Source organism: Cimex lectularius, unplaced genomic scaffold, assembly GCF_000648675.2.
Source record: "Cimex lectularius strain Harlan isolate CLEC.00 unplaced genomic scaffold, Clec_2.1 scaffold408, whole genome shotgun sequence".
NCBI lineage: Eukaryota > Metazoa > Arthropoda > Insecta > Hemiptera > Cimicidae > Cimex > Cimex lectularius.
Genome location: NW_019393055.1, coordinates 1 through 58108, shown reverse-complemented (window position 1 = coordinate 58108; position 58108 = coordinate 1). Strand labels below are relative to the sequence as shown.

Below are 58108 nucleotides of genomic sequence, written 5' to 3'. Positions count from 1 at the left end.
TTTGTAAATCCCAGGCCCTGAAGATGATCTCAATAAAGATCGAAACGTTGGCACGATAAAGAAAATGTTTTTCTGAAACCTACATCACACCAGACCGCATATCTGGATTTTATTCAAATGCATCGTTCTGACACCGTGGACTGTTCATCTTTTATCCTACGTCGACAAAGGATGGATTTTATGACATTATAAATGAGAAAAATGTAGTTAAAATTAACAGAAATATCTCAAGTATTTTTATTTCTGTCGCCAGTTCTAATTTAATGCCATAACGTACAGTTTGAAGGTTTTAAATCATTTAAAGTTTTCGGTAGATCGTTGGAGTCGTTTTAAAATTATCCTTATATTTATTATTTTTGAATAGAATGATAGTTTGGAACAAATTGAGAATCCCCCCCCCCAAAAAAAATATATATAAATATATTCAAAGGATTTTAATGCTGCCAAAAAGGAATATCAACTTTATTTTCTATTACAATTCTTCTATTACAATATTTATTATTACCTCAGCGTATCTAGACTAAGATCGTGGGTTCAAATCCCGCTCGAGCCCTTGACCTTTTTATCTCAACTAAAAGCCTTAATTAATTGTAATATATTAATTGGTCAAGCGGACCACGAAATTAGTGAATTTATTTTCTATCTAATTGTTTTTAACTAACTTTTGTTAATAGCATGGTATCTTAGATATTTTGTAATATGTACATAATTCATGTTAAAAAAATAAATAAAACTGAAAATTGTGTAAATTTTTAACAAGGGTTTTTTAATCTAACGTTTAAAAAATATCTTTAACCAAACTGAAATATATGTGGAATTAAAAGAAGAATCCTTTATTTTCATATATATTTCATTTTATATCATGTTTAATTTTAATTAATTTTCGTTTGATTTTTTAAGAGTACGATATTTTTTTTTTGCAGAGAGATTCTTATGTTACGATCTGACATTTCATACAGTCTATGTTTTTTGTTGTTTTAAAGAAACATTTGTTATGAAATTAAAAGGGGTTAATTTTATTTAAAAAAAGTTAAAATGAAATCGTGAGATGCGGTCTGATGTGATGTAAGTGTTTACGCAGAAAACAAAACACTTTGAATGAGTAGAAATACTTTGACTTAATATAAAAAATATTTTTTTGCATTTTAAAAAAATTTAATTTTAGTTCTTGATTATTCGGAAATCGTGAGATGCTGTCTGGTGTGATGTAGGTTTCAGAAAACATTTTCTTTATCGTGCCAACGTTTCGATCTTTATTGAGATCATCTTCAGGGCCTGGGATTTACAAACGTTGTTTAAATTTAACAAATACATGTAGGATGTGGAAAAAAAATGAATTTATACAATGCAAAAAAAAAGTTTTTTATATTCAATCAGAAAACAAATACTTTGAGTGAATATAAAAAAAGATTTTTTTTGCATTGTATAAATTCATTTTTTTTTCTTTCCACATCTTACATGTATTTGTTAAATTTAAACAATGTTTGTAAATCCCAGGCCCTGAAGATGATCTCAATAAAGATCGAAACTTATTCAGAAATTGTGAGATGCGGTCTGAACGATTTCTGAATAATTATCGATTAACGGTCACTAATCACCACACCTTAAATAAAAATTAATTTATTAATGAAATGAAATTACTCATTCGTACAGTTTTGTAAAAAAAAAATGTTTTTACTCTAATCCGTTCAAGTCTCCCGAATCTCTTAAAGCAGAATCAAGCTGAAATGAAAATTTGCACAAATTGTTAATTACTATTGTAACATGTTTTAATTTAATTTTACTTATACGAGTTTAAAAAATTATTCATGTAGTAAAAAAATAATAAGATAATAATAATAAATAATAATAAGTTATAGTAATAATTTAATTATACGTTTTTAATATAAAGTTTTGGTTAAGATAAAAAAAAGTGTCACGAGAGGGATTCGAACCCACGATTAAGGATTAATATAATCATAATATTAATAAGTTTCAGTGTGCCATTAGATCAAACTGCTGTTTAGGCGATGAAAATTTTTATTCTTAAATTTGAAAGGAAAATTTGAAAATTGACCACTATCTAAAAATGCACCGAGGGGGTGGGGGTTCGTGGTACCTGCTCACCCTATAAAAGGGCCAAAGTCAAATTTCGTTCTCTTTATTGCGATTCTGACCGCCCGGGGGGTTGGCAGGCTTCAACAGAAGGGGTTCGTCATACTGGCAAACTTTTTCAGGTTCGTACAATTAATTTATTATTTGTAAAATGCAATTTTTTCCCCAATCGATCCCGTTTTGATCGATACGATTAGTTTTCAATATTTGAACAAAAAACTCGTTGTTTTCATAAAACTATTAATTTTGACTTTGATTGTTTTTATTATTTTGATGATTTTACAATGATTTAAACTTAAAAAGCACAAATTTAAAATATAGTGTACAGCAAAAATTTTGTATTTATTGATAATTGAGTTTATACAAGTCAATTTAGAAGAGATAAAGGCAACATCGCTTTTTTCCCCTTGATTTGATCGTTTAACGTGAACTTAATAGTTTATTTAATTTTTATGGAAAAAATCATATTCAATTTGTAAGCATTTATTTAGTAAATTTTGCTAAATGAATTAAAATAATCGGTTATTTTTAACGCAGTTTTCGCCTTTGTTGACAAATTAAAAAAATAGAGTAAAAATTTAGTTTTACCCAATGTATTCCATTTTTAATTAAAAAAATAAAAAGATAGATCACTATGATCAAATTAGTTAAGATAAAATAACCTTGTATTGTTGGAATCAAATTCGAGGAAGCGCGGTGGCCGAGGGGTGTCCGATTCATGTTGCCACGCTAACGGTCCCGCGTTCGAATCCCGGCACATCTGACGGCTGTTTAATTGAGAATAATATGAAAGAAGTATTGTAAAGTGGTTTGACCCTCTCGACTGGGACACCCAACTGGAAGATGGATGTCAATTCCTCCTGTGTTGTATAGATCAAATTGGGGTTACTCTTCGGTAGGAAAGGTGTATCTTCAGTAGTATCGTCGCCTTAAAACATTTTTTTAAATTTGAACAAGCTAAAATTATTGAAAAAAACTTCCCTATTTTTATGCTTCTATTTTGGTGTTATACGTATTATAAGTATTTTGATTCTTTTCGCAAAACGTATCTAGAATTTAAATGTCTCTACTTGCCAATTGATTATGAAATTTTTTATATTTGGTTTGTTTGTGATTCACCCCTGCAATTTATCAAATCTTCTTCAAATATGAGTGAAGTTAAGTTGTCGGTGGTAAAGGGGTGTCTTCCGTATCATTATCGCCTTAAAACAGTTTATTATATATTTATATATTCTTTTTTTTGAAAAACAAGCTAAAATTATTGAAAAAAATTCCTTATTTTTTATGCTTCTAGTTTGGTATTATACGTATTTTGGTAATTTTCGCAAAAAGTATCTAGCTTTAGCCGTCCCTACTTGCCAATTTATTACCAAATTTTTCATATTTGGTTTAGTTGTGATTCACCCCTGCAATTTATCAAATCTTCTTCAATACGAATGAAAAAGTTCTCGGTGGGAAAGGTGTGTCTTCCTTAGCACTATCGCGGTTTTTTTGTAACAAGCTAAAATTATTGAAAAAAATCTTATTTTTATGCTTCTATTTTGGTATTATACGTATGTTGGTATTTTTCGCAAAAAGTATCTAGCATTTAACCGTCTTGCCAATTGATTACTAAATTTTGTATATTTGGTCTGATTGTGTTTCACCCCTGCAATTTATCAAATCATTCTTCAATATGAATGAAATAAAGTTCTCGGTGGGAATGGTGTGTCTTCAGAAGTCGTCGCCTTAAAACGGTTTCTTTTCTTTTTTTAACAGGCTAAAATTATTGACAAACATTTCCTGATTTTTGTGTGCTATTTTAGCATTATACGTATTTTGGTATTTTTCGCAAAAAATACCTAGCATTTAACCGTCTCTACTTGCCAGTTTATTACCAAATTTTTCATTTTTGGTTTGATTGTGATTCACCCCTGCAATTTATCAAATCTTCTTCATTATGAATGAAGTAAAGTTCTCGGCGGGATCAATCGTAACATTTTGATGACTGATTGTGATTCGTTTTGCGATGGAAAAATATCTGCAGAATCAAGTTGTATCTTCAAACATCTTTTTTTGTAAACAATATACTATTAAGTAGTAGGATAAATTTTAATTATTAAATGTTAAAACTATCGAACGAGTTAATCTAAACTTAAATGCTTTAAGAATATTGACGTTAAGAACTTTTGCACGACAAAATTTTGTACAGTTCACTTTAAAAAAAAAAATCTTTTAGCATATCGACGTCAAGGAAAAACAGATCAAAAAGAGTTCTCCTTCAGATCTGTGGTAAAATCGTGTTGCACGTGTATCATTCGTACACATGGTATTTTCCACAGGTTTGCTGGAGAGAGTTTCTTCAGGATGGAAGACATGTCAGCTAGATTATTATTTTATTACAGACCTTCGGCTTTCAGTTCGATACTTTAATCGTTTTTGTAGAAAACTCAATTTTCCTTGCAAATCCGAGTCATCGCCATGTAATACGTACTTTGGATCAATCGTAACATGGATGGTGATTCGTTTTGCGAGGGAAAAATATCTGCAGAATCAACGTATATCTTCAAACATCAAATCAGCAAATTTGTATATTTCATTAAAATACGATGTAGTACAGCTTCTTCAGACTTGTGCCAAAATCCTGTTGCACGTATATTATTCGTTCACATGGTTTTTGCCACAGGTTTGCTGGAGAGAATTTCTTCAGGATGGAAAAATTGTCAGCTGGAATTTTATTTTACTGCAGCCCTTTCTCAAATCGTACTTGCATTGTGAAACTCTCGCTTAAAATGGTCGTTATTTCTTTTAATTCAGATGAAAACGTTCCCATTTCAACTGTTTTAAAGGTGACTTCAGTTTTCCTTGCAGATCCGATCCAGCTCCATGAGTACGTAGTCGCAATCGAGCGTAACATGCTTGGTGGGTCGTTCTGCAAGAGAAAAATATCTTCAAAATCAATAGTACGGCTTCTTCAGACTTGTGTCAAAACCCTGTTGCACGTAAATTATTCGTACACATGGTATTTGCCACAGGTTTGTTGGGTGGTTTCTTCAGGATGGAAAACTTAAGTAATATTTTAGATATGTCAACGGAAATTTTATATTTCTGCACACCTCATTAATCGGCTAAAATGATTATTGTTTCTTTCAGATTAATACTCCTAAGGACGTTAGTTCGAGAATTTACAATGATTTTTTAAGTTTTCCTTGCAGATCCGATCCAACAGCATGAGTACGTAGTCGCAATCAAGCGTAACATGGTTGCTGGGTCGTTCTGCACGAGAAAAATATCTTCAAAATCATTAGAACGGCTTCTTCAGACTTGTGTCAAAACCGTGCTGAACGTGTATTATTCGTACACATGGTATTTGCCGCAGGTCTGCTGGAGAGAGTTTCATCGAGTACTAATGTAATTGTGTGTTTTGCTTAGAAGAATAATTATTTTTCCAGAATCTTCAACTAATAATTTGTTTTACGATTGATTAACCAGGATCGATCATGATTATTCTCTGCGAATATACGACACCACCATTTTGCACGTGTGCGAATCGTACGAATGGTAGTGTCGTGTATTTGCAGTAGAAAAGTTCAGCTAGATACTGCCTGGGCTTTTGGCGCTGAAAAAATACAATGAAAAATTTCTGTCCTGATGATTGGGTTTTAATGCATCTCCTTCAGATCTGTGTCAAAACCGTGTTGCACGTGTATTATTCGTGCCCATGGTATTTGACGCAGGTTTGCTGGTGAGAAATTCTTCGAGATATATTACTCAAGTTTACAAATGTTATAATACAGCTCCTTCAGATCTGTGTCAAAACCGTGTTGCACGTCTTAAAATCGTCCACATGGTATTTGCCACAAATCTGGTAGTGAGAGTTTCTTCTGGACACCACAAGAATAGCACCACACTTTATATGAATATTTGATANAAGGTGGTTTTCTAAACTACCTCATTCTTGGTCGCTCCTCAGGGCTTCAACAAATTATTAACAATTTTGTACAGAACTAAAAAACTAATTTTTTAGCATAGTCGTCAATGAATAACAGATAAAAAAGAGTTCTTCTTCAGGTCTGTGTCAAAACCGTGTTGCGCGTGTATTATTCATGCCCATGGTATTTGACACAGGTTTGCTGGAGAGAGTTTCTTCAGGATAGCATACATATAACGATAATTACTTCTGTCTTTTAGTTTTTTCTGATGGTACAGATCGATGTCAACAGTACAGGCTTCGATTTAAATCAGTCTGCATGTGCCTGATGTCAATTTCCCACAAGAAGAGTTCTTCGTCAGCACTTGGAGGATGAGAACTTCAAGAACTTCAACTTATACAGTTTGTTCCCTTCAGATCTGTGTCAAAACCGTGTAGCATATCAATTATTTATGCTCGCTGTATTTGCCACAGGTTTGCTGGGATGAGTTTCATCAGGGTCATGCTGTATTGTGTATTTTGCTTAAGCTAGGATGATAGTTAATTTTCTCCACTTTAAATAGTGTCATGTACTACAATTTGTTGTATTCTTAAATGTTGTGTCAACTATGATTATTCTCTGCGTATCTACATCATTAATATCTTGCACGTAGTGAATTTGCAGTAGAAAAAATCAGCAACATGGAATTTGGGGTTTTATCACTGGAAATAAATTCCACAAAAATGCTCTTTCTTCCTGACCTGTATTATACTTGTATACATGTTTTGCTTGGGGAGAGTTTCTTCATGTTAGACACGTGAGTCAAAACCGTGTTGGACGTTTTAAAATCGTCCACGTGGTATTTGCCACAAGTCTGATAGTGGGAGTTTCTTCTAGACACCACAAGAATAGCACCACACTTTATATGAATATTTGATAATCGGTTCAACATTTATATTTAAATCTGTTGCGTTTTTAACCAATCAACATATGTTTTGTAATTTCTCCAGGCCCTGAAGATGACCGGACTAAAGGTCGAAACGCTTTGTATACATGTCTTGCTGGGGGAGAGTTTCTTCAGGTTGGACACGTGAGTAATGTTTTTCTATTTTTTTTCTTTCGTGATAATGTGGAATTTATATTTTTTTACAGGGATGATGTTTGAACCGATGACTGATAATGGTGCAGAAAGCGTAGCAGAACATTGGGTGAACAAGACAATCAGCTATAGTCGAGTATCTATTTTTGCTTGCACGTCCGAGTCAAAAATGAGTACGTATAAAATATCAATAGTACATGCGTATTGGTTCATTTTCCGATAGAGAAATTACCTTAGAAAAATGTGCAGGTCGGCGTCTGCAATGTGCTGAATGTTTTTCAGTCATACTGAGGTTAACAGGCTATTGGGGAGAAATCCTTCAGTATAGACTNTCAAGCGTAACATGGTTGTTGGGTCGTTCAGCAAGAGAAAAATATCTTCAAAATCTACTTGTTTCGTCATACTATTCATTTTTTAATTGAAACCAAATTGTTTTTTCGTTGTAAGACTATGCAGGTTGATTGGAAACCGGATTTGTGACGTCTCTTCAAAAACAATAGTAATATGGATGATGGCTCGTTTTGCGAAAGAAAAATATATTCAGAATTCACTATATCCTACTGATTCGGTATTTATCGGAAAATATATATCTTCAGGAGCAAAATTTATTGTCTTAAGATGACAATGTTGCAAATACAGACCTTAATGAAGGTGAATGTCTATAATGTACAAAATTTTCAAAATAAATTTATTATGCACAGGGCAAATCATCTATCGTCATACAGCTCATTATGATGAGTAGTTTTTTTAATGTTCTCTCCTTCAAATCTGTGTCAAAACCGTGCTGAACGTGTATTATTCGTACACATGGTATTTGCCACAGGTTTGCTGGGAAAAGTTTCTTCAGGATCCACCACTTGTACACAGACATGTCAGCTGTGATGTTATTTCAATTCTGGCCTTCACACGGTTAAAATGTCTCATTCCTTTTTTCAGATAAATAAATACGCGAGTACATCTGGTCTGTTTTAGTAGAGTGATATTACGTTCACACTGTGCCGGCTTTGTTGTATTAGTCTGCAGTTGTAGAACATCCATTTGCAGAATGAAGTCCAGCTCTCTTTTGGCGTGTGAGCAAATTTGTTTCATTAAAATGAATTACATGATTACATGATATTTCATTAAAATACGATGTAGTACGGCTTCTTCAGACTTGTGTCAAAACCCTGATGCACGTATATTATTCGTACACATGGTATTTGCCACAGGTTTGCTGGAGAGAGTTTCTTCAGGATGGAAAAATTGTCAGCTGGACTGCAGACCTTTCTCAAATCGTACTTAAACTGCATTGTAAAACTCTTTCCCTTAAATTGGTTGTTATTTCTTTTAATTCAGACTAAAACGTTCTCATTTCAACTGCTTTAGTGATGACTTCGGTTTTCCTTGCAGATCCGATCCAGCGCCATGAGTACGTAGTCACATGCAAGCGTAACATGCTTGGTGGGTCGTTCTGCAAGAGAAAAAATATCTTCAAAATAAATAGTACGGCTTCTTCAGACTTGTGTCAAAACCCTGTTGCACGTATATTATTCGTACACATGGTATTTGCCACAGGTTTGCTGGTGAGAGTTTCTTCAGGATGGAAAAATTGTCAGCTGGAATTTTATTTTACTGCAGCCCTTTCTCAAATCGTACTTGCATTGTGAAACCTGTTTCTTAAAATGGTCGTTATTTCTTGTAATTCAGACTAAAACGTTCTCGTTTCAACTGTTTAAGTGGTGACTACGGTTTTTCTTGCAGATCCGATCCAGCGCCATGAGTACGTAGTCACAATCAAGCGTAACACGGTTGGTGGGTCGTTCTGCAAGAGAAAAACATCTTCAAAATCTACTTGTTTCGCTATACTATTCATGTTTTAATTGAAACCATACATTTGGAGACCAAATTTTGTTTTCTCGTGGTAAGACTATGCAGGGTCGGTTTTACATCGGACCTGTGACGTTTATTCTCAGCAAAAATCCATCATTATGAAAAAGACATGAAGAATTCTTTAAAATTGAAAGTAACACATCTTCAGGTCTGTGTCAAAACCGTGTTGCACGTGTATCATTCGTGCCCATGGTATTTGACACAGGCTTGCAGGTGAGAATTTCTCGTTGACCTGTTGAGTTCATGCCAAAACTTGACGTTGTCACTGTGCAGGCTTTTTTTAAAATCAATCTGCAGGACTCTGGCGTCCATTTACAGCATGAAAGATCTCTATTTTGGCGTTTAAGAAAATTTGTACGATATTCATATTAAAATATGTTGCAGTCCGCGTCCTTCCTTTGCCACAGGTTTGCTGGAGGAAGTTTCATCATGTACAAACGCTATTGTGTATTTTGCTTAGAAGAATAATTATTTTTTCAGAATCGTCGACTAATAATTTGTTTTACGATTGATTAACCAGGATCGATCATGATTATTCTCTGCGAATACACGACATCACGATTTTGCACGTGTGCGAATCGTACGAATGGTAGTGTCGTGTATTTGCAGTAGAAAAGTTCAGCGGAGACAGACACCCTGGGTTTTTGTCGATGAAAAAAAAGAAATACCATGAAAATGTTCTGTCTTGCAGATCGTGTTTAAATGCTATAACCCAACTCCTTCAGAGCTGTGTCAAAACCGTGTTGCACGTCTTAAAATCGTACAGATGGTATTTGCCACAAGTTCGATGGGGAGAATTTCTTCTGGATCAAATACTATCGCAAACCATTAAAAGAACTTGTATCTTCACTTACTTGTTCAAAATTTTAATTATTTCCAAATGCTGTTGGTTTTTAAAATGTTTTTCAGATAATTGATGTAATACATTGATTTCAGTAAATTAAATTTTAACGGAACGATGATTATACCTTTATTAATTAAATATGCTACATTTAGTTCAGCATAAAGGAATTCATTTTTTTAACATCCTGCTAGGTTCATGGATTGAACTCCAAAACGTGCATATTAAAAGTAATAATAATAAAAATAATTAAAACATGATTGTTTTGAGATCGTGAGATGCGGTCTTGTGTGAAAAGTGTTAGTGTGACTAACAACACGACTCACAACCATGACACATTTAAACGGAAAACAAATGTTTTAAGCACTGAAGATGATCTAAATAAAGATCGAAACGTTGGCAGGATAAAGAAAATGTTTTTCTAAGCCTACATCACACAAGACCGCATCTCCAAATAACTGATTAAAACACTTAAATAAATATTTCTAAGTTCGTGACGTTCTTGTCGTTTACAACTCAGTCTCTGGTCATTTTACTTTATAGAGTCAATCCTCTTCCACCTCCTATTTTTGATGTTTAATTTTGCATATCTTGAAGCTTAAGTCTTTTGTTGAGGATGGGAAAGTATTGATATTTACTGTTATGGCCAAAATCAGACATTCAATAAACCTAAAAAATCCAAAAAAATCGAAAAAATATTTATTGTCTTTTTCGATGTAAAAGGCTCGTAGAACACGTTTTTTTACGTTTTTTTTTTCAAGAAAAACAAAAAAAAATTGAAAAAAAAGTTATTCTCTTTTTCGATGTAAAGGCTCGTAGGATAGGTTTTTTTTAAAGAAAAACCCAAAAAATCGAAAAAAATTATTGTCCTTTTTGATGTAAAAGGCTCGTAGGACTTTTTTTTCAAGAAAATCACAAAACAAAAAACGCGAAAAAAATGTTAGCCTTTTTCAATGTAAAAGACTCGTAGGACAGGTTTTTTTTTCAAGAAAAACCCAAAAAATCGAAAAAAAATTATTGTCTTTTTGGATGTGAAAGGCCCGTAGGACACGTTTTTTTTGTTTTTTTTTCAAGAAAAACGTAAAAAATCAAAAAAATGTTATTCTCATTTTTGATGTAAAGGCTCGTAGGACAGGTTTTTTTTCCAAGAAAAACCCAAAAAATTGAAATAAATTGTATTGTTTTTTTGGATGTAAAAGGCGCGTAGGAAACGTTTTTGTTTTGTTTTTTTTCAAGAAAAACCCAAAAAATCGAAAAAAATTATTGTCTTTTGATGTAAAAGGCTCGTAGGACACTTTTTTTTTTCAAAAAAATCACAAAACAAAAAAAATCGAAATTTTTTTTAGCCGTTTTCTATGTAAAAGACTCGTAGGACTTTTTTTTCAAGAAAAACGCCAAAAAGCCAAAAAAAAATCGAAAAAAGTTTTATTGTCTTTTTGGATGTAAAAGGCTCGTAGGACACGTTTTTTATGTATTTTTTCAAGAAAAACGCAAAAAGCCAAAAAAATCGAAAAAGTTTTGTTGTCTTTTTGGACGTAAAATTCTTAAAATTTTCTTAAAATAAAAACTAATGAATTTTTGATCTCGGTTAATTTGTTTTATTTTAAAAATAAATATGTTGTAATTAATATAACGACAATAGCACGTATAGTTTCAAATGAAAATATGAGTGACCGGCTCCTTTGTCTTCGACTGTACTCGATGCTACCCGACGAAAATCTGGGTAGTGGGGATCGCGTAGCGTAGAGTAGGGTAGCGTTGCGTGGCATCGGGCAGATGTGCAAGGGGGTAATACCTTCTTACGGAAAAATAGACTATGGATTTGCGTCGGGTAGCGTCGCATAGCGTTGCATGGGGTGTGTTCCCGGCTTTAGGCCTGTAGGCCTATAGCAACACTGGAGAACAGGAAAAAAAGAAGGTTACTCGCGGTAACAAGAGCTCTAACGTTGACATTCATGGTGATCCTTTTTTTTATGTTGTATGTTATTAACTGTGCACAGTTTATCTAATTGTTAATTCTAACCCAATAAATAAGAAAGTATTTTTGTTGTATATTACATATTTAAGCTAATTCTTTATTTAGAAACGTTACAGTGGTGTTTCTGCCCAATTTAGATTGTTTACTTTTTATACTGTTTAGTTGTAAACCTTTCGCTTTTCTATAATGCGCGTGCTAAAATCAGCTCTTACCAGCTACCTGATCAACGACAGGTCATGGGTGGATGCCCTTCATTTGGTGGTTAGGTTTACGCACAGCCATCAGAGAGGATCTAAAGGTCTCAGCGGCGATGGTTTATGGTGCTCCCTTACGTTTGCCCGGTGAATTCTTTCAACCAACGCCTATGCAGGATTGCTCTCAGGTTCTCAGGTTGCGAAGGATCTCCAGGAACGCTGCGACGATTAAAACCCTCAATTCCTAGTTACCATGGTTCAACGAAGACCTATGAACTCCCAGATTTGTGGAAACGGTCTCACGTTTTCTTAAGAATCGAGCGAGTACAACCACCGCTATAAGGACGAAGGACCCTTCGACGTGGTGAAAAGGTTTCCTAAGTTTTTTGACGCAAGTGCCAGAGGTTCGACCAGAAGAGTAACCATCGACCGACTTAAACCTGCCTACCAGCAGATAAACACAGAAAACCCTCCGGAACCATCAACACCCGACGGCACAGCGTCAACATCAGAATGCCTTCCTCGTCAGACCCGCTGCGGGCACCGAGTCCGTTTTCCATCTCGTTTTGAGGATTGTCTTCTTCACTTGAGTTGGGGTGTCTAGGTTTATAGCAACACTGGTAACTAGAGCTCTAACGACGACCTTCATGGTGACCACTTTTTGTGAAGTTTGAACGAAAGTTTGACCGCATAATTTAATGCTAGATATGCTAAGAAATGGTTCAGTTGGTAGTTTTTTCAGGAGTATGAGTAGGATAGCATCAAGATGTATTTTGCATCCTTTGTTTTGCAAGTCGGTTAATGATGATGTGTAAACAAAATCAAATTAAAACATTAAAAAAATTTAATATATAATGAGATGGTACACTTTGTGCAATTTGAAAACAACAAAACATTTACAATGGTAAAAATATATTTGTAGTATCACAGAAATGTCATTTTCCGTCAAGTTGATCCGGAAACGACACATCACGCCGAAATCAGTTCCAAAATCCGATGTTCATTCCCAACCGTGGTGTTCCTCTTTGTGCGGGTGGTGTTTTTCCTCCTTGTGCACGTGATGATGATGATGGTGGTGGTCGTGGTGATCGTAGTAGTGGTACACTGGCACTTTCTTCACGGTGTGGTGGTGGATGGTATGGATCTTGTACGGGACGTGAATGATGACCTTTTTACTGTAACAGTCGAAAAAACACGTCAGACTCGAGCATGAAGAACATAAGTGAAATTTTGCCTTGAGATACCGAAACTGAGGTCCAGTCCTTGTCCCAATTTTACTTCATTCTACAAGTTTTAAAATCAGAACAATCATTAGAGTATTGAGAAAAATCGTCTTTGAATTTCGAAACTCTTACGCAATATAGTCACAATATGCCAATTCAAGCAACAAAAAGAATAAAAATGAATATACATAAATTAAAAAAATAAAAATAAAATAAAAAGCACAGCATAAGGATGACAGTCCTGCCAAAGCTTAGATGAAGTGAGTGGTTGTTAGTGACCGTTAATCGATGAATATTCAGAAATCGTGAGATGCGGTCTGGTGTGATATAGGTTTCAGAAAAACAGTTTCTTTATCGTGCCAACGTTTCGACCTTTATTGAGATCATCTTCAGGGCTCAAAGTGTTTGTCTTTTGTGAAATTGTGCCATTTTTGCGTGTCGTGTTGAGAGTGCCCCCCCCCCAACACGACACGCAAAAATGGCACAATTTCACAAAAGACAAACACTTTGAGCCCTGAAGATGATCTCAATAAAGGTCGAAACGTTGCACGATAAAGAAACTGTTTTTCTGAAACCTTCATCACACCAGACCGCATCTCACGATTTCTGAAAAATTATGCTTAGATGAAGTATGACTGTCTTGTAATGTATTAATTTGTCCAAAAACGTTATTTATTTACCGCTCTAACTTCTACATGAGTTTTAATATGAGAAATTCTATGCCAAAAAATTATTTAAAATCATATTATTTTGCATTATACAACCCCGAAAGACATGGAATTGTCAAAAAAATTGCCAAAAATTATTAGACATTTTTTATATATAATACACTCTATAAAATCCATATACAGAATGTAACAATTTAGAATGGTACAGAAATGATATATGGAAAAATGTGAGCTTTTTCCAACTGGAAGACAACTGAGCTTTATTGAACAAACCTTCACCATTCAGTGCCTCAATTTAATCAATCGTAAAGTCTTTTTAGCAAATAAAGATTGTTTTTGTTGATCAGTGCCCAGAAGAAGAAATGGAAGGACTATGCGGTTCGATTCCCACCATTGACCCTGGAATTTCTGCCCCCTCATCATCAATATTTTTTGTCTACAGCTATTTTTATATTTATCTATATTTAAATTGGCAGTTGATGATTGTAATTACAGCTTTATGTTTAAAAGTAAAACTTTAATTAGGCAGTTAATAAATCAATAATTTAATAGGAGTGATAGTGAATCAATTATGATCAGTCAAGTATCGTCGGATTTGTAAAAACTGAAAGGGATCGATAAAACGTTCCATAACATTTATTAAGGAAATAATTAAAAACCGGCTTTCGTCCGCTTCGGTTGGGCTGCCAAGCAAGATCACGTTACGCCCATCTGATTGCCAGTGTGCAGTTGCACAAAAGGTGCGCGCGGCTGTCATGTGAAAAATGTCCGGAAGTAAATACTCACTGTTTGTGGTCGTCGTCTGCGCTCCCGGACGAGATGACGCTCAGCATGACGACGGTGGCCAAAAGCTGGAAAAAAACGAACACGTTAATAGTTTTTCGCTTTGATGGGAATGTAGAGTAACAAATTGGTGGTTAGCTAAAAGTTACATCATTTGGCCAAATTAGAACCGCACTGAATACCTTCTAAAGAAGATTCATTTGTAAAAGGTTTTCACCCACTGAAAATTCAGTAACAAGTGACCAAAGATCAATCATTCCAGTATATTCAAGACTTTCCAAAGACGATTTTGTAAAATTCAGTTCATTTCTTAAGACAAACCAATTAATATGACGATATGCAGACAACTGTACTTCTGACAAAACCGGTGAAAGTTGGGTATAAAAAAAAACCAATGTAATTTCCATTTTCACTATTTTTATTGTCTCTTTTTATGTGCTTTGTTTGATTTTTACATTGAATCTTAGAGTTGGGTTTTACAACAATTGTATAGTTTTTTTGTGTGTAAATATTTTGTCCAATTTTTTTCGGCTTTGGTTGTTTGCTATGCTTATTGTCTCTTTTGTATGTGTTTTGTATGTGTTTTGTTTGTGCTTTTTTGTTGTTTCAGTTTGGAAATAAATTTTTCTCAGGACAAAAAATAGAATTACTATTTCACCCCATTCCACCGTTTTTCCCACCGACACCACGTTTTACCATTTAGCATAAATCCATTATTCAAACAATTAAAGTTTTTAGTTGAGATAAAAAAGTCATTGTCACGAGCGGGATTCGAACCCACGACCTTCGGCTTGATAGGCCGCTACTCTGCCACGTGAGTATCCTGACTTCGATCCACTCGGGCACTAACTTCCCAGCTCAAAAATGGCAAAGTTAGTGCTCGAGTTGATCAAAGTCACGATAGCTCAAGTGGTAGAGTAGCGGCGTATCAAGCCGAAGGTCGTGGGTTCGAATCCCGCTCGTGACACTGACTTTTTTATCTCAACTAAAAACCTTATTTAATTGAATGATATTAATTGGTCAAGCGGAACACGAAAACTGGTGAATAAATCCATAATATTTAGGGGTCTGATTGACCAAATTACTTCTTTCAATTAATTAACATTTTTATGTAAGGCTTTGGTTGAAATGAAAAAGCTAGTGTCACGAGTGGGATTCGAACCCAAGATTACACGACATTTGAAAAATGGCAAAAAGGAGGGATAATTCAAAAGGTGAGGTTGAAATGGGATGTTAGTGTCCGAGTGGATCGAGGTCACGATAGCTCAAGTGGTTAGAACAGCGGCGCGTTGAGCCGAAGGTCGTGGGATCGAATCCCTCTCGTGCTAGCATTTTCATTTCAACCAAAACCTTACATAAAAATGTTAATTGAGCATAAAATTTCTGCATTTTGGTTCAATGTAATTTAAAAAAATTATTTACCGATAAAAAGCTTATTAAACGAATAAGTTGTTATGAAGTTTGTCAAGCTCTACCGTGATTGTTCAATTGAGGTTACAATTTTTTTTTTCAAATTATAAATTCAGCGGATTTTGTAAGAATTGAACGTTTTCTTGCTAACAGATAATGAAAATGGTGAAAGGGTGCGTTTTTAAAAGAAATTTAAAGCCCTTTTAAATACTTTTTTTGTATTTCCTCCAAAATTGAATAGTTCAAGATCTAAGAGTAGATTTATGACGAAAATCGTAGATTTCAATTAATTGTTCTTTTTATGTAAGGTCTCGGTTGAGATAAAACAGTTAGCGTCACGAGCGGGATTCGAACCCAAGACCTTCGGCTCATTACGCCGCTGTTTAACCACTCACGATAGCTCAAGTGGTTAGAACAACGGCGCGTTGAGCCGAAGGTCGTGGGTTCGAATCCCTCTCGTGACTTTTTCATTTCAACTGAGAAATTTCTGAATTTTCGTTCAATGTAATTAAACAAATTACTTACCGATAAAAAGCTTATTAAACGAATAAGTTGTTATGCAGTTTGTCAAGCTCTACCGTGATTGTTCAATTGAGGTTACAAATTTTTTTTCAAATTTTAAATTCAGCGGATTTTGTAAGAATTGAACGTTTTCTTGCTAACAGATAATGAAAATTGTGAAAGGGTGCGTTTTTAAAAAAAATTTAAAGCTCTTTTAAATACTTTTTTTTGTATTTCCCCCAAAATTGAATAGTTGAACATTGAATCTAAGAGTAGATTTATGACGAAAATCGTAGATAGTTAATAAACATAAAATTTCAATTAATTTTTCTTTTTATGTAAGGTCTCGGTTGAGATAAAACAGTTAGTGTCACGAGCGGGATTCGAACCCAAGAACTTCAGCTCAATACGCCGCTGTTTAACCACTCACGATAGCTCAAGTGGTTAGAACAGCGGCGCGTTGAGCCGAAGGTCGTGGGTTCGAATCCCTCTCGTGACACTAGCTTTTTCATTTCAACTGAGAAATTTCTGAATTTTCGTTCAATGTAATTAAACAAATTACTTACCGATAAAAAGCTTATTAAACGAATAAGTTGTTATGCAGTTTGTCAAGCTCTACCGTGATTGTTCAATTGAGGTTACAAATTTTTTTTCAAATTTTAAATTCAGCGGATTTTGTAAGAATTGAACGTTTTCTTGCTAACAGATAATGAAAATTGTGAAAGGGTGCGTTTTTAAAAAAAATTTAAAGCTCTTTTAAATACTTTTTTTTGTATTTCCCCCAAAATTGAATAGTTGAACATTGAATCTAAGAGTAGATTTATGACGAAAATCGTAGATAGTTAATAATCATAAAATTTCAATTAATTGTTCTTTTTATGTAAGGTCTCGGTTGAGATAAAACAGTTAGTGTCATGTGTGGGATTCGAACCCACGACATTCGACTTCGATTCGGATTTGAATCGACCACTAAACATAAATGGATTAAGACATAAAATGTTGATCCTGTGTGGAAAGTTACAATTACCTAAGGTTACAACTACCTGAGAATCGGCCCATAGTTCGTAAGTACTGTTTTGTTGCATTTGAGATTTATGAGCACCTGATGAACTTTGTCGTACCAGTAGCGATCACCCTGAGTAGAACAAGACTGCCTAAGAAAAACGTAGTGGCACTAGTACAACGTGGTATTTAGAAAATGCAGGTATAGACAAATTAACGTCTCTATTGAAAATTAACATAACAAGCTGAATAAAAAAAAAATAGTAGAACGTATGTGTTGTCAATTTATGTCGAAAGTGTCAAAAAAATCAATGAACCCATTAGCATATCAAGGAAGCGTTTTCGTTTCCGCTCCCGCCGGGGGAAATCGTTAATTTAGAAAAAGCGGAATAAATTGCGTACGAGGAGAGTGTAAACGGTTCCTCTTCTCATGTTCCGACTGTTCCTGAAACCGATTCTGGTCCGAGCATTCGATCCGGTCTATGAACAAATTAATTGAGCGGGCTGTATGGTGATGAGAGTGAAAATCTGACCTCGTAGACGAGTCTTCTGTCCTCCAGATGTAAAGTTGTGCTCGAAAAAAGAAAGCTCTTTCCTTTAAAAGAAATTTCCTTCCTTCCCATGTTAAACTTAATATATCAGTAGTTTAATTTACACCTGCTAACATTAATCACTGTGGACATACGTAAATAAATCAAAGTTTACAACAGAACGCGACAGTTAATATAAAACTTATATACAAGTGAAGTTACAATCGTCTCTACTAATAAAATAATTATTATCGCCTTAACGCTTTAATTATACTTTGACTTCGCACCTAGTTTCTAAATTGTGAGATGGAGTTTGAGTGAGATCAAACTATAGTTTGATAGTTATCTATCATCTTTGCCTATCATCCCTGATTTTATTTATTAATCAGCCGCGTTCAGTGAGTGTCTGAGTGAGGGAGTCCCATAATTAGAGTTTTCGTCGTCGTCCCTAAACGATATGTTCTTTGTATCTATGTTTTATTTTTACCCTATCTTTCCTGCATTCGTATGTTCGTGTGCATATTCCTTTTTTTAACTGTTTGTGGTTTTCATTTCGTTTTTTATGCCTAATTTGTTGATTAATGTTAATTAGTACGTTTCTTTTGCAATATATGCGAATGTGTTCCAGTAAGTTTTTGTTTTTGTGGTGTTTTCTTTATTATATTGTCGATTGTGTTGTGGCCTTTATTGTGTGCTCCGGTTTTGTATTTTTTATTAGTTTTCGTATTTTAGTTATTGGGATTTTACTCTGTCTGTTATACAGGGTGTTCGGCTACTCGTGTTACAAACTTTGCTCGTAGATTCTACATTCAAAATAAAACCAAAAAGTTCTAATTAACTATGGTCCGAATCTCAGCAGTTTAGGAGTTATCTGATTTTTCTGATTTTTTAGAATTTCACGACCTTGCTTCTAACATATTTTGGACAAATCCGTCGATACCATTGAAAACTGAGTTATATTTCCAATAAGATGTGATCAATACTAGACTTGTAAACCTTCGTGAAATAAGCGTTTTAGTAGCGAGAACAGTTTTTTTCCTTTCCTCCATCATTGTCTTCATATTTGAAAAAAAGTAATTAAAAAAACAATTACAGTGCTAAAATGGATATTAAATGAAGTACTTTTCAGAAATTTGCTGGTCTCAGTTTAGAATCACCATAATAAGTTTTTCAACAACGAAAAAAAAGGGTTTTTTTTTCAAATTTATCGCTACTAAAACGCTTATTTCACGAGGGTTTACAAGTTTAGTATTGATCACATCTTATTGGAAATTTAACGTAGTTTTCAATGGCATCAACGGATTTGTCCAAAACCTTTCAGTTTTTTAGTTATCATTATTTATTTGAATCACGGTCGTCAAATCTTAAAAAATCAGAAAACGTACAATATTTCCGAAACTGATGAGATTCGGATCGTAGTTAATTAAGACTTTCTGATTCCTATATAGAATCTACTGGCAAAGTTTGTAACGCGAGTAGCCGAACATCCTGTATATGTACTGACAGAAAAAAAATTCCACCCAATTGATTATGTGTAGAGATTAGTGACGGTTAATCGATAATTATTCAGATATCGTGAGATGCTCAAAGTGTTTGTCTTCAGTGTTCTGTGTTACACTTTGAGCCCTGAAGATGATCTCAATAAAGGTCGAAACGTTGGCACGATAAAGAAAATGTTTTTATGAAACTTACATCACACTAGACCGCATCTCACGATATCTCACGATAACCAATTGATTATTTTCATTTTCTCGATAAAAGAAAATTCCGTCCTTAATGTGTCTCATTGTTTTTAATCAATAAATATTTGTTTATGCTATGTTTTAAATTGGAAATATCAATTAGAGGGAAACAAACATAATCCTTAAGCCAAAACATGGATAAAGGATTTTTTTCAATGTTTACTTTTTACGGAATTTAAAATGTTTATTCAGTATCACTTGAGTACGCATTCTGAAATTTTCTGGTCTGTGTGTTTCGAAATAATAGTTTAGAATCACCATAGTAAGTTTTTCAACTTTGAAAATAAAAATATTTTTCAAAGTTCTAGCTACTAAAACGCTTATTTCACGAGGGTTTACAAGTTTATCACATCTTATTGGAAATTTAACGTAGTTTTCAATGGTATCAACGGATTTGTCCATAACATTTCAGTTTTGGAGTTATCATTGTTTATTTGAAGCAAGTTCGTGAAATCTTAAAAAATCAAAGAAGTAAAATATCTCCGAAACTGTTAAGATTCGGATCATAGTTAATTAGGACTTTTCGGTGCATTTTTGAATGTAGAATCTACTGGCAAACACCTTATATTTCAGTAGTGCCATTTTGTGCCGTTTTGGGCGGTTATGTTTCTTTGTCATTTGTGTTGATTTTCTATGTCAAATTGTAGTTTGTCGTATGTCGTTTCTTTTGTCATTGTTAAGTATAGGAAGTTTATACTGTCATTTATTTTTGTGTAATGATTTCAGGTCTGTCGGTGTATACTATGGCTAGTAAGTATGTCATCTACGTATTTGTATGTTCATTATTTCGTTGATTGTGTTCCAGGCTTTATTGTGTGCTATGATTTTTATTTTTTTAATTAGTTTTCGTACTTGTCTTTTGGTTAGTCGGACTGATTTTAGTTTGTCTGTTATATATTTAAGTGCTGTCATTTTCACAGGTTGTTTCAGTGCTGCCATTCCACTTCCGTCCATCTGCGAAGAGGTACGTTGAATTACGAGTTTGGATCACATCGTTTTGATGTGTCGTAGTTTTTGCGTAGATTTTTGTACAATTTCCATAGTTTCCTTTCCTGCAATGGACGTATATGGATTTGTTTTGTCAAATGATATTAGTTTTAAATTTCATTTGTACATCTTTGATTTTGTTAATTAGTACCGTTGAATTTTTTAAACTTTAGTGTGTCGTTTAGTTTAAGGTGTGTTTTGAGTAACCTCAAACTATCAAACTATACATTTTATTTTTATTTAAACGTTATGTGAATAAAATCTTTCTAAAAAGTTAGTTCCTACTCACAGTAAGTTGAAGTTACTGTAAGTAGGAACTATCATTTTAAAAAGATTGAATAACACACTCCAGCATTTGTCTTTTCTATTATATAAATAAATACTTTTTGTGCAATACGAATTGAATTGTTTATTAAAAGAACAAAATATGTTTGTATGATTTAGTTTGGTTTAAAATGTTTAGATAAATTTTCCATGTATTAATATTGTAAATTAAGCAAAAACCAAGATTATTGCATTTTTTGTGTTGTGGTTTTTTTTACGGTACGATTTTGAACTTTTTGAGGTTTTTTCTGCACAAAAATCCGGTCTCTTGAGACAAGGAAGGAGGTTTCAATTTAACTTACATCATTTAAATAAAATGAAACATAAGAATAATTCAAAATTTAAATAAAGTTGTTGAAAATAAGTTTTTTATGATTCTCTTCGTATAGTTACGAGAAATAAGTAATCACTACTATCATCGAAATAACAAAATAACGTTTAGAAAATTTAAATCATTAAAATGAATAACTACAAAGATGTCATTGAAATAAAATAAGATCAATTCGTGATTAGAGAGTTTTTTTTAAATGATTTTCTTGGCATGTATAAAAGAAATAATTAATAACTAGCATCATCGAAATAACCAAATAACTTAAGAAAAGGAATAGGTAAAAAATAACTACAANTGGGAAATTATTTTGATTAAAGAACATTGCTTTAAAGTAACTAGTTTCTTTTTTTTTGTTTAATACCAAAATCCTGCATTATTTTCCGGACAACCCAATAACTACCATCATTGAAATAACAAAATAACTTTAAAAAAGAAATAGGTAAAAAAATAACTACAAAGATGTCATTTAAATAAAATAAGATAAATTCGTCATTACAGAATTTTTTTTGGAAAATAGTGTTTTTATGATTTTCTTGGTATATACAGTTACTAAAAATTCCAGTTCTTTTTTAATCCAATTAATTATTCTTTGTATCTAAGATTTTGATTGAAATGAAAAATGACATTTTCCATAAAATTACAATTTAAATTCTTAAAACAAATAACTACAAAGATGTCATTTAAATAAAATTAGATCAATTCGTGATGAGAGAGGTATTTTTGGAAAAATAGTATTTTTATGATTTCCTTGGTATGTATAAAAGAAATAATTAATAACTATCATCATCAAAATAACCAAATAACTCAAAAAAAGAAATAGGTGAAAAATAACTACAAATATGTCATTTAAATAAAATACGATCAATTGTTGATTAGAGAGTTTTTCTTTTTTCTTTTTTTTTTCTTTTGAAAATAGTGTTTTTATGATTTCCTTGGTATGTATAAAAGAAATAATTAATAACTATCATCATCGAAATAACCAAATAACTCAAAAAAAGGAATAAGTAAAAAATGACTACAAAGATGTCACTGAAATAAGATTAATTATAAAAATAATTTGTAATTTAAAAGTTTTTTTTGAAATAGCGTTTTTCTGATTCTGTTGATATGTGTAAAAGAAATAATTAATAACTATCATCATCGAAATAACCAAATAACTCAAAAAAAGAAATAAGTAAAAAATGACTACAAAGATGTCACTGAAATAAGATTAATTATAAAAATAATTTGTAATTTAAAAAAGTTTTTTTTGAAATAGCGTTTTTCTGATTCTGTTGATATGTGTAAAAGAAATAATTAATAATTATCATTATCGAAATAACTTAAAAAATAAGTAAAACATAACTACAAAGACGTCATTGCAATAAACTTAATTAATAAAATAATTTGTAATTTAAAGAAAGTTTTTTTAAATAGTGTTTTTATGTTCGGAAATAACTAATAACTATCATCATAGAAATAACAAAATAACGTTTAAAAAAATGAAATCATTAAAACAAATAACTACAATTATGTATTCGAAATAAAATTAATTATAATAACTATTCGTAATTTATATAACTTTTTTGTAAATCGCGTTTTTTATATTCTTTTGGTATGTCTACAAGACATAATTAATAACCACCATCGTAGAAATAACAAAATAACGTTAAAAAAGTAGAAATTAGTATAAAAAATAAATACAAAAATGTCACTGAAATAAAAGTGATTATAAGAACTATTTGCAATTTAAAGAACTTTTTTTAAAATCGCGTTTCTATGATTCTCTTCGTATTTTTCAAAAAATATGTTGCCTGTAAAACAGAATAATAATTAAATAAATTAAAAAAATACTAATATTTTGAAAAAAGAACTGCAAAGACAAATTTAAAAAAAGCTCAAACTTTTATATTACCTTACGATTCTTCAGTACATTTAGAGTTATTAAAAAATAAAAACATATGAATCTTTTTTAAAATATTTTTTTTAATCAATGGATTGGGGAAATTTGAAGTACACCAAACTTTGATTTTAAACCAAATCTTCATCAGGACTACGAAGGTTTAATTTATGTAATGAATTATTTTTGTTAATAATTAATTTTTTTTTGTTAACTTCTGTGCGCATTTAAAGAAAGGGGGAATCCGGATGAACAAGAGAGCTGATGAAAACAAGAAAAATGTTAAGCTTGGCATACCTCAGTTCGTCACACTAAGTCACAAGTCACTTCACTAAGCATCCAAACCAAATAGAAAAACCCAAAACTCCACACAATTATCGTTGTTCACCGTTTACTTACAAGAGCGGACAAAGCAATGCGGGCCATTTCGAACGTGCGCTTGACGTGAGTCGGAGGTGGAAAGCGGAATGATCCAAGTTGAACTCTCCTCTCACTATTTATACCGACGAGCAGGCGCGCGCGCGAGGGGATGACGTTGTGTTTGTATCCCATTCATTACCTAACCTTTTCGCTTTGATGGCACTTAAACGGGGTGAAAATGGCGACAGTGGTTTCCTTCCTGAATTTTTCGGACGAATGTCCGTCCCATTAACATTACCTACGACTTTATAACTGGGTTATATAAGAAAAAAAAATGGTAATTTCCGGTTTTATGAAAAATTACGCAAATAACTTACAAACAATCTCATTATTCTTTCCACTTTACGAATTTGGCGGTAAAACTAAGTCAATAAATTGTCAATTTCATTGAGGGGATGTTGAGGTCTATATTGCTAAAGAATGGCTTTCGTAGGTGCCATATCCTTTTCCTAGTTATTGCATGGCAGTTGCATTCGATATGATCTATTGTCTATGTCTTGTCATGTGTTAACAGTGACATTTACAGCTTTGTAAATAAACATATTAGAGTTTAGAAATACTTTCTTTCAGTAGGATTTCCTTTGTCCTCCATTTGATTTAGTGGCCTGTTTTCCTTGTCTCAAGACTGACATAAGTTTCCAGAATTTGTTGTGTTCTTTAGTTACCCATAAATCCAGTTCTTTTTTTAATCCAATTAATTATTCTTTGCATCTAAGGTTTTTGATTGAGATGAAAAATTAGTGTCACGAACGGGATTCGAACCCTCGACCTTGGGCTACTCTAAGGTTGAGCTGTGTCATTTTTCATCTCAACCAAAAACCTTAGACAGAAATAATAAGTTATTAATTATTTATTTTATGCATACCAAGAAAATCATAAAAATACTATTTTCTTAAAAAAAACTCTCTAATCACGAATTGATCTAATTTTACTTAAATGAGATTTTTGTAGTTATTTTTTACCTTTTTCTTTTTTAAGTTATTTGGGTATTTACATGATGCTAGTTATTAATTATTTCTTTTGTACATACCAAGAAAATCATAAAAACACTATTTTCCAAAAAAATTCTGTAATGACGAATTGATCTTATTTTATTTAAATGACATCTTTGTAGTTATTTTTTACCTATTTCTTTTTTAAGTCATTTGGGTATTTAGATAATGCTAGTTGTTAATTATTTCTTTTATACATACCAAGGAAATCATAAAAACACTATTTTTCAAAAAAAAAAAAACTAATCACGAATTGATCTAATTTTATTTAAATGAGATCTTTGTAGTTATTTTTTACCTTTTTCTTTTTTTAAGTCATTTGGGTATTTAGATGATGCTAGTTATTAATTATTTCTTTTATACATATCAAGGAAATCATAAAAACACTATTATCAAAAGAAAAAACAGAAAAAACTCTCTAATCAACAATTGATCGTATTTTATTTAAATGACATATTTGTAGTTATTTTTTTACTAATTTCTACTGTTTAACGTTATTTTGTTATTTCTACGATGGTGGTTATTGTGGTGGTTATGTCTTGTACACATACCAAAAGAATAAAAACAACGCGATTTACAAACAAGGTATATAAATTACGAATAGTTATTATAATTAATTTTATTTCGACTACATAATTGTAGTTATTTGTTTTAATGATTTCATTTTTTTAAACGTTATTTTGTTATTTCCAGGATGATAGTTATTAGTTATTTCCGAACATAAAAACACTATTTAAAAAAACTTTCTTTAAATTACAAATTATTTTTATAATTAATTTCATTTAAGGACATCATTGTAGTCATTTTTTACTTATTTCTTTTTTTGAGTTATTCGGTTATTTCGATGATGATAGTTATTAATTATTTCTTTTATACATACCAAGGAAATCATAAAAACACTATTTTCAAAAGAAAAAACTCTCTAATCAACCATTGATCGTATTTTATTTAAATGACATCTTTGTAGTTATTTTTTACCTATTTCGTTTTTTGAGTTATTTGGTTATTTCGATGATGCTAGTTATTAATGATTTCTTTTGTACATACCAAGAAAATCATAAAAACACTATTTTACCCCAAAAAACCTCTCTAATCACAAATTGATCTTATTTTATTTAAATCACATCTTTGTAGTTATTTGTTTTAATGATTTAAATTGTAATTTCATGGAAAATGGCATTCTTCATTTCAACCAAATATCTTACATACAAAGAATAATTCATTGGATTAAGAAAGAACTGGAATTTTTAGTAACTATATATACCAAGAAAATCATAAAAACTATTTTCAAAAAAAATATCTCTAATCACGAATTGATCTTATTTTATTTAAATGACATCTTTGTAGTTATTTTTACCTATTTATTTTTTTAAGTTATTTTGTTATTTCATGATGATAGTTATTAATTATTTCTTTTATACATACCAAGAAAATCATAAAAACACTATTTTCCACAAAAAAACTCTCTATTCACGGATTGATCTACTTTTATTTAAATGAGATCTTTGTAGGTATTTTTTACATATTTCTTTTTTAAGTTATTTGGTTATTTCGATGACGATAGTTATTATTTATTTTATACATACCAAGAAAATCATAAAAACACTATTTTCAAAAAAAAAAATTCTCATTTCACGTAGAATGTCATTTTTCATTTCAACCAAAAACCTTAGAAGGAAAGAATAATTAATTGGAATAATTAACATGGTCAATTATGACCACTAAGCAAATATGGATTCTTGTTTAATGTGGCGTAATACATGCCACATAATGGATTTTGATTTATGTGTCCTTCCAAGGCTCGTTTTTTTGACCAAGTATGTCTGCTGCCTCGTTGCCTGGGGCTCATCTCAGCTTGGCATACATTCCTGTTATTAGTTGTCTTCTTTTGGATAACTAACAAAATCCAGTTTTTTAAAATATGGCTTTAGTACACGACTCAGAATGGATTTTTGCCTATATGTTGTTCAGTGTTCCGAGTCTACCTTTTTACCTAACCTGTTGAATCGTTGCGTAAATTTCCTTCATCGCCTGGACCTCACCTTAGCCTAGCATACGTTTCCAGTATTAGTTGTGTTCTTTAGTTCCCTAAGATTCCAGTTTTACCATCTTAGAAACTCAAAAGATCCATCGAACCATATTTTATGGGAAAGCAAGGGCCTTCGTTCTGTGAAAATGAAACTGGTTTTGTTTATGTTAATTATTTACTTCCATCCGGTACACATAAACTTTTATCCTTTCCAGTTCAATTATAACTTACTTACAGTGCAATGTCCTCAGCGTATAGTGCCTGTTGACGAGATCTAGATTTCATCCAAAAAATACAAAACAATATAGGTCCCAGGATCGAGCCTTGAGAGACGCCTGGTTTAATATTGAGAGGAGAGGAGGGAGAGTTATTGAAGAAAAAACGAAAACATCTCATTTGAAGGCAGGACTGCACAATTTTAATAATATAGTTTAAAAAATTATTCAAGGATCTTGCTATACCGAGTCGATGGCTTTCTTTTTGTCAAGAAGGACAAGTCAATCGGTTTTCTATCCTTTTTGTCATCACATTTTCAAAAAATTTTCTTAATGGCTGAGTAAATTTGTAGGTCGAGAAATTTTCATCAGTTTTGCCGGTTTTTCTCTGTTCACTATTTTAGAAATTTTCCAGCAATCTGGATATTATTTTAAGACAAACATGGCATTAAAATGGTACGTTAATAGAATAATGCCTTTTTCGGAAGATACTCGTGCACGAAGGTTTGAGATTTGGTCATGTCCGGGTGATTTTTTGTTCAACGTGATTGAAATTTTGTCTCAAAAAATACATTAAACATAAAACAGTTTAGAAGAAAAAATATATTTAAAAAACTCCAGTCATTACACAAAACAATAAAGGTCTTAAAAACCTTACACGCAGGTACATGAGTTCTATAGATAAATATAAATAAAACAATAAAAATATTGAAGCACATACTATACATAATAAAGCGACTAATNCTGGATTCGAACCCGGGACCTTTACCTTACAGTGATGAGCGCCGTGTCAACGCCTAAACCGTTGCGGCCACCGACGCCCCATATTCCTTATTTTTCAATCAATATGTGCTTAAATCATTTATGCTTGTATTTACAGAAACTTAGTTCAAGTTATCCCTATTATAAATTTAAAAAAAAGAATTTTTTATATGTATACATCAGCTATTTATGCATAAATTGTAAAAATTTAAAATTTCTCCATAGATGTGGGTTATTGATGAGGAACCGTCCAATAATTCTTAGAACAGCTTTTTCGTCTATGGAATTTAAGAAAATTGGATTTAGTCATATTTCCCCAAATGTGATCACCGTAAGGTTTTATTTTTATTGAAGACCGGATAAAAAATTTCTTATGATGGTCCATGAGTCCATCTCATCTCGCTTCCTTTGCCTAAATGCCAAAGTGTTTGTATTTTTTCCACGGTTACATTGTACGTCCTTAAATCATTTTTCTGAGATATGTAGCAGGAGGTCCGATAGATTTGCTTCTCGTCTCACTTTAACGTAATATTAATATTGGCTCACTAGTTTTCGTGGTCCGCTTGACCAATTAATATCTTTCAATTAATTAAGGTTTTTAGTCGAGATAAAAAAGTCAGTGTGACGAGCGGGATTCGAACCCACGACCATCGGCTAGATACGCCGCTGCTCTACCACTTGAGCTATGGTGACCTCGATCCACTCGGACACTAACTTCCCATCTCAACCCCACCTTTTGAATTTAGTGTCCGTGTGGATCGAGGTCACGATAGCTTAAGTGGTAGAGCAGCGGCGTATCTAGCCGAAGTTCGTGGGTTCGAATCTCGCTCGTGACACTGACTTTTTTATCTCAACTAAAAACCTTAATTAAATGAAAGATCAATATTGGTTTAGTAATCAGTTGAACACGTGAATTTTTATTAACTGTCGTTGAACTTTGTGTTCATTAGTTTGCTCTGCGACTTTTTCCAAGTGAATTTGTTGATTTATTTTTATGGGAAATCCCATTTCCAAATGAAATCCGTTGAGATATCCGGTTCCTGTTACGTCTCAATGAATTATTTCCCTTACTTTTGAGTAAGGTTTGAAAGGTTCTCACGCTATGTTATAAGAATATTAAAAGTTTCGTTATTGTTTAATAGTATTACGTCATCTTTAATGAAAACTTATATTAATGTAATTAATCTAGTAAATTTGATTAGTTAATTAGACATGTAATCTTTATTTTAAGTTTAAAAAAAAAAAAAACACGTAAACACAAAAATAGACTTCCTACCTGGGCATCAAATATTTAAAAAATAAGGCCTTATTTTTAAGCTGTTTTTTTTATAAATAAAATCACGATTTTGTGACGTTTCAGCAATGTTGCGTTATTTTCAACACATATACTTTATTTTTTAACATTAAATATTTTATATTTAATTAAGAAAAAGTTGAAAAAACTGAAAAACCAGCTTATTTGCTAACTTGGACGCCTGTCTTCTTAAGGTATCAATTTTGCAACTTTTAAATAATAATAAAATATAGTTGAATAAAAAATAATAATTAATTAAAATCGTGATTTTTATTTTGCAACTATTTTTCTAAAACTGTTTAAAAATTTGTTGAAAAACTGGAATGAAAAAACAGCGAACTTCCAACATGGATTCCGGTTTTCTTAAGGTTTCAATTTTGAAACCGTTACCAAAAAATATATGTAAATAAAAATAAACATTAATTAATTAAAATATATTATATTTCGAAAATGGCACAGGATCGTATAAATGTCGCAAATTCGTGATATTTATTAATTTAAAACAAAACCGAGGCTTCATTTTTTTTAAAAAGCAAAAGAAGAAACAATTATGAAGAAAAAAGATTTAAAACCATATGCCATATTCAAGGCATATATTTTATTTTTTAAGATTGGAAAAATATTTTATATTTAATCAAGAAAAAGGTGAAAAAAAAAACTGAAAAAAAAAACTGAAAAACCAGCGTACTTCTAACACGGATGTCTGTTTGAAAAAAGTGAAAAAAAAAAACAACAGCGAACTGTCAACGTGGTTACCGGTTTCCTTACGATTTCAATTTTAATTTTGTACCTATTATATAAAAAAATATATTTAAAAAAATATAGCTTTTCATTTTTTTAAAGACAAAAGTAATTCTTTAATTATGAAGAAAAAAGATTTAAAACCATATGCCATATTCAAGGCATATATTTAATTTTTTAACATTGGAAAAATATTTAATATTTAATAAAGAAAAGTTGAAAAAACCAACGAATTGCTAACATGAACGCCTGTCTCGTTAAAGTTTCAATTTTGGAAAATTAAATATTATTGATAAATAATAATAAAATATAGTTGAATAAAAATAACGATTTAATTAATTAAAATCGTTATTTTTATTAATTAAAAAATATTTTTTTAACATTGCAAAAATATTTTTCTAAAATTATTTACAAGATGATGTTGGAAAAAAAAAAACAGAGCCAACATGATTGCCGGTTTCCTTAAGGTTTTAATTTTGCAACTGTTAAATAAAAAAATGTGTAAGTAAAAATAAAAATTAATTAAAATATTTTATAATCTGGAAATGGCACAGGATCGTACAAATGTCGCAAAATCGTTATGTTTATTAATTAAAAAAACGAAGGCCTTTCAGTTTTTTTATTTTTAAAAGCAAAAAAAAAGAAAAACAATTATGATCAAAAAAAGATTTTAAATTTTTTTATATTAAATTTAGAAAATATATAGTTAGTTTACTAGTTTCGTGTCTTACTCTTTTCTTTCTGCAACAAGAAGCCTGATGCAATTTTTTCTGGATGGTCAACTCGTTGTGCAATTGTACGTTCTATTTTTTTCCTAGGTTTTTATAGAATGAATACATGTTTATATTAATTTCTGCCACTTCCTTTATGGTAATGCCGACGTGTTTTCATTTCAAATTATCAAGATGGTTATATCATTGACTCTTTCTTTGATTTTTCTCTGGTTTTAGATGTTCAAGATGTTCATTAACCTACAAATTGTGTCATCATTGAATTATGTAGATTTTTCCTCAAATGCTAACGACCGGTATAGTCAGAATTGTCCCAGTGAGTTTGTCAACTTTGTTTTATCTATCAGATTGTTTTAACTGTGCCAAGCACGTCTTGAGTTTGTCCACTTTTCCTTTTGCCTTATTTCGATCCTTTTGTAATGGAAGATCTTGTGTCTGGTTATTCGTTACCCAAAATTCCTTTGTGTCCTGGCACCCAATATCAGGTTGGTGTATTTCCCCAGGTTTGGAGATTTTTGATGTATACAATGACTAATTTTGATATTAATTTTTGATATTAATATTAATTTTTAATAGCTGCTTGGCTTTCAAAAGATATCAGCGTGCTGACCTGAAGCTAAAAATTGACAAAGCACTTATTTATCTGATACTAATATTTAGGGACTCATTATGTAGTAAATTTTCATACCTGGTATATATAACTGTTGGAAAAAATAAACGCACCTTTAAATTTTAATGTGTTAAATTTATTCATATTTTTCTTAGCGCAAATAGGTCTGGTTGTAAAAATAAAGCATTTAAAAATGAAATAACTTGGAAAAAACGGAATTTCGGTGAGGTTACAACAGAACGACAATTCTTTCAAGTTTTTGCCGAGCTCGATGAGATCGTCATCATCAGGGCCTATTTATTCTAGGAAAATATCTCAGTCAGAACATATTATATCATTTAAAAAAACAAAATAAAAAAAAATAACTATTTAGAGTTGTAGTAACTAACAGAAATCTTTTCCAAGGAATGCAAAGGTGTTTAACAGACATGATTCGTGCCATAGGTGGAAATACTCGGTATTAAAGGGGAAAAAAGTTTTTTTTTTCATTTTTATTTGTTTTTATATTTCGTTTTTTTTTTCTTTTTCTTTACTCAGTATTTATTTATTTAGAATTAGGAAATAAACATTTCATTTTTAAAGATGAGATGATGTATCGACCTGCTGTTGAACAACTTGGAAAAAAGGATCTTCAGTGAGGTCACAACAGTACCTTGTTGTGAAACAAATCTTTCAAGTTCTTGCCGAGCTTTCGACGATTATATCATCATCAGGGCCTATTTATTTTAGGAAAATATCGCAGTTAGAACATATTATATAAAAAAAATTAAAAACAATTATTTTTCTTACTTTAACTCGGTAAGTGCTAAAATATATCTTGAGAACAAGAAACTGCATTTATAATAAGATTATTTAAAATTATGTGAAACTCAGTATTTAAACATAAACACTATGGAATTAATTAAAAACAATAAAAACATTTTTTTAAATAAAATTACTTTTTTTCTCAGGTACATTTGAAAAGCAAGATTTTTTTTATAAATTGTGCTTTATATTGATAACTTAAATTAAAGTGCTAACTTATACGACAACTATACGACCACTTTTTAAAAAAAAAAAATTTTAATGTTGTTTTTAATTAATTCCATACCGTTAATGTTTACTGAGCTTCACCTAATTTGAAATAATCTTATTACAAATTTTAATTAATTAAGGTATTTAGTTGAGATAAAAAAGTCAATACCACGAGCGGGATTCGAACCTACGACCTTCGGCTAGATACGCCGCTGTTCTACCACTTGAGCTGTCGTGACCTCGATCCACTCGGACACCAACTTCCCATCTCAACCCCACCTTTTGAATTTTCCCTCCTTTTTGCCATTTTTCAAATGTCGTGTAATCTATTTGATTCTCGGCGACAAATGAAATGGCCACGGAGAGCTTTAGTGAAGTGTACTTCATTTTAAATCATTAAATTCACTAATTTCGTGGTCCGCTTGACCAATTAATATATTACAATTAATTAAGGTTTAATTCTGAGGAATTCGATCCCATTCATTTCGGTCTCCAACTCTTCTGGACTGTTACAGCCTGGAATTCGCCGTCGTACTCATTGTTTAATTTGATCCGAAATGTGTTTGATTGGGCTCAAAAATGGACATGGCCATACCAAACGCTCAATTCCTGCCATTATCCTTCGTTAACGAAAATCATTCAAAAATGGCGAACGGCTGTGAAATTATTGATCTTCCTCGCCCAACCACCATGAACCATTTATAAATTAGATAAATTTTCGAACTTACAAAACAACCTTTTTAATTTAAAATTAACGGTTTTCTTCTCATCAAATTAAGTTTTTTTTAACAATCTTTCGCTCTTTATTTCAAATTACAACCGCAGCTTAATTAACAGATAATAATTAATTGATTTTTTAAGGTTAATTTGGAATTAAAAAGGATTAATTGAAGGGTAAAAATGATTACGTTGGTGTTAAAACGGGTTAATTTCAAGTTAAAAAAGGTTAATTTAAAAATAAATAAATTCTGTTCGGTTTTTTAACAAATTTGTTCATACAGAAATAAAAATGTTAATAATTTGTTTTATTGGTGGAATCCAACTATCCACGACGTGCCTGAGACGATACAACATGAAACGATCTGAACGCCCATAATAGTTTTGAAAAATCTGACCGGCCGGATTATCCGTCTTGAGGATTTCCAAAGTTCTCCGACAGTCCCGACGCCCCTCTTTTTCCAGTCTCTGATCCGATCTGGATCAAGAGTTAAATTACGAGACGGAAGACGTGGCCACCGGGGAAACGTATCATACGGTTGAATTTCATGAGAACGAATCGGCACCATTGCGCAATAGGCAGTTTCATCTTTTCCGCACTACTAACGTTTTTCATTATACATACGGTAACGGGAGGAACCCTTTTACGAAACCGTAGCTTTCCTAGCTTTCACTGCAGTTTATTTAAGCCTCTTTGATTATATAGCCGTAGAGATGGAATCTTTTGAGTTGATTGCAACATCGGTATTTATGTGTGGTGATTAGTGAACATAATAAACCATAATTATTCAGAAATCGTGAGATGCGGTCTGGTGTGATGTAGGTTTCAGAAAAACATTTTCTTTCTCGTGCTAACGTTTCGATCTTTATTGAGATCATCTTCAGGGCTTAAAAGTGTTTGTCTTCTGTGTAATTGTGCCATTCTTGCGTGTCGTGTTGAGAGTGCCCACGATAAAGAAAATGTTTTTCTGAAACCTACATCACACCAGACCGCATCTCACAATTTCTGAATAATTATCGGTATTTATATTTTTAACCAAGATTCAATCACCGCTGAAGATGAATATAGATGAAAATAGTACTGACACTCAAAAATACCATGATTATAAAATTTATTTATCAGAATCACGAATAAGTTTAAAAAATAAACTAAAAACTTTCAAAAAATTAAGAATGATCAAGTACAAACTAGTTCAAATATTAATTTGAAATTACCTGCTTTAATAATTAAGCACAAAGTCCGTTTGTGCCCGTCATACTCTAAAGTTTACATTAAGTACAAAAATCTAGATGCATGCTCCTTTACAAAAAAATTGTCATGAATATTAAAAACATTTCAAACATAAGACATGTCAAACAAAATATTTAAATCCATTAGTTTTCCGGGTCCGATTGACCAAATAACATCTTTCTATTAATTAATCTTTATGGAAGGTTTTGGTTGAGATAAAAACAGTCAGTGTCACGAGCGGGATTCGAACCCACGACCCTCGGCTCAAGAGGTAGAGCAGCGGCGTATCCAGCCGAAGATCGTGAGTTCGAATCCCGCTCGTGACACTGATTATTTTTATCTCAACCAAAACCTTACATAAATTTACTAGTTTTCGAGGTTCGCTTGACCAAATAATATCTTCCAATTAATTAATCTGTATTTAAGGTACTAGTTGAGGTAAAAAAAAGTCAGTGACTCTAGCGGGATTCGAACCCACGACCTTGGGCTTCATTTGTCGCCGAGAATCAAATTGATTACACGACATTTGAAAAATGGCAAAAAGGAGGGAAAATTCAAAAGGTGAGGTTGAAATGGGAAGTTAGTGTCCGAGTGGATCGAAGTCTCACGATAGCTCAAGTGGTAGAGCAGCGGCGTATCAAGCCGAAGGTCGTGGGTTCGAATCCCGCTCGTGACACTGACTTTTTTATCTAAACAAAAAATCTTAATTAATTGAAAGATATTAATTGGCCAAGCGAACCACGAAAACTAGTGAATTTAATAAGTCTAAATGAAGTATCTTCACTACCTCTCCGTGGCCATTTCATTTGTCGCCGAGAATAAAATCCTGATTACACGGCATTTGAAAAATGGCAAAAAGGAGAGAAAATTCAAAATGTGGGGTTGAGATGGGAAGTTAGTGTCCGAGTGGATCGAGGTCACGACGGCTCAAGTGGTAGAGCAGCGGCGTATCTAGCCGAAGGTCGTGGGTTCGAATCCCGCTTGAGACACTGAATTTTTTATCTCAACCAATACCTTAAATACAGATTAATTAATTGAAAGACCTTACATAAGGATTAATGATTGAAAAATAATTAAAGTTCATGCTATAAAGTGTATGGAGGTTTAGATAAATAATAATTAATTATTTACTTCAAACAACAGGCTCAAATGACAGAGTTAAGAGTTAAGTTCATTATAGATTTTTATCATGTTTGTCATGCATTTTCTTTTGTTTGCAAAATATCCCATTTTTTCAGATAATTCCATCATTTCCTCACTGAAGTTAGCGCAATGCAGAAACTCGTTTGAGTAATTCAACAAATCCGCGAGTAAAGACGGACCCAAATACCCAGTGCCGTTTCGACATAATTTCATCGTGTTAGGGATTTCTCCATTCGTCAGAAGACTTCTTGGTTCATAGATAATAGAGTGCCGACTGAAACACTACTTGCGAGATAGCTCGTCCCACCCAAGTGAAACTGCAATTTTGCCAGCTAACAAACAGTCGGAGTTATGCGTTTCAATCTCAGGCAGAAATCACATTTAATTCAAGAAAATATTACCATGTTTAATGGCCACTTAATACGACTTTCCCTTAAGATCCCCCGGAGATGTAATGTCTCTGTAACAGTAGAGAATTATAAGAAAATTTTCTGTTCACTTTCTGGGTGTATTTTCGCTCAACGTTTTGGAGATTTTGGATGTATTGGACTACAAAATATATACACAAATACACGAATCATCGCATTATTACTTCTGAGTCGTGAGCTACACTGAATAAAAAGGAGGCAGAGAGCTGGCAACCCTCGAGCGCGCGTCGCGAATTCAATATATCAGCGAGCTGATCATATGAGTTAAAAAAACGACACCGCACTTATCTCCCTGATAAGTCAAATATATGATTTTATAATATTTAGAGATTATTTAGGCATTTTGTTACGGTACAATTGTCTGCCCTGATGTACAAAATAAACGCACCACCTTTCTTAAATTGTAATATATTTAGGTTTATTCATATTTTGTATACCAAAAATATCTTTGGTTGTAAAAATAAGACATTTAAAAAAAATTATTGTCGAATTCTACGGAAATAATTATTGAGTAAAGAAAACATAAAAAGGTATTTAAAAAACAAATAAAAATAAAAAAAACTTTAATACCGAGTATTTCCAACTCTGGCACGAATAACGTCCGTTAAACGCATTCGCATTCCTTCGAAAAGATGCCTGGTAAACTCCTGAGGAATTTTTTCCCATTCATTTCCGTTCCCAACTTTTCTAGAGTGTTACGGCCTGGAATTCGCCATCGCTTAGTTGGTCCGAAATGTGTTCGATTGGGTTCAAAAATGGACATCGTTCCTGGCCACACGAAGCACTCAATTCCTGCCAATACTTCATTAGCAACTCATTCCTCACCGATTTTGGCAAAGGTAAATGGCACACTTCTGTTAAGTTATCTTCCTCACCCAACGAACATGAACGATTTATAAACTTGGTAAATTTTCGAACTTGCAAATTCACCCTTCTTAAATTAAATTTGTAATACTAATTGTGGCACGTGTGCAAACACAAATGGAAAAAAATCCCTGGTACAAGTCATTCCGATACTGACTTTTTATCTCAAATAAAAACCTTAATTAATTGAAAGATATTAATTGGCCAAGCGGACTACAAAAACTAGTGAAGTTATTATTATTATTATTAAATTAATTAACGTTTTTAGTTAAGATAAAAAAAGTCAGTGTCACGAGCGGGACTCGAACCCACGAACTTCGGCTTTATACGCACCTACTGTACCACTTGGTATTATCTTTTTTTATCTCAACTAAAAACCTTAATTAATTGAATGATATTAATTGGTCAAGCGGACCACGAAAATAGTGAACTTATTATTATTATTATTAAATTATTAAAAGAAATACAAAAAGAAACTTAAAAAAAAAACTTTGTGTGCCCTTTAATACCAAGTATTTACACCTCTGGCACAAATCAAGTCCGTTAAACACCTTTGCCATCCTTGGAAAAGATTCCTGGTAAAATCCTGAGAAATTCGGTCCCGTTCATTTCCGTTTCTAACTCTTCTAGGGTTATAGAACCTGGGATTCGCCATCGGACTCGTCTGTGGTCCCAAATGTGTTCGATTGGGTTCAAATCTGAACTTCGAGCAGGCCACACCAACCACTCAATCCCTGGCGTTAGCAATAATTTCTCAGCGATGTGGGGGTGATGGCAGTACATGTTCTTCGATTATCTTGTACCTCAAGTTAGAGATCTTCCTCGCCCAATAACACTAACCGTTTATAAAATTGGTAAATTTTCGATCTTTCAAGTCAACCTTTTTTAATTTAAAATTGTAATCTAATTGTGATAAGTGTGGAAAGTGGGTAAAATCACCTGGTACAGGTCGACACCATGTTTCACCATAATATCTGCCTTGTTTAAGCCGGGAACACACTTACCCGATACAACGCTATGCGACGCTACCCGACGCAATTCCAAAGTCCAATGTTCGATAAGATTGTATTATCCCCGTGCACATCTGCCCGACGCCACGCAACGCTACCCTACTCTACGCTACTCGATCATTTTCGTCAGGTAGCATCGAGTACAGTCGAAGACAAAAAACCGGACACTCATATTTTTATTTCAAACTATAGGTAACTATAGGTCGTTATAATAATTACAACATACTAATTTTAATATAAACCAAATTTAGCGAGATCAAAAATTCATTAGTTTTTATTTAAAAAAATTAATTTTAATGAGTTAGTAGGAAATTGATCCAAACACCGTAATACCATTTATTGATAGAATGAGTTTAACTAACAATTTATTACATGAATTTGCTCATAAAATTTAACTAAAATTTATTGCACGATTTTGTTCATAAAATTTAAATAACAATTTATTTCATGGATTTCCTCATAAAATTTAACTAAAATTTATTGCACGATTTTGTTCATAAAATTTAAATAACAATTTATTTCATGGATTTCCTCATAAAATTTTACTAAAATTTATTGCACGATTTTGTTCATAAAATTTAAATAACAATTTATTTCATGGATTTCCTCATAAAATTTAACTAAAATTTATTGCACGATTTTGTTCATAAAATTTAAATAACAATTTATTTCATGGATTTCCTCATAAAATTTAACTAAAATTTATCACATGGTTTTGTTCATAAAATTTAACAATTAATTAAGGTTTTTACTTGAGATACAAAAGTCAATGGCAGGAGCGGGATTCGAACCCACGATCTTCAACTAGATACGCCGCTGCGGCACTTGAGCTATCGTGACCTCGATCCACTCGGACACTAACTTCAACCCCACCTTTTTGCCATTTCTCAATCTATCCCGCTCGTGCCATTGACTTTTATTTATCTCTTAAAAACCTTAATTAATTGTAATATATTAATTGGTCAAGCGGACCACGAAATTAGTGAATGAAATTTAACGATTATTTGGAGATCGTGTGATGCGGTCTTGTATGACGTAGGTTTAGAAAAACATTTTCTTTATCGTGCCAACGTTTCGATCTTTATTGAGATCATCTTCAGGACCCAAAGTGTTTGTTTTCGGTGTAGATGAGTCATTACTGAGTGGCACACACAACCCGACACAGTAATGACACATCTACACAACAAACACTTTGAGCCCTGAAGATGATCTCAATAAAGATCGAAACGTTGGCACGATAAGAAAACGTTTTTATGATCCTACGTCATACAAGACCACATCACACGGTCTCCAAATAATCATAAATTAACGGTCACTAAACACCATACATAAAATTTCACTGGCAATTATTACATGATTTTGCTCATAAAATTACACCATTTTCGTCGAGTAGCGTCAAAACAGGACAGTCATATTTTTTTGTAGTTTATTTCAAACTATGTATATATAATTTTGTCTTTATAATAATTACAACATTTCTATTTTAGTATAAACCAAATTAAACGAGATCAAAAATTCATGAGTTTTTATAAAAATTGTTTAATTATGATGGTTAGGCAGAAAATTTATCAATACACCGGAATAACTTTATTTAAAACAATTAAATTTAACTAACAATTTATTACATCGTTCTGCTCATGAAATGTAACTAACAATTTATTACATGGTTTTGCTCAAAATAATGCATTAAGAACAAAAGAGGCGTTGCATCGGGTGTGTATCCGCTTTAAAGTTTACTGATAAAAATTATTTAAAATATTTAGAGCGAAAACAACAAATAATCATCTTCGTTTTGCGAATACAAAAAAGCATTTCCAAGCAAAGACAACTAATTACGTTAGGCATTTATTTACAAAAAAGACCAAAGAACAGTTTTTTTAGTAAGGCGCTCGAAACGATTAAAACCAACGTGACGGATCGGTCGTGCAGGTTTAGCATAACGAAACGCCGTTTTTACGCAAGTTTATCCTTTCATAATTAACAAACGTCAATGAAATATAAATATAATAAATTTGAAGAAAAAAGGTGTTTTTTTGAACATATATATTTTTTTGTTAATATTATTTCATACACAAAAATTTCTAATAGAAATATTTTTTGTTAACAGCTTCGTGAGAATCTATGTTTTTTTATTCCCGAACACGTTTTAAGATAACAGCCAAGGGTGGCATTCTAGCTGCTGAGGGATTATGGGGCGAATAGGTTTCTGGGTAACGTTTAAGTCAACGTGGAAGATTATGGAAATATGAGATAATAGAAGAGGCGTGAATGGAAGGATTAGGGTAAGAAAAAATATTTGAGTGGAATTTCAGGAAGCGGTAACGGATCGACTTGAACGAAGGGAATGCCGAGTTTATTTATTGTAGTTGATAATGTAATTAAGTAATTAAGTAAGTAAGTTCTGCTCCGTATGTCCAATCAGGTCGAATTATTCTGTTATAAATTGTTAGTTTGTCACAGTCATGCCTGATTTTGGTCCTAGTAGTCTTCTAAGTTGTCCGAGTCAGTTGTAGATTCAGTCTGTTGGATTCCATGTATTTAGGTACCTGGTGTGAATGACGGTAATCCTCGTTGCGTACAGAGTAGAGCAAGGCTGTATTTTTTTAACGGAGATTTTTGCCTGAGATTGCAACGCTTAACTCCGACCAATAAATACATCCACTCTCAATTCTGGCATGATTCATGAATGACTTGTTAGATTGGGCGTTAACTCAATTGCCATTCACAATTAAATACATAAAAAATATATAGATGATATATTTTTAATTGTTCAGATTGCTCATCTAGAACAGATCCCTTTCTGGCTTGTGTGGGTAAACAGCTATTTTTGGTAAAAATAAAAATTTGGTGTGCACACTATTCAAGTAAGTTAATTTTATTACTTTGACGTCAAAATAAAAAATAATAATTGTAATTTAATTCTAAAAGGGTATATATTTTTATAAACAAGAGTAAAAGAAATAATATTTCATTTTAAAAGTTGTTAATATTTTAATTGTATTTTCTAATTTGGAGGTCACAATTTTAATAATAATAATAATAAAATAATAATAATACCTACTGCCACAATTATCGAAGATCTGGCCTTGTTGAACAAAAGAGAAACACCTTCTCTGGTGATCAAGGCCGAATTCTTGCGAATTTTAAATAACTATCCCAATTATAAAGTTTTTTATACCGATGGGTCTAAAAATGAAATTGGTGTAGNAAAAGAAAAATTAAAGCTTGGATGGCAATAGGATAAATAAGATTTCGAGTGAATGTTTGGAGTCAGAGCTTTATAGCACTCAGAAGAGATATAGCTAACCTAAGATAGAAGGTTTGGATGTTAGGGCGTGAAATGACCTTAGCCGTTAAAACGCCCTTAAAAATTAATAATAATAATAATAATAATAATAATAATAATAAGATGTTAGGGCGTGAAATGACCTTAGCCGTTAAAACGCCCTTAAAAATTAATAATAATAATAATAATAATAATCCTTCATCTTCTGAAAGGATTCTCAATTTCAATTCCTTCATTCCTTTAAGTTAAAAATTAATGTGGTTTATAATTGAATTGTCAGAGTATTCAACCTGAGCTCTCCTCAGTTCTACCCTGATTGTAAAAAGACTGTGATCAATATTCTAGTCAACAAAGAATATCCTGTATCTCTAGTCAAACAATTATTAAATGATAGAATTCTAATGTTTAACTGCAATACAAATGTACCTGATAGGAGTAGTGACCGTATCTCAAGTATATATAGAACAATTACTTCTGTTAAGGAAATTTCTAATTGTTAAATTTGGTTAAGAATAACGTCTAATTTGAATTTTAAATTTGCATTTAGTTACAAGAACAATCTCAGAAACCATGTTTTTTCGAAATTGAAGTCTATTGAAGTCTACTAACGTCAATTGCCTTGCAAGGACTGTGAAAGGGTTTATTATGGACAAACCGAACAGTTACTCAAGTGGACAACATGAATTTGATCGTAGGGACAAAGACAAACAGGGAACTCTTTCCCAGCATTGTCATAAACTTAAACATAAATTTGATTTTGAGAAAGTAGAGATTGTTGACAAGGAGCGTAACCTAGGAGGAGGTTATTTAAAGAAATTCTCCACATAAAAGCTGTCAATAAAGCAAGTAATTTGAGAACAGATATCTCTAATTTGAGTATTATTTATACTTCTATTCTTAACAGTCATTGTTGGTTCTTTTGTTGTATGGTCATTTATTCATTTGTATATTTATAAATTTGTTAGACTTTTAGGGTCTTTTTTAGGAAAAAGCTAAAATACAATTTTAACAATTACAATAATAATTGTAATTTTTTTTAGTATTATTATTATTTTAATAAAAGGAAAATTTTAAAAATAAAAGTCAATGTAAGAAAAACAGAATTTATTCAATCCAATTATTTCTTTTCTAAAATTATATTTACACTCTTCTTTCTTTTAAATTGAATCTTCAAACTTAAATTTTTACAAAAAAATAAAATCAATTCTTCTTGAAACAATATAAAATAAACTTAAAATATAATTAAGAAGTATTTTTTTACCTATTGTTAAAAATAAATGAATTCATAATATTTATGTATGCGCATTCCCCAAGGAATAAAATTAAGGAAATATGGTATAGGAAAAACTCACCCGATGAATGCCTTTTTCCTGATGTTTTCTCATAAGATGATTTTTCACATGCCAAGTTGAAGCAGCTAGGTTCGAGGTGGTTTGTTCGCAGTCTCCCAATGGAATGCCCCCTGTCCACCGCCTTTTAGCCTTTCTGCACTTTTGTCTACCACGAGTTCCAAAGTCCATCGCCTCCTTCACGTTCATTTCAATTTGTTTGTCACAAATTGGTAGTTGTTAGTGAAATTGTTAGCGCTGATGAACTGAAACCAAAATAATCACTTTAGGATAAATTTGTAAGCCATTGGCATCATTGTTGTGTGGGAATGATAACATGTTATCTCTCCTGGTGTTCTTGGTTGAATTATCCGGCCCCTTCTACTCGGACCACATGTCCGAATGGACTTTCAAGTTTTTTAAATAATTTTTTTTCAAGTAAGTTGTTGATTTATCCTTATAATTAGTAATTATAAGGATAATAATAATTATAACATTGATTGTACTGAAATAGTATCCTGAGGACGGCATTAAATAGCCGAAAGTTCGACGGAAAAAAAATAAGTGGTTTTTTTGTCACCTACAAGGCTTCATTCCCGATACCTTTATTCAATAGTCTCAATACAGGTACACAAAAAAATTGGTACCATATACAAATAAGATCTGTTTCCTTTAAGAATCGGTTCGACGGAACCAGGTACTCGTTACTGTGCTCAAGTATCGAAATAACGATTATTTGGATATCTTGAGATGCGGTCTGGTGTGGAGGATTCGTGCCAACGTTTCTATCTTTCAATTAATTAAGGTTTTTAGTTGAGATAAAAAAGTCAATGGCACGAGAGGGATTCGAACCCACGATCTTCGGCTTGATAGCCGCTGCTCTACCACTTGAGCTATCGTGACCTCGATCCACTCGGGCACCAATTTCCCATCTCAACCGCACCTTTTGAATTTTCCCTCCTTTTTGCCATTTTTGAATCCCGCTCGTGCCATTGACTTTTTTTATCTCAACTAAAAACCTTAATTAATTGTAATATATTAATTGGTCAAGCGGACCACGAAATTAGTGAATTTAAGTTTCGATCTTTACTGAGCTCTGAAGATGATCTCAATAAAGATCGAAACGTGTCACGATAAAGAAAACGTTTTTATAATCCTACGTCATACAAGACCGCATCTCACGATCTTCAAATAATCATTAATTTACCGTCACTAAACACCACACATTTCTACCGAAATAACTTTACCTAAGGACAACCGGAAAAAGCGGACAAATCTAGCCTATAATTTTTATAGAAATGATAAATGATGGAGTGAGTGTGGTGTTCAATACTTTTTNTAGAAGTCCTTCAACCTGATGATGAGCTAAAAGGCTCGAAATCCGGATCGTTGCAAAACAACTTACCGTGAGTAGGAACTATCCTTTTAAAAAGTATAATTTTTATTGGCTTAAAAAAACTATTACCTTTCCAAGATAATTTGGCCAAAAATTTTTAAAATTGGTGGAGTAGAAGATTAGTTAAAAAATTACTGAATTAAGAATCCCTAAACCAGGTGCGAGAGCCTCTTCCCAAAAACGCTGACCATTAGCTCTATCTTGAATTGTCTTTCGGAAAGGTTAATAGCAGAATCGATAGGAAATGCGAAATAATCATGAAACGTCCCTTTTGGCCAACTACTTCAGAAAAACAGCCGCTCTGGAAAGTAGGGTTTTTTGACACAAAAACGACAAAATCGGTCAACCCGTTAAATTTTTTGTGCGATAATATAAAAACATTTCTATGATAGCTTTTTCGAAAATAACAATCGAATTTGTAGAACAAAGTAGAAAAATTTGTTCAAATGATTTCTTGAGGTAGACGTTTTTCAAAAAAAAAACGTTTCATAATAGCTCGTGAATTTGAATATACGTTCCTAAAGGTAGATTGGGGATGAGGCCATGAAGACAGAAACAACATTTATTTTCTTGTCGAGCTTTCGGCAGAATATATCGCCTTCATCAGGACTTCGAAAAAAATCGTTATACTATATGAACAGGTACATGTGTGTAGATAACGGATAGCCGGTAGAGCCCTGTAGAGCTATCCGTTATCTACACACATGTACCTGTTCATATAATATAACGATTTTTTTCGAAGTCCTGATGAAGGCGATATATTCTGCCGAAAGCTTGACAAGAAAATAAATGTTGTTTCTGTCTTCATGGCCTCATCCCCAATCTACCTTTAAGAACTCGTGAATTTGAATTTAATAATAAAGAAATATTTGTGCCAAATTTAATTGAAAATGGTTCAGCCTTGGAAACACCACCAGCAACAGTTTGCCCGGGACTCTTTCCAAGAATATATTACCATGTTATATTTATAATGTTTAATAGCCGGTTAATACGACTTTCACGAAGATCCCCGGAGAGGTGATGCTTCTGTAACAGTGGAGAATCATAAGACAATTCCGTTCACTTTCTAAATCTATTTTCGCCCAACGGATCGAATTTACAGAAAAATACGTCACGGGTGAAATTGCGAAACGGACGGCAATCACGGATCAAATCCATTTCCACGAGAACGTCTATAACTTCGAGGAAGTGGCGAAACTCTACTCATACAGCATCAATCCGGGTGAAAAACAACGGTGATAAAATTTCAATCGAGGCATGAAAAATTCGATTTGAAATAATCAGTTTACAAACATGATTTGCCATACGCAATCTAGGATATTTTCTCGTACATATTTCTGATTGTATTTATACGCCTTAATTGCATATTTTACAAATAGCGAGCATAAAGTCAAATGAGTCTGATTCTTACCATTTCCTTACCATTCTTACCAATGAAGTAGTGGGCATTCTTTCAGAATTCATTGAAACTTTTTTTTTCCCATCCACCTCCCCGCCGTACCTAAGGGAGACCCCATACCGGCGGACCATGGCCACTAAACTAATTCAAATGGGATGCAAGTTTAGAGGAACTTATTGTGCTTAACGTCTTCCTTCGACCTTGCCCTGAAAGGGAAGACCCAAGGAAGAAGGGAAATTTTTTTTTTATTATTATTAATTTATCTACTCTAATAGGTCTCCCCCTTGCTGGTTAATCCTTTTGAACACACTTTCTAATAAATACAATATTTTAATAAATAAATAACAATTATGGGTACAAGGAGTAACCAGCCCGGAATTAAAAGTTCAGGGATACGCTAAGATTAACAAGGAACAACATAGGAAGAAAAAGAAGAAAAGAAAGAAAGAACAAACTAATCAGGTACTTTGTCCACTATAGCTCGGCTAACAGGCTTGAGGACCTCAAACGTCCTCTTTTCTTTAATCAGAATATATCTTTAATCTTTCATTGAAACTTATAATAAAAATGAAGAATTTATTGTACAAAGCCGAATAATGTCGAGATAAATGAGGACGAATCGGTTTGTGTTTTAGCAGGAGAAAAAGCTGGTTTATTTTTCAAATTTTCTTTACTGGACTGGCTAGTTTTGGCAGTACATTAGTGATTCGTCTTCTCACGAAAATTTACAATCGGTTCACAAACACTGACTGTACAAAAATCTGGTTGGTGCTACCTGAAAGAACGTTAAATGTGCTATAAGAAAATCTTTTTTAGATTGCAGAATTATTGAAAAACCTCTGCACGAAAAATTAAGAAAAAAGTTGAAATTTAGAATTTTTTGAAAATGTTTAATTATAACTCAACGAATCTACAGCTGTGATGGAGCTAGGACTGATTTATACTAAAGTTAAAAAAAAATCATAAGAATAGGCTTGAAATTATATTTTTAAGGTTATTGTTGATCTTAGAGCAATATTCACGTGTGTATTTATCAGAGGAATTTATTTATTATTATATTAATTATTTAAACGTTAACCCTCGTCTGTCCGAGTATATAAACTTCCTATAAACCCCGTCCAAATCTCAACGGTAAAGAAGTAATTTCAGGTTTTGGGTTTTTTTTAATTTTTCGACTTAGGTCCACTAAATTGCTTATAAACTTCAGAATTCCAGTCGAAAAATCTGGTTGGTGCTACCTGAAAGAACGTTAAATGTGCTATAAGGAAACCTATTTACATTGCAGAATTATTGAAAAAAAATTCTGCACAAAAAATTCATAAAAAGTTGAAATTTGGAATTTTTTGAAAATTTTGGATTAGTAACTGTTAATAATTAGAAACACCTGGATGAGGAAGATGAGATGAGGAAAAAATCAACCCTCTGCTGGTGGTCATTTCGTTCCAAATTCCTCGCATCGGGTATCCCAAGCTCTCTTGTGAAACAACATAAAGCACGTGTTGTAATCACGATTAACAGAATGCAAAATTTCGACATCTACATCAATTCGCCGATTGTCTTCTCTAGTTCTTCGAGTGAAAGAACCAGTTTTTTCTCAGCTTCTGATGAAGTGTTGGAGGGTGCGATCTTCTGAAACGTCTCGTTATGGAAAACGAGCTTGGTATTCGCTCATTTAAATCACCAACCTGAGGAAGTTGTCAGCTGATAACATAAAGCAAACTGATTGAATCGAACAAAAACTGACACCAAACTCAAGGGCCACACGGATTTCCTTGAAAAATCGAACGTGCCCCCTTTTTCAACAAAACGCAACATTTTTTTGCCTTCCAGAAGCGCAATTCTTAAAACTGGGTATACAGCTGGACTCAACACATAATAATGACGCATCTACACAGAAAACAGACAATTTGAGCCCTGAAGATGATCTCAATAAAGATCGAAACGTTGGCACGATAAAGAAAATGTTTTTCTAAAACCTACGTCACGCCAGACCGCATCTCACGACCGCCAAATAATCATTAAATTAAATTGGACACCACACATTTCTACCCAAATCACTTTACCTAAGGGCAACCGGGCAAAACGGTGCGGGAAAATCTAACCTATAATTTTTATTGGTTTAAAAAAACTATTACCTTTCCAAAAAATAATCATTAGCTAACGGTTACTAAACACAACATACATACACACAACTATTACCAACCATGATTGGGTTGATTGGACACTCAATTGGCCATTGGCCTCTCACACTATTCACGCCAATAAATACATTCACTCTCAACACAGATACACAAAACAATTGGTACTATATCCAATAAAACAACCCTGTTTCCTTCAAAAATACCAACAAAGGAGCTAAGTAGTCGTTGTTGTGCATAAGAGCCGAATTAACTTTTAGCTTTAAAAAAAAAAAACCAAAATATTTCTATTAGAAATTTTTATGTACACAATAATTTTTTTTTTTTTGGCGTTATGAACTATGCATATTAGCCATGTGACAATTCATATATGTTTGTTCAAATTTTGGGGGGGGGGTCATTGTGAAAAAAGGGCCAGAGGCGACGGTGGGAATCGAACCCACGACCGCGGCGTGAGAGTCTTTCATGCTAACCACTCGGCTACCGCGGGATGTAGGTTTCAAATTCTCGTTGTCCAAAACGGTATTTGTACACTTTTGTAGACTGAGAAAACATCATGAAACACCTCGGCTTTTCCTTTCTGGCGTTGAAAAAAGGAAGTCGACGTTGTCAAATATTTGGGAGTTTCTTTCGACAAAGCCCTTCGATGGAAACCTCAAATAGCCCAATTGTCTAATTCAGGAAGGAAAATACTAGGCCTGATGAGATTCCTCGCTAATTACAATTGGGGGGCGAATAGAGACATTCTTTTAAGAATATTCAGCATGTACTTAGGAGCAAAGTTTCGATATGGAGCAGCAGGTTCAGCGCGAATATCAACTTTAAAACCTCTAGATAGAATTTATTATCAAGGTATCAGGATTGGAGCAGGGGCGTTTAGAACAAGCCGTTTATATAGTCTCTGCAATGATGCCGGTGTCCTTCCTCCAGAACTTTTCAGGGATTCTTAGGTTTGTTGCTAGACTTTGGTCTAAGCCTTTCCATCTTCTATTTCCTTCAGTTTTCCGTAACCCTCACCAAGATATGTACTCGTTCCTAAGAACTAGGACGAGACCTCTCGGTACTGAAATGTTGAGATTAGGTGGGAATACCTTGCCGGCGGTTGAGGGTTTTAAATTCCTAGATATCCCACCGTGGGCATTACCTATTGCCACAATTATCTTAGATCTGGCCTTGTTGAACAAAAGAGAAACACCTTCTCTGATGATCAAGGCAGAATTCTTGCGAATTTTAAATAACTATCCCAATTATAAAGTTTTTTATACCGATGGGTCTAAAAATGAAATTGGTGTAGAGTGTGGAATATTTGCTGATGAGTATAACTTCAGCTGGTCTCTATCGAATGAGGCTAGCGTATACACAGCTGAACTTCATGCAATCAGAAGATCATTGAGCATTATAAAGGAATCGCCAGGAATTTGTAATTCCATTATTTGCCCTGATTCGAAAAGTAGTCGCGAAGCAATCAAAAATAATTTCTCGGTTGACCCTTACATCTTAGAAATTCACAAATATCTCTATGAAATCAGAATACTCAACAAACATGTGATATCTGTTTGGGTTCCTAGTCATGTCGGCATTTCTGGAAATGAAAAAGCTGATCAACAGGCAAGAAACGCTGCAAACCATCCACAAAGAACAGATCAATTTTCTCTCCGTCCAGATGATGTCGTTTATGTTAAAAATATTATCAAACGAACGTGGGCAGCAAGATGGAATGTCTGTAGAGATAGTATGAAAGAAATTAAGCCAGTTGTACATAAATGGCCAACTGAGGAACTTGAGAGAAAAGAACTTGTTATTCTCTCTAGATTGCGAATAGGTCATATCAGGCTAATCCATAATAGGCTTTTAATAGGCAACAACCTTTAAAAAAAACACCTTCTATAAATTTATTATATTTCTATTTATTAATTAATTGCGTGAAAACGGCGATTCATTATGCTAAACCAGCACGACCGATCCGTCAAGTTGGTTTTAATCTTTTGGAGCGCCTTAAAAAAATATTTACTTTGGTATTTTCTGTAAATGTAATAAGTAATTAATTAGTTTTGTTAGCTTGGAAAAGCTTTTTTGTACTCGCTTTTTTTTGTCTTAAGCACTTAAACATATTCATGTTAAAACTGGTCCTCCCACATGAATAACATCGAATAACATTGAAGATATGTTTGTTGATCGACCTGCAAATGCGGTCTGGTGTGACGTAGGTTTTAGAAAAACATTTTCTTTAACCTGCCAACGTTTCAATCTTTATTGAGGTCATCTTCAGGGCTCAAAGTGGTTGTTTGCTTTGTAGATGTGTCATTCTTGTGTGTGGGGCACTCTCAACACGACATAAAAATCTCCACGGAAAACTAACACTTTTATTCCCTGAAGATGATTTCAATAAAGATCGAAACGTTGGCTGGATAAAGAAAATGTTTTTCTAAAACCTACGTCACACCAGACCGCATTTCACGATCTCCAAATAATCTGTAATAAATGTTTTGTGCATCTCTGTTAATGTCCACCAGTTCTAGAAAGTTTTTGTATTTGTTTTTTTCCTTGTTTAGTCGAAATCAAAATGGTGTGTTGCTAATGCTGAGGGATTGGTTTTTGGTGTTTTGCAGTCATAAATGTGTTGTTTTTTCCGTTTTTCTGGATATTGCTATGTAATTGCAACGTATGTTGCTGGACATCCAATTAGTTTTATATTAAATTACATCGGATTTGCAGGCTGAAAAAAGTGTATACTTTTTATGTTTTTTTTTAAAGCTATTTTAATGTGTTCTGAGGAGAGAAGTACACAATAATAGTATCAATAAAAAAAATGTGTTAAAAAAATTAAAACAAAAACTTCAAAATTATTATTTATATTTCTTTTACGTTTATTAATTATGAGGGGGTAAACTTGCGTAAAAACGGCGTTTCGTTATGCTAAACCTGCACGACCGATCCGTCACGTTGGTTTTAATCTTTTCGAGCGCCTTAGTAAAAAAAAACTTCTTTGGTCTTTTTTTTAAAGAATTTTCATTTTTTGTCATCTTCAGCTTTCACTTTTATTTTTCTTTCTAATTCTTCAAACTTAATCAGTTTTCTAATTTAATGTGTGTTGATTAGTGACCGTTAGTCGATGATTATTCGGAAATCGTGAGACGCGGTCTGGTGTGATGTAGGTTTCAGAAAAACATTTTCTTTATCGTGCCAACGTTTCGAGCTTTACTGAGATCATCTTCAGAGCCTGGGATTTACAAACATTGTTTAAATTTAACAAATACATATAGGATGTGGAAAAAAGTGAATTTATACAATGCAAAAAATATTTTTTATATTCAATCAAAATCTTTCAACTCTCCCAAAGTGTTTGTTTTCTGGTACAAAACTGTTTTGTGGTACCCTAAACCCCGCGTCTGATGCAGCACCTGCCGTCCATGGCCAGCTCACAAGCCAACAACTCCCTTAACACATTTCGAGGGACTGGGTAGTCTGTGCATCTCTCATGCTATACGCTTCCTTCATCCTATCTTCCAAATGAAGATGATGACGTGGAGGATGCCCAAGATCATGCGGGCCAGGATACATGAATACAACTTGTACTTTAGAGAGTGTGTCACATTTTCAAGGCTAACCATCCCAAACTCATGGATGGACAACTACAGGATAGGCCATGTCAATGAACAACGTAAACTGAGAAAAAACAAGCAGAACCAGACATGCCAACCAATGCCACTACTCCAAACAACTGCACCGAGTACAAGGTATACCTGAAAGGGAAGAATGGGCAAAAGGAACTACCTCATTTTTGACTGTTTCTCTAGACTTTAAAAAGCTATGAAACAACTGGTCACTAACAAATGTCAACTGTCAAAACTGTTGAACTGGCCCTGAAGATGACCCGAATAACGCTTGAAACATGAGCAAAAAAATGAATATTCTTGACCGCTCCTCACGAATTCAACAATTCAACAAATTATTAGTCTACTGGTGAATTATGAGGAGTATATAAATGACACTAATTATTGATGTACTCTTACAGTGTTTCGGCCAATGTTGTGTAAGAAAAAAAAACATTAAAAAAAATGAAACGTTAAAATAACATAAATTTAAGAAAATTCTAAATTAAAATAAATGAAGGGAGAAATTCATAGGGGACTTACCACCTTCCTTCAGATGCCGGCTGCAAGAAGTGTAGGGAGCTCGGGCCCGATTCCTCTGACTTCGTCACAGAATATCTGATGAATTCAAGTGGAAGAGATCGATGCAGCAGCACAGAGGGTTTTTTTGTGGTCGCGTGATTAAAGACTTTTTATTAATACGGGAGAAAAAAGCATGAGAAAAGAGAGATGTGAGGACCTTTCTATCATAGGAGTAGAACAGGACTGGGTTTGCAAGGAGCATGGGAGTAGGGTTAGGGATTACAATAATCCAAAACAAAGTATATTTAAAAATGAGATGGCTGGCGCCAACTTTTTTATTTTAGAGAAACGCCCCGACTTGTTTATTATTTATTATTCTATACCAGAAAGCCCGGTCCATAAGATAGGCCGCCCCACTCCTGGTGTGACACGCCAGTCGCTTTCATGACTGAGCCTGGTTCATTTCAGCACACGCCACTTCATTTTTTTTGCACCTGCAAACACCTTTGTACAAACCGCCTTCTGTAGAATTTATTTTTACATTCCAATCTAACTGTTTTATTTATGATTTTTTTCTTCGCCTCCCGATTAAATTCGTGTAGTCCTCCGATGGTTAAAACCGTACACAAAATGTGATGTAGACTTGTTCAATACCATGTGAAAGGGTCAATTCAAATATTTGATGCTGTTTTGAACAGCACCTCACTCGAGCACTTATTGCTAGTTTTCCCGTTCTAGAACATCAATTAAAGAATGTAATTACAATAATAAAACCAATTTTCTTTCAAAACATGAAGACGCATGTTACATAAATAAGTAAAATAAATTGAAAAAAAAAAGTAACAAATAATAATGTTTTATTATTATAAAGGATATTTATAAATTTAACATTTTAACACTAGTGGCTCATGACATACATTAATAAATGAGGCATGAACAAGAAATATTTGAAATAATTTTTTAAATAACTTTTTGAGAAAGTTAAAGACCAATTTTTTTCTCAATACAAAATTTATCCAAAAAAAACTTGGACACGTCGACAAAATTAAAACTGCGTTGTTTTTTGTTAAAAAAAAGAAATACGAATGATTAATTTAAATAGAACATCCACAATAATAAAATTAGTAAATGATGATGAAAAATGGATACAAGGAAAATAACTTTCTCACAAGCATTATATAAAAATTGAGTAATCAAAGCAATTGAATTTAAAGTTAGTTATTGTAACCTTACTATTTTTACCGTAGACAGTGTATTGTAATATTTTGTGTTATTTAATCTGAAAACTGCTAGTCACATTTTACAATTATACATAAGTTAAAAACAAATAAAACAAATGCGTGTTTTATTGGGTATATTTAACAATAAATTGTTCCGAATAAACATTTATCCTTTCATAGAATTAAAAAATTTAAATAAAAATGTTAAAAATACAGACATCATGAGCTGAAAAGGAATGAAAAAAAAAATTTTTAGATACAAACAGGAAAACCACATTTACAAACCAAATCATAACGCATACAAAAAAAAAAAAAATTACACAATTTACAAATACAAGTCTACGGTTTATTCCTTCACCACATACATACGGTCCCTTGAAATTTTAAAATCCAAACGATTATACTATGTATATGGCTTTCGAAAGAAACAATATACAAACAAATTGAAATCCTACATGCTAGAGTACATCAATCTAATAATAAATTTATCACTAAACTGGCACATACCAACTTTTTTTTATTTAATTTTTAATTTTTTTTTTAATTTTTAAATTATATGTATCGCTATATATGAATTTGATTTATAACTATTTACAAAAAACAGCCTTGGAGTTTACAAAGAGAAGATTTGAGACAATACCGAAGCCAAGGCAACTTTCTCACTGACTAGCCTACCCGTGGATCGATTTACATATAATTTTTTTTATAGATCCGGGTCCTAGATACATATAAATGAATGGTTACAATCACAATGCATTTATATTATGTGACTTTATAAACACTAAATATGTGGTAGAAAGAACACCACCTCTCTTTGTCTCCCTTTAAAAAGGTGGAGTCAGCCAAATCTAAATACTAGTCTTTTTTTTATATTTTTTAATATATTTTGTTAGCTTGTAAAAGCATGACCAAACCAAAGTGGATACACGATGGAGATGGTTTTAGTAAAACTGGCCCAGTTCAATACTGGCTTATTTATTGAAAAGAGCACAAAGCTCAAAAAACAAAAAAACAAAAAAAAAAGAAAAAATTAAGCGTAAGAATTATACAGGCCAAAAGACATGTATATTTGGGCAGTTTCACACAGGCCTAAATACTATTAGCACAACCGGCCTTTTTTTTTTCCAATATTAAATTTTAAAAATTATCTTTTTTAGAATAAAAACTAACGGTTGCACAACCATCTTCATACAAATTAATTTACAAAAATTTCCCTCCCGTTTTTGTGTGTTTTGTTAAAAAATCAGTTCTCGTTCAAACTCAAAAATCAATTAGAAAGAGTTTCAGGCAAAACCAGTGTCGGTAGTTTAAAGCTTGGCTTACGGATTACAAAAAATGGTACGTAATTTTTTTTTTTACATGTTGTACGCAACATAGATGGGATCGAGTTGGTCGGCGAGAAAGCCGTCTCTCAGGTGCATTCGCTGTTTCTCTCCTCTCGAATTTATCGGGACTACACCGGGATCGACGACGACGGCAACGCCGACGATGAGATGATGCTCTTCCAGCACGGCCGTTGTAACGAGCGGGACCAAGTCCAACGCCTCGCTCTCGTTACCGTCCAATTCGACGACGACGACAAGAAGGTTCGTCCAAGTGAACACAGCGCTAAAACACCATAAAATATTTTTAATATGCTGAAAAAGGAAGACAATTTTTGTACATTCAAATTGGAAAGGTTTTTTTCTTTTGAAAAACATATAAAAATCCTTTATCCTTGTTAAAATAAGGCTATAAAGGGGGCGTTGCTGGCAGAAATGGTTAAAGTGCTCATCACTGAAAGCTAAAGGTCTCAGGTTTGAATCCAGCAGCCTGCATTTGAACCCAATGTACTGGGTTTTTTCAAAAATACCACAAAAAATAAAAAAAATAAGGCTTTAAAACTTTTGGGTCTTAGGTTGGCTAAAATTAATAATGTCCTTGAATCTTATTAAACTTTTATTCCCCATAAAAGTTTACAACCTTAATAAACAGTAATATTAGGAGCTGATGAAACAACATATATGACCAGGCTACTTTTTAGGAAATTTTAGGTATTTTGATCTTTTCTTGTTTCCTGAACAACAAATGTACTAATTTCTCAATGGTCCGTGAGACCGCTATGGCTTCACGGATGAGTTTTTTAACCTTTGTTCTACAACGTATGGGTCAAAATGACCCAAAAATTTCAAAAATGCACATGTGTCAGAGGGTAGTGTTGGAAGGGCTTGAGGCTTTGAGGAGCTTTCCTTCTAGTTTTCCTGCAGATGTGGACGCCACTGGAACCCTTTTCACAGGTAAGTGACATTGTAATATTCGAATACAGTAAGAAAAATCATGGCATGGGTCAATATGACCCCACGTTGTACGACATGTTCTTTTAGTTTTAGTTCAGATTTAATTTCTTTTCTATAAATTTAATTAGTTTTCTCGACGCTTTTCTTTGTAAACTTTCTGGATTGTTTCAGCCATGGCAAATAGTTCACATTTTGAAGAACAGAACGATCAGTGATAATGAAAACGAGGAATACTTTTCTGAAGAAGTATCTCACAGTGAAGGTGAAAATGATTTATTACCAAACGACAATGATAAACTTGACACTTTCGACATTCTTCCTGAAGACGATGCGCTCAGAGGACCACTTTAGCTCAGAAAATTGTTCAAATTTAGGTTCCAGAGAACAAAGCAGAAACTTTGTGTTGGGCAAAGATGGCAAAACTATCTGGACCGATGTCGATCTTTTACCGTCCAGAAAGGTCAGAGTACATGATTCAAAGATTCAAAGAACATGATTACCCATTTGCCTGGTGCCAAAGGAAATTCTCGGAACCTTGAAGATGAGGACCCATTGTATTCCTTATTTATCAACCAAGCCATGATTGGAATGAAGATTGATTAAAAAAAAAAAAAAAAATACTGTTTGACCAGCGCTATATTGGACCCACAGATGGTATTGAAGTGAAAACTTTGCTGGGCCTTTTATTTTTCAGCGGCATGATGGATTTGAACCTGAATGTCTCAGACATATTTTGTCGTCTATTTAGACCAGTGGATTGTAAACCTTTTTGACCCATGGACCCTTTTTATAGTCAAAACTTGAAAACGGACCCCCCCCCACAAGTGAAAAAGCTACATAAATGCAGTATAAAAATCACAAATTTTAAAAAAAATTTGCTGAAGAAGTATTTATTGAAATTATAACTTTTGTTTAAAATAAAATTTAAAAAAATTAATGACTTGATGAATGTGATGAGATGTTATGAGTGTATTTATGTCCGGCTCAATGTTTGTAAGAAGTAACCGCAAATCCCCAAGAGCACTAATTTCTAGATTCACTAATTTCGTCGTCCGCTTGGCCAATTAATATATTACAATTAATCAAGGTTTTTAGTTGAGATAAAAAAGTCAATGGCACAAGCGGGATTCGAACCCACGATCTTCGGCTTGACACGCCACTGCTCTACCACTTGAGCTATCGTGACCTCGATCCACTCGGACACCAACTTCCCATCTCAACCCCACATTTGGAATTTTCCCTCCTTTTTGCCATTTAAAATATTTTTAATATGCTGAAAAAAGAAGAGAATTTTTGTACATTCAAATTGGAAAGGTTTTTTCTTTTGAAAAACATGTAAAAATCCTTTATCCTTGCTAAAATAACATAAAGGGGACATTGCTGGCAGAAATGGTTAAAGTGCTCATCACTGAAAGCTAAAGGTCTCAGGTTTGAATCCAGCGGCCTGCATTTGAACCAATGTACTGGTTTTTTTTTTTCAAAAACACCGCAAAAAATAAAAAAATAAGGCTTTACAACTTTTGGATGTTAGGTTGGCTAAAATTAATAACGTCCTTGAATCTGATTAGACTTTTATTCTCCGTAAAAGTTTACAACCTTAATAAACAGTAATATTAGGATGGAGCTGATGAAACAACATATATACCCAGGCTAGTTTTTAGGAAATTTAGGTATTTAGATCTTGTCTTGTTTCCTGAACAACAAGTGTACCAATTTCTCAACGGTCCCTGAGACGTCCGTAGGAACCACTTTGGGAACCACTGATTTGATCATCGATTTTTCGAGCAGTGATGTCCAAAAACAGATTTAACTTCTTTCTTTGCTTTCTGTTTTTCGGAGTATGTAATTTTTGTCCCTTGTGATACTGTGTTCCATTTTTGTGAAGTTACCTTTTTCATTTTAATTTTATAAGAATTTAATTTGCACTTTACAAAGAAGTTTGACTGTAGTTTTCTAGATAATATAAAAAACTCGGAAGTTAATTTTTTGCAAAGAAAGATTTTGGGATTCGAGTTTTTCCTTGCCAAACTGTACTTTATTGTGATTACAATATGTTTTAAAGCATTCATTTTGAAAAAAAAAAAAAAAAAATTAAGGTTTTAAGTTGAGATAAAAAAGTCAATGGCACGAGCGGGATTCGAACCCACGACCTTCGACTAGATACGCTGCTGCTCTACCACTTGAGCTATCATGACCTCGATCCACTCGGACATCAACTTCCTATCTCAAACCCACCTTATGAGTTTTCCTTCCTTTTTGCCATTTTTCAAATGTCGTGTAATCTATTTGATTCTCGGCGAAATGGCCACGGAGAGCTTTAGTGAAGAATACTTCATTTAAATTAATTAAATTCACCAATTTCGTGGTCCGCTTGACCAATTAATATATTACAATTAATTAAGGTTTTTAGTTGAGTAGAGTTGGGTAGAGCAGAGGCGTATCAAGCCGAAGGTCGTGGGTTCGAATCCCGCTCGTGCCATTGACTTTTTTATCCCAACTAAAAACCTTAATTAATTGTAGTATATTAATTGGTCAAGCGGACCACAAAATTAGTGAATTTAATTTCCCAAAAATGTTGAAAAATATGACTCATTGCACTTAAAAACAAAGTTGGGTCAAAATCGCCCGACGCTGTAGTACANACTATTTTTCGTGGTCCGCTTGACTAATATCATTCAATTAATTATGGTTTTTGGTTAACCTTAAGTTTCATCTTTGATTGAGGGAATTGTTCTAAATATTTTAAATTTGGAACTTCACTACAGGTAATATCGAGATACAAATTATTAGTGATTTTATAACTATTCCTTTTTATTAGTGTCATTTTGGATTATAATGAATAACAACAAAGAGAAAGTGATTTAAGGAATCAGAGCAACTTGTGGAACAACAGATACTGAATTTACCAAGTCACAGTTTCATTTTAGTTTTATTTGTCATAAATGGTTTTAATCTTCTTTTCAGATAAGATCAGATATTTTTCCAGTGAGTAATTAGGTCTAAGTCACATAAACATCAGAAAAAAAGAAGTAATTTTGGATTTATTACAGTGATTTTCAAGTATGATGTAATTTTGGAATCATGAGTTCTGCAAATAGCCTATTTTATTTTATACGTGGGACGAGTAGACTTCCAAAGTACTAGGTAGAAAGAAATAAAACGTAACTTTTTCATCAAGTATTCAGAAAACTTTCAAGCTTAGTTTGAACCCTTGTTAGAATTTTTCAAGAATTAGATTAATTAATTAGAAATAGCTGCATAAAATTTATGAGACAAACTGAACAAAAGTCTCGGAATTTTAGACAGAAATCTGCTTTAACCGTCAAAACTCAACATAATTCAATTAATTAATCTTTATGCAAGGTATTGGTTGAGATAGAAAAGGCAGCGTCACGAGCGGGATT

The 58108-nt window shown here is 32.9% G+C and overlaps 1 protein-coding gene and 1 non-coding gene across 2 annotated transcripts; both read right to left on the bottom strand.

Moving 5' to 3' along the window:
* Positions 1-12860: 12860 nt before the first annotated feature.
* On the bottom strand, positions 12861-23801 carry LOC106666453 (uncharacterized histidine-rich protein DDB_G0274557-like). Its single transcript, XM_014393692.1, has 3 exons — positions 23745-23801; positions 14643-14707; positions 12861-13140 (listed from the first exon to the last, which is right to left on the bottom strand). The coding sequence occupies exons 1-3, from the start codon at positions 23769-23771 to the stop codon at positions 12966-12968; spliced, it is 267 nt and encodes an 88-aa protein (XP_014249178.1). The 5' UTR covers positions 23772-23801; the 3' UTR covers positions 12861-12965.
* Positions 23802-55817: 32016 nt separating this feature from the next.
* On the bottom strand, positions 55818-55890 carry Trnad-guc. Its single transcript has one exon. It is a non-coding gene; the product is annotated as a tRNA-Asp (tRNA).
* Positions 55891-58108: the final 2218 nt, after the last annotated feature.

Bases quoted from the DNA above. Each gene is read 5' to 3' on its own strand.
- LOC106666453 (XM_014393692.1), bottom strand. From the start codon at position 23,771: ATGGCCCGCATTGCTTTGTCCGCTCTT. The intron at 14,708-23,744 runs GTAAGTAAACGG...GTTTTTTTCCAG, and splicing joins GCATTGCTTTGTCCGCTCTT to CTTTTGGCCACCGTCGTCAT. The intron at 13,141-14,642 runs GTGAGTATTTAC...CGACTGTTACAG, and splicing joins GCAGACGACGACCACAAACA to TAAAAAGGTCATCATTCACG.